At 44.4% G+C, this 72,089-nt stretch overlaps 1 protein-coding gene across 3 annotated transcripts; it reads right to left on the reverse strand.

Annotated features, from left to right (window-relative positions):
- Window positions 1–285: 285 nt before the first annotated feature.
- SALL4 (spalt like transcription factor 4) lies at window positions 286–31,413 on the reverse strand. 3 transcript variants are annotated; one of them, XM_048498443.1, is made up of 4 exons: window positions 31,083–31,413; window positions 8,665–11,187; window positions 5,337–5,638; window positions 286–2,796 (listed from the first exon to the last, which is right to left on the reverse strand). In XM_048498443.1, exons 1-4 carry the CDS (start codon window positions 31,153–31,155, stop codon window positions 2,362–2,364), a joined length of 3,333 nt encoding a protein of 1,110 aa, XP_048354400.1. In that variant the 5' UTR covers window positions 31,156–31,413; the 3' UTR covers window positions 286–2,361. The 3 variants fall into 3 exon arrangements, with proteins under 3 accessions (XP_048354400.1, XP_048354401.1, XP_048354402.1); XM_048498444.1 differs by lacking the exon at window positions 31,083–31,413 and adding an exon at window positions 30,855–30,934; XM_048498445.1 differs by lacking the exon at window positions 31,083–31,413 and adding an exon at window positions 30,237–30,318.
- Window positions 31,414–72,089: the final 40,676 nt, after the last annotated feature.

The following is a 72,089-nucleotide window of genomic DNA, read 5'->3' on the forward strand; positions in this document are numbered from 1 at the left end:
GGTAGACCCCGATTGGGTGGAAAGGTGGCGTAAAAATGTTTGAAATGAACAGGTAGGGTTGACCCAGCTTGGCTTCCCAGATCAAGCTAGCCTGGGCCATTGAGCTCAGACACAGTACGTGAAGGAAGGTAAACAGTTCAGTTCTTCTTGGTGCAGAATTTTAATAGCTCAAGCGCAGAATATGTAAACCATGTCTAAGGTACAGGATGTACACAGCTCTCACTGCAAATTTCTCTACAGAAATCTAAAAAAACAGAACAAAAAAGGAAGCTCGAATGCAGCGTGTGAAAAAAGTCATCCCAAATTTATTCTTGCATCAACAGAAATGCATCAGTAGATACTTTGTAAAAAACAAAAACAAAAACCTACACATAATCCCATTAAAAGTCCATACATTCACAATGCAGAAGAGAAACAATGTTCGGGATGCACCTTTGGTATATTCCATGTAACAAGATCCATTTTATAGTGTAAACAGTGTTGTTACTTACAAAGTCTAGCAGGAAAGGCACACCTTGGCAAAATAAAAACAAAAGAACAAACCCCCAAAACTGATCCTAAGCAAGTAGAGAGATCTCTCCCCCCCCCCAACCCGGCCTCCCCTCGGAAATACACAAAAAGCAATTCAGGCGCAATAACATTGCAACTGCAACATTTTTAATTAAATCCACCCTCTGGCCCTTCTGGGTGAGCAAAGGCAGACACTGCAGTCTAGAGTGGGTGGAAAAGCCACGTTTTTATTCAAGTTGTTCAGCTATGATTTCCAATGTAGCTTGACCTCAACACATGGAGAGCTCCTACAAACACAATGAGAATAGGGTTTTTTTTGGGGGGAGGGGGGGAGAGAAGACAAACAAAAAAGCCACAACACAAGTTTACAACATCAGCAGACCACTGCTACCGGTACATCACGTTTTGGTTCAAAATAGTGCATGGGAGCCTCCGCTTGGATCTCAAGTTCAATACAGTGGTTATTTTTTTTAATAGAAAAATAGATACTTAGCACTACAAAAAAAAGAACAAAAATAATGAGGTAGATAACTTAGAATCCAGAGGGCCATCCCAATAACCTTCATACAATACAATTACAGACTCCATCGGGGTTTATTTCATGTAAATGCAAACATACAAAATATCAAGAGGGAAAAAAAAATACTTCGGGACCCGGGGAAGTATACCTGTATAAGCCATGTTGAAAATCTGTACAGGACAGCACCGGGCTTATGCAGGAGAGCATTCTTGTAGACTCTGTCCTGGATGCTCAAGTGGAAATGTCTTCAACAAAAGAACACGCCACCCCCACCCCCCCCAAGCATGTGAAACCTACGCACATGCTTCATTTTAAATACAGATTTAGACAGACTTATCTCCGTTTTTTTTAAACAAAAAGTCTACAAAGATCAAAGTTGCATGAAAGAGGAAGAGTTTCCCCTTGCTAAGGGAACCCGACGCAAGTCACCTGAGATTCCTAGCAGAACATTCAAAACCTAACATCTGAAAGACCAGATTCCCTTTCAACAGTATATACACAACATTTCTAACCCATGCTTGTTTTGGTGTTCCGATGCAAGCTCTCTCCCAGCCCGCCTCCCGCAAATCTGCGTGGGGAAAACAAAAAAGACCTTGCACTGACAAGTCAAAATTTTGGCACTATTATTCAAGCCATGTGTGCATGTCCAAGTAGTATTTAAATAAGCAGCAGTCATTAATACAGGGTATTTGAGATGTAACACAAGAGCCAGTTTTAAAACTGTCCTTTCGTTTGCAAACAGCAGTCTTCTGCATAAATGGAACTGGCACATCTGACAAGCAAGATTACATTCAAAACCACCACAAGCAAAAAAAGAGGTACTATTCAAAAAGGGTGGCATTCCAGAGCATTTACCCGCATAATTAAGTTTCCATGTATCCTCTGTGAATTACAGCACCTCCGTAGTCCCTTGCCCCACGAAATGACCAATATATTGGATTCTACTCCACTCAAGAGTCACCCATGGTTTCTATGTGAGCAACCACAGCTACAGAGGAAAGCATCATCTATCACCTTTGGAATTTCATGTTGTAAAACTTCTAAGGCTTTACACATTGAAGCCAAACATGTGAAAACTACTCTGCAAGACCCGCATCTTTCCAATACAGAAAAGAATCCTACATTGTTCACCTTTTTTTTTTTAACGCAAAACAATGACATGATTGTACTCTGGGCAACTCTTACAAAGACAACCACAGAATCATTTGCACATCGTTAGGAAAATAAGGATACTTGGGGTGTAATCTCTTAAAAATATATAGATTTATATATACTTGTAAAGTTTCTTTTTTTTTTGTAAATCCATTTTGTCTCCTCTCTGTGTTCGGGTTTTAATTGACAGCAATTTTGTTCTCTTCCATAAAATGAGGAAATTGGTGTTTTGGCACGTTGCTCGCTGTGGTGCTGCTGGGTTTCTCCATCTCTGAGCCAATGGCCGACTGAGAGCCATCTATTTTGGAGACCGTGGCAGAATTCATGGCGATATTGATGGCTGGCCCACCCCCAATTGTGGTTGGAAGAGCAGGTATTCCACCACTCTGAATCACAGAGATCTCATTGGTCTTCATGGCCAAGCCATTACTGAGCACTGCTGCATACTGGTTCCACGCCACAGGATCAAGGTTGACTGACTGGGGCACAACATCCTTAGGAAAGATTTCTGATACCTTCTTTGGGTCGCTGCCAAGAAGAGCCATGGGATTATCAATGGAAAGTCTTCTTCCACGTCTGGCTGAGTTATTCCACATATGAGTTCCAACGTGGACCTTATGGACAGAAGGATTGGGGGGAAAATTATCTTTCTATGTGTATAGATCTTGCAAGACTTGGACAATAACCTCAAAGGATAAAGTATTTGAAAAGAGAACAAACTCCGGTTTGTTTCTGCACATGAAAGAGCCTGGAACTATTCTTGGACTGGGGGCTGGTTAAAGAAGTCTTCCCAACCAACTGGATTTAGCTTGACATTCAAATGAGGGTACACCAATAAATTAGCTTTTGGTTGTGGTGGGTTTTCCGGGCTGTTTTGCCGTGATCTGGTAGATCTTGTTCCTAACGTTTCGCCTGCATCTGTGGCTGGCATCTTCTGATCACAGAGAAAAGCCTGTTTCACACTGTGTCCAGACTTCTCTTATAACAGACTTCTCTCTGTGATACACCTCTGAAGATGCCAGCCACAGATGCAGGCAAAACGAACAAGATCTACCAGACCATGGCCACACTGCCTGTAAAAACCACAACCACCAGTTGAATCCAGCCGTGAAAGCCTTCAACAATAAATTAGCTTTTATTTCTTGCCCAAAAACCAATATTAAACCATGGTTTAGAATCCCAATTTGAAAAACCTGAATCTGGACAGTCTCGAGCAAGGGTCCCCAAAGTGATGTCCTCTGACACTATTTCTGGTACCTGCCAAGTGTTTTTAGAAAGTAGAGCGGGCTGGGTAGGGCTTTTCTCCAGCAAGGCTTCTGGTGGTCTGTGCAGTTTTTTAAATTATTGCTTTGGCACCAACTGCCACCACAGCACAAGAATCTGCACTGTGTTACTGAGGTCAAGACATGACAACCATATGCCTGCTTGTTCCCACCATGTCATGTCAAAATGCCAAATGAGGCCCAGGAGAAGAAGAAGAGTTTGGATTTATACCCCACCTTTCTCTCCTGTAAAGAGACTCAAGCTCCTTTCCCTTCCTCTCTCTACAACAGACACCTTGTGAGGTAGGTGGGACTGAGAGAATTCTGAAGAACTGTGACTAGCCCAAGGTCACCCAGCAGGAATGTAGGAGTGCGGAAACACATCTGGTTCACCAGATAAGCCTCTGCCACTCAAGTGGAGTTGGGGAATCAAACCCGGTTCTCCAGATTAGATACCACTTGCTCTTAACCACTACACCACACTGGCTTTCAAAGAAGAGAAGGCTGGGGGCCCCTAGTCTAGAGTCTAGCTCTGTGCCTGAGGAGAGGAGGCAGAGACCACAAGAATAAACAAGGCAGGTTCTAATCACGAACAATCTCTAGTTAACTTAGAATAGATGAATATAGCCCAGTCTCCATCTCAGTTTTACCTACTCTTACTATAAGCATAAAAGTGATAAATTTCTGAATGCTACCTCGGGGTCCTTGGGGAATACAGATGTGATAGGTTATGGACCCACACTAGACAAATTGATGGCAATTGATTATGGACCCACACTAGACAAAAGAATACTGCCCGTACTTCTTCACTGACACACACTGTCTTCTTTCAATATGGGTATCTCCCCCTGTTTGAAAACAGACTGTGGGATGGGGAGGGGCTGTCAAAGCATTTGCAGACTCTCTGCAGGTCTCATCAGCGTTATCCGAAATGTCTGGAAGCAGACAGAAATGACTCCATCTCAGTGAGGCGAACTGACTATATAAACTATCCTCCTGGCTTCTTTCGGGCCACTCCGTTCTTGGCAGTGAAGCTGCGAACATGAGCTGAGCCTGGCCCTCAGAACGGCATTTTTGGAACCTTCCCCTTTCCTCCCAGGGAGGCCCAGGCCAAAGGGGTTTATGTAAAAGAGATGACAAATGGATGCAGAGAGAGCTGGGACAGCCACTGCTAAACTGCGGGGGTTCAATAAAGCCCCTGGGTGAAGAAACATGAAGGGGGCTCATCTCTAACTCTTAAATAACCTCTGAGCTGGGAGTTGGAGGCTCGTCAATGATGTATGTCCAGAAATCAGTGATGAGGTAAACAACGTCCCCCTCGAGGGGGGCGGGGGAGTCTTGGATACCCAGAAGGCTAAGCTGAAGACTGAAGATGTAGGTGGGCAACTACTGCAGGTGGACAACTACTGCAAACCATTTCCTGTGGTGGCTACCTTTACCTGTAGGGGTTATTGCTCAAACCCACCAAAAAGGAAGAATAAGAGTTTGGATTTATATCCTGCCATTCTCTCCTGTAAGGAGTCTCAAAGTGGCTTACAAACTCCTTCCCTTCCTCTCCCCACAACAGAACCCTTGTGAGGTAGGTGGGGCTGAGAGAGTTCTGAGAGAGCTGTGACTAGCCCATGGTCACCCGGCAGGCTTCATGTGTAGGAGTAGGAAAACAAATCCAGTTCACTAGAGAAGAGTCTACCACTCATGTGGAGGAGTGGAGAAATCAAACCCAGTTCTCAAGATTAGAGTCCACCACTCTTAATCACCACATCAAACTTTGCTCCTTGACCATTAGGCCTCCACTGCTCCCAATTTAGAATCTGTGATGTCCAGAGGACACCTTCAAGATTCTTTACACTCTCTGCACCTTAAACACCCACGAACACCTTCCACTTGCTCACCTTCAGGTTCCCTTTGGTGGTGAAAGCTCTTCCACAGATGGAGCATGCAAATGGCTTTTCACCTGTATGAGTCCGTTCATGAATCTGAAGCGCACTCGCTGAAGAAAAATTCTTGCCGCAGGTAGTGCAGATATGTTGTTTAGCGGTACGGCGAGGGGTGGGCACCAGAGGAGGAGGGACGCTAGGAGACAAGGCAGGGGGGCCGATAAAATGGCCCGCGCCGATAGGACGATCGCTGGGAATTTCCATTTTGATGAGAGCTGGCGGTGCTCGGATAAAAGCTGCGTGGATGCTGTTTCGGCCTGAGAAATGACAATACGACAGGGCTATAGATCAACACATGGGCGGCATGAAGTGAACATTAAAAGCAAGCGTTTGGACAAGCTGGATGTCACTGGCAACATAAGCCCAGCTTTATAATTACACACCCGGCTGAATGGATGCAAACAAGGCAGAAGTTGCAAGATCACTGCCTGGAGACAGAGCTGAAAGCAAGATTGTGGATTATGGCGTAAACAAATCCCAGTGGCACATTAAGATGAAGCCGGGGTTTATATGATTTAAAAACACCTGTTCAGACAGGGACAATAGAATAAAAACATGTACCTGCCATGTATTGTCAAAGGCTTTCATGGCCGGATTCAACTGGTTGTGGTGGTACCACAGCCACACAGCCCAGAAAACCCACCACAACTAAATGTACCTACCATATTTATTATGCCCCACCTTTTTTCTCAATGGGGACCCCGAAGCAGTTTACATTGTTCGCTTTATTTCCTCACAACAACCCTCTGAGGTAGGTTAGGGTGACTCTGATTGACCCAAAGTCATCCAGCATGACAGAATGGGGGCTAGAGCCAGCATGGTGTAGTGGTTAAGGGCAGGTGACTCTAATCTGGAGAACCACGGTTGATTCCCTACTCCTCCACAGGAGGTGGATTTGTTTCCCCACTCCTATACATACTTGAAGCCTGCTGGGTGACCGGGGGCCAGTCACATTTCTCTCAAAATTCTCTCAGTCCCGCCTTCTTCCCTGAGTATCTGCTGTGGGGATAGGAAGGGAAAGGAGTTTGTAAGCCACTTTGCAAATCCTTCAAGAAGAGAAAGGTGGGGTATAAATCCAAACTCTTCTTCTAGTCCAATATCGTAACCTAACCACTACACCACACTAGTTCTCAGAAGTAAAACTTCAAATTACTTTGACCCTTTTGAAAATGATTGTTTCTCCTCTATTCTATGTGACTTAGTATAGCCTATGCCTAGTCTTTGTTATGTGCTGACCTTGATGGCCCTAGCTAGCCTGATCTTGTCAGAACTCGGAGCGAAGCAGGGTCAGCCTAAGTTAGTATTTTGGATGGGAGACCACCATGGAATTCCATCGTTGCTATGCAAAGGCAGGCAATGACATCAGCAGGCCTCTGAGGAACTCTTGTTTGAAAACAATACAGGGTCTTCAGAGGTCAGCTGCGACTTGATGGCAAAAATACATATGCAGTGGTGGCGAACCTTTGGCACTCCAGATGTTATGGACTACAATTCCCATCAGCCCCTGCCAGCATGGCCAATTGGTCATGCTGGCAGGGGCTGATGGGAAGTGTAGTCCATAACATCTGAAGTGCCAAAGGTTCGCCACCATGGATATAGAGAGAGCAGAAGATAGACAAACTAAAAGGTAGCTTTCAAGGACAGATGAGGTGATCTTACAGCTCTCTGGACGGATTCTACAGAGCAAGATATCCATTACTATTGCAGCGTGATTTCTTCCACAATGCTGCTTCTCCACAGCCACCTGCACCATTCATTTGTTTGGCTTGATGTGTACACCGTGAAACATACTTATGATATGTTTGGTAGAGATTGGGTTTTGCCACCCCAGTCTCTGTCAAAGCTATCTTGCAAATGGTGTGGGGCTGTCCCTAGCTCCCTGGTTTGCCCATCTGGCACAGCACATTCGCAGGAACAGATTCCCCCCTCTCACAACAACCTAAAATGCCTGTTTTATGACTTGTATTAAAAGGTAAAGGTAATCCCCTATGCAAGCAGAGCATCATTACTGACCCAACAGGTGATGTCACATCTTGACATTGACGAGGCAGATTATGTTTATGGGGTGGTTTCTCATTCCCTTCCCCTGGCATCTTGTATTACCTGGCTTTAATTTTTGAATGGGGGGGGGGGGGATTTGGACCAAAACAACAATTCCTGCATTTCTGCAGGAACCTCCATTTTTATTGATTTTATCTGAAACATGCAGCCACGTGTGTCAAATCTGTACCTCTCCAGAGGCTGCAAATAATATACTATTACCTTCCAGCGACTGAAGACCTCCCACAAATGTTTCTTGCCCTCTTATTAGACCAATTACCCAATAAAACTGCTTGGCAGTATTTCATTTATACCTTATCTTTCTCCCTAATGGGAACCCAAAGCAGATGACCTCATTTTATCCTCACCACAAATCTGTGCTTAGACTCCATGTTTGTGAGTGGTCCAAAGTCACCTGGCAAGCTTCAATGGAAGCAGAGACTCAAACCTGGCTCCAGGTTCAACAAATCCCACAGAAATTAGAGCGTACTGAGCTCATTGCCAAGATGTGGTGACAGTTTCTTGATTACCCAGCTTCCAAAATGGATTAGCCTACTAGTAGCAATTATGTGTAGGAGCCGCATTGTAGCGCCCACTGCCACTCACATGGTCAGGAGTTCGAGACCCCTGTGGGTCAGACATCCTGGCAGCTGGCTCATGGTCAACTCCACCATCCATCCATTCTTGGTCGGTAAATGACTACCTAGCTCACAGCTGGGGGTAAAGAATAGCCGGGGAAAGCAGTGGCAAACTATTCCACAAAAATGGCTTGCCTAAAAAATCACTGCTCGCAGTGGTACCCCAGGGTTGGCCACAACTGAAGGGGAAACTTCACCTTTTTAGCAATTATGTTGGGTAGCAAAAAATGGAACCCCCATTCCTAGAGGCAGTATACCTCTGAAAATCAGATTCATAGGGAAAAGCTGTTGCCTATATTCCCTGCTTGTCAACTTCCTGGAAGCATTTGGCATGCCAGTCTAAAACAGAATGCTGGGTAGTTTACAGAATCTAGTGGTTTATTCACAACCCATCAAGGATGTCTAAATTGAGTACTTGGACCATGTTCCTACTGGGCTGCAGGGCATTGCTGGAAAAGCCTGGGTATCGGGGTCTGACCAGCCTTCTATAGACAGCAAGCATCAACACAAGCTTTTAACCAGACAATTGCTCTACCAAGCTACATATTTCAATTAGAATCTATCACAACTATGGCTATTATCTTTTTTTTTAAAGAGGGACTCACCATATTCTCCATTTTGGAAGTGTAGGCCAGGCTCTTCTTTAATGACCTTTCGACCAATATTGCCATAAGTTAGATCCAAAGCACTATCCCTTTCTACGGGATGGATTTCAGGACCGTCGGGTTTACTTCCTGCAGCGCCATCCTCTGGGACGTTGAAACCGGGAGACTTGGATCTGGTGCTCTCTGCTTGACTGTTGGCCGGAGACAACGCCAGGAACGAAGCCGATTCGGAAGCAACAGGGCTTCGGCTGCCATTCTGATAGTCTGGATCGCCTGCTACTGAGGAGGAATCGTTTGTCATGCCATCGCTCTCGGCCGAGCCGTTCTCACTGGACTTCAGGCTGCTTTGACGCTGCAAGGTCAAAGCTGAGTTGACAATTTTCATTTGGTTTTCCAGCACTGAGATGCTTGAAAAGACCGAGCTGGAAGGGTCAGAATGAGCATCACAAGGAGTAGGTGGCTTGGAAGACTGGCTTGGACCATCCTGCAGATCCAGGTTTCCCGCTATCTCCATGCTGTCTACGTTCTCATCTGGATGGCACGGGTCTCCATTCTTCTCAGCTGCGGCACCCTCAACATCCATACTATCATGTGTGTTTTCTGGGAGTGGCGTGTTAGGAATTTGCCCTCCCATGTGCATTCGGATATGCTGCTGCAGCACCACCGCATTCGTAAACTTCTTCTGGCAGATGGGGCAGGAGTGCTGCATCTTCAATGGCGTGTTTGCTCGATGGACTCCATAATGCGTCTTGAGGTTACCTTTGGTGGAGAAGGCGCGGCCACAGATCTTGCACTTGAAGGGCCTCTCCCCAGTGTGGGTACGGTAATGCATCTTGAGGGAGCTCTGGCAGCTGAGGACCCGGTGGCAAATCAGGCATTTGTTGGGGTCAGCCGTGGATTTGTTGATGTTCTCCACCAACTGCTGGAGCTTGGTTGTTTCTGAACCTGGCTCGCCATTTCTGCCTGGCTGAAAGGTACTTGTGCTGCAGCCAGCTTGCGGGGAACTTTGGCTCGGCTCAATTCCCGACTCGTGACTGGCTGGCCCTGATGAAGACCCACCTTCACTTTCCGGAGAAGGTCTTGGCTGCATATGCATGTCACTCACAAGTACCCCAGTGAGAGAATCCTTAATATTTGGCAGCTGGGAAATGTTCTGAGGTAAGCCAATACCTATGGATGCAGGATGCATGGTCAAAATCGGCTTGGTATCCACAATCATATTCGACTCATCCAGTGGGACAGACATTCCATAGGGTATGCCGCTGCTAGTGGGCACGCTGTCTAGGTGTTCGGGAACTGGATAGGGGTTCATTTTGATGTGAGGATATTTGTCTCTATGCCGCTGGAAATGCACTTTCAGGTTCCCTTTGGTTGTAAAGCGGTTGCCGCAAATGTTACACTTGTAAGGCCTTTCGCCCGTGTGGGAGCGGAGATGGATCTGCAAGGCACTGTCGTTGCCGAAGACCTTGCCGCAAAATTTGCACTTGTGTTTGAAGAAGGACTCCTCCACATTTGGCTTGCTTTCAGGCGTATTCGTGTTCGGCAGCTTCCCTTTTGCTTTCTTCATGGGGTCAACCGCTGGGGAAATAGCAGGGAGCGGGTTTTGGAAGATGACCGAACTAGACGACTGAGGTAGCAAAGGGCTTGGGAAGCGTGACATGGAGCTAGGCAGACCCCGGTTTGCCTCAGGCTTCAAGGAAATGGAAGGCGCAAGCCCAGCGGCCAAGGAGACAGCAGCCGGAATGCCAACGCTCGAATGAGGTAGTTTGCCTTGTTTCAAGGATTCCAGTGATAGGCTTTGGTTCCCAGCTTTCTGTCCAATTAAAGCAACGGCAGCCGAGAGCTGTTGGGACATGTGAGCGCCCAAAGCTTTAAGAGGATCTGCAGCATTGGCTATGGAAGGGTGAAGGACTTGGGGAGCCATCATGGCTATCTGGATGCGGATTTGCTCTGTTAGCTGGATCTGCTGGAGCTGCTGTTGCTGTAGGCACACAAGTTGCTCAAGGATCATCGGGATAGCGTGGAGGCCAACTGCTGATGGAGAGAGGCTCTCAGAGGCACATTGGTTGACGGCCACTTTAGTGCCACGGATAGTCTGCAAAGTCACATTAGTGTTTGGTACTTTAGGTTTCGGTAAATAGCTTAAACCGTGAGCTGCAGGAGCAACAGAGGGCTCCGCTTTTAGAAACATCCCCCCCACTGGCTCGGCACCAGCTTTCTCTCTCCTGTCTTCCACAGAACCAGAGCAGCTTTTGGCATGACTGTCCTTGGCGGTTCGGTCCATCCGATTGTTCTGGAAGTTCTCCGAGGAGCTGTCGGGGAAGTCTACGAGGGACATTGCTCCCTCTCCATCTTTCATGATTAGGACAGGCGGCGTTTTAGTGCAATTTTTCTTATGCGCAAGGAATTCAGAGAGGTTGAAGAACTCTGCACAGCATTTCTCACAGATGTTGGTTTCCTCTGTTCGGCACCGTTTGGAACTCATTTCACCTTCTCGGTCACCTGGGACGTCTTGTGGACTTCCTGAGAAGCATTTAAAAAAAGACAGAGAAAATTTATGATTAAGATCAGGATAATGGTTGGTAGGCTGTGAATAAACTGAGATACCAGTACAGAAGATGGTAAAATCCTATTTTTTTAAACCCAGCTTTTATTTCTGCTACAGGCTCAATTTTATGCTTTAATTGGGAAAAAATCATCTATATAATGTACAAGGAAAATTTAACAATATTGTGGATATGTGAATTGCATCCTTATGCTTAATTCAGAGATCTGCAATGGACATGTTACCTGATGCAGGTGGACGGACGGACGGACAGGGAGTCATGAACAAGAAAACGCTCACATGATTCTGCTACAGCCAGGGGCCTGCAACCTGCGGCTCTCCAGATGTTCATGGACTACAATTCCCATCAGCCCCTGCCAGCATGGCCAATTGGCCATGGGTGGCAGGGGCTGATGGGAATTGTAGTCCATGAACATCTGGAGAGCCGCAGGTTGCAGACACGTCTACACTATGAGTTTGCCTTCACACCTCCAGAGACATCATGGAACACTTCCATTTAACTGGATTAAGTGGGGTCCCTGACTGCTGTTAAACTTGGAACTTGCCACCAAGCACTATACAGAAAATGAAAGAATGGCAATTAATCTCATTCTGACACCATACCACTGTACAGGAATTTTAACTTGGAAGGAAACCTTATTCTGGGAAATCTCTAGGCCCCATTTGGATGATGGCACCCAAGTCTTTCTGAAGTTATTCACAAATAGGGGTTTATACAAGCCCCCCCCCCCCCCCAAAAAAAAAAAACCTCTGCTATGATGTATCAGACAGTTGCAAGAACAGACAGGAACACAGTGCCATCAAATTTCAGAGCTATGGGAGAAAAAAATAATTTTCTTGATTTACAGTCCAGAAAACCCCACTAAGTTGAAGGAAAACTGCAATAAATATACACTAAACTTATTTCCCGACCTTAATATAAAACGCATCATACATTACTTAGCAAACAATACAATTGTACTGTTTGGCATATTTATGAAAAGTATAATGATTTCATTTTCTACAAACAAAACTGTCCGGTCAATACTAGACTGAGCTGAAAATGGCTGAACCTGATACCACCTTAACACATACATCTTTCCCCCACCATCTGAGAGGAAAAAAAGCAGCACAAGTTGAAAACAGAAAATGCAAATATAACAAACAAAAAAAAGTCTGTAGTTTGAATAAACACAGTCTCATGGAGTCACAGTAGAATACTAGTTGAGGACAAGATCAGTCACTGATGAATAGCTACACCAGTGATGGCGAACCTATGGCATGGGTGCCAGAGGTGGCACTCAGAGCCCTCTCTGTTGGCATGCGCACACAGAGTTCGTCATGTGGGGGATGGAAAATAACACACACACCCCACACACACACATCTAGACTGGCCTGGGCCACTGAGCACCCACGCAGCGCACTGCAGTGAGCAGGGGAGGGACTCCGGCTTGGCGGGCCTGGTGCCTGTGCTCTGGTGGCTGCTGCCTGAGGGGCGAGAGGCAGAGATGCTAGAGAGGCACAGAGCGGTGCACGCAGGACTTGCTGGAGGCTGCCAGCAGGGCTGGGACCCCTGCTTGAGCAGGTGGGGCGGAGGGAAGAGGAGCCAACCGCTTTTTTCTAAACTAAAACCCTCAGCATTCAGTGTTTTCAAATTCGCTAGGTTGGCACTTTGCGATAAATAAGTGAGGTTTGGATTGCAATTTGGGCACTCGGTCTCAAAAAGGTTCGCCATCACTGAGCTATACTAATGAAAAGTCTTTATCATTTGCTCATGCTGATTGTTTTAAATAAAAAAAATTCTTATGGCACATCTTGAGTGAGTAAAGAATTGCCTTAAAATACATTTCGCATATTACAAATACAAAATATTTAAAGACATCTAAAACACCAAAGGAACCCCCCCCCCCCAAAGTGTCTATTCTCTCCAAGTCTTTGCATTGCTGCGTTTAGATGGACAGCAGCACATTAATTGGTGTTTGTTTCAAGGAGTAGTACCACAGGATGGATACATGGGCATAAAATTTTACTAGAATCACGGAGTTGGGAGGAGCCATATAGGCCATCTGCCCCCTCCTGAGGCCCTGCCATATTTTGACATCCCTGGCAGTGCCCCATATTGATTCCATCTTGGGTGCTGCCAGCCCCTCCCAGCCTTAAGACCGGGTGCCACCAACATGGGGGTTTAGACTGTTGTTATCTGATTTGTTATGCTGCACATAGAATTTTAAATGTTTTTAGATGTGTTTTTAAGTATTTTATTGGACATGACATTGTACTATGAACCACCTTAGAGCCCTTCGGGGATGGGGCAGTCTATGAAATTCAGTAAAATAAATAAATAAATAAATAAATAAATCCATCATCATCATCATCATCATCATCTAGACCAACCCTCTGCTCAATGCAAAATCAGCCTAAAGCATTCCTTAAAAGTGTTCATCCAGCAGCTGCTTGAAGATTACCAGTGATGGGGAGTTCACCATCTCCCTAGGCAGATGATTCCACTGTTGAACTACTCTTAATATAATTTTCCCCAACATCCAGCCAGTACCTTTCCTCCCATAATTTCAACCCATTATTGCAAATCCTATCCTCTGCTGCCAACAGAAACAGCTCCCTGCACTTCTCCAAGTGACACCCCTTCAAATACTTAATAAGAGCAATACTGTCCACCATCAATATCCACTTCTCCAGAGTCTTTCAGCCTTTCCTCTCCAGACCCCTGAGCACCCTCGTTGCTTTCCTTTGCACCTGCTCCATCCTGTCCACGCCCTTTTTGAAGTGATGTCTCCAAAACTGCACACGATATTCCAGATGCAGCATGACCAATGCCGTATACAGTGGAATGATAGAATCTTGCGATTTGGATGTAATGCTATCTATTAATACTACTAATACTTGAAGTGGGGGAGGAGGAAGCTGTAGTTATTAGCTCGGGTTACTGTGGCTATCTTAGAGTGCTAATTGCAATACCATATTATGATGTCTTCAACTAAGCCCCTGGGCCAATCTCTGCTAAGTAACACAAGTACCTGATGATGTCCACTTTTTTTTTTACAGTATTTAGAGTCTGCTTTTCTCAAAAAGGATTCAAGGACATGGACAGTGACCAGTGATCATGGACAGTTATGGGGTGCTGAGAGAACCTGCTTCCCAGATGTATCTTGAAGTACAATATATTTTGAAGAGAAAGAGTAAAAAGCACTTTGGAATTCCAACTTCCAACTCAATGTATTAAACTGGCCTTCACTGCCTCAGACAGTGGTGGAGTCTCCTTTGGAGATTTGTAAACTGAGGCTGGATGAACAAAAGTTGGGAGTGCTTTGATTGTGTGTTCCTGCATGGCAAAGAGTTGGACTTGGTGGCCCTTGTGGTCTCTTCCAACTCTATGATTCTATGATTCACAGCTCTATTAAAGGTGAGTAACCAGCTCTACACATTGCTGCACCAGGGGAATGCAGTTCTCTCATTCATCCCTGCTCTCCCATTTCCAGTAGGATTGAACACTACATGCTCAGTTACATGTGACAACAGAACCTGTAGGTAGAACTTGCAGTAATTTTCATGTCATATAGGGGTAGTTGGAGGGTGGATTTGAGTCTGCCTCCTTCTTGCACCCATTTTCCTAATTTAAAATGGCCCCATAGCAGCTCCCCTGACCTACTTCATGTCAGGAAACTGTCAACTGTGTGGGAAGGCATAACCGTCAACCCACTCCTCATCGGAAATTGAACCAGCATCACCCCTCAACTGAACGTTACGGTTCTTATAGAACACAGCAGCGAGTCGTTTGTGCTCCCACTTATGAGTCCTCTGCATCATCCAAAATAGCTGCAACACCGTGCTAATTAAAGTTAGGGTTCACATAATGTCACAGTTGTAAAAATGTAGTAGTATTTCATGAAATGCTTATTTTAATAGTTATTCTGTACATCCCATCAAGCCAGAGGTGTGCTAAGCCTCTACAATGAACACAGCAAACATGAGCATTCTCTCACTCGTCATACCATAGAGAAGGTAATTTTCTTACTGATGTGCCAGACAGACTGCTAAGAGAAAAGTGATTTTATCTGGTTGTTTCTTCTTATAAGTGCTCCCCCATGTGGCAGCAACTCATATTGTCACCAATCAGGGAAAGCTTACAAGTGATTTAAAAATATCATCCTAGGAGAAGAATTCCTGAGGATGAAAATTATGACCAAAAAACCAAACCACTTATGTAACAAAATCTTGCAAACAGTTCAAACCATTGGGCCCAGTACAAAGTTGTAATATCTTCAGCACCACATTCTGTGCCAACCAAGTGCGGCAGTGATATAAGTAGTCCATAGCTGGTTAAAAAAAATGTACACATTTACTCCTCCCCCAATGCATAAGCCTCAGTCTTTATCACATTGAACTACCAAATAAAACCAACAGGGAACTTTTTTGTGAAGAAGTTTCAGAGGAGTGGACCTTATACATGTTGATTCATACCCTTATCAGCCCCCGCCAGCATGGCCAATTGACCATGCTGGCAGGGGCTGATGGGAATTGTAGTCCACAACATCTGGAGTGCCAAAGGTCTCGGCCACCCCTGGTTTAGGTTTCTGTCAGAACCGTGGGTTTTCCTGAACCATATTCCCACCAGTTTCTCACCAGCATGGCCACTGGGCTGCTGACAGAGGCTGATGGGAATTGTAGTTCCTGAACATCTGGAGAGCCGCAGGTTCCCTACCCCTGCTCTAAGTTATAACATTATCCCTTGCAAAGGTTCAACACGCTGAATAATGTGATGGTTTGCAAGTGGATTTTGCCATTTCATGCAGTAAAAAGTGCATTGAAAGTGGATTTCATGTGTAACGTCTGTATGCTTAGGTTCCCAGGATTCCAAAGTGTTTGAAAACCAAGCCAGTGCCAGTTGGCTGAGGGGTTTTTCTCTACCTGCACCAGGTGCAAATATGGTTGATCTCTGAGCATTTCTGTTGACAACATCCTACACAAATGCAAACACTCCTTGGAAGATATTTTCACTGCCTCAGCAAAACTCTCTTCAGATATGAACGCTCTTCTAGTGACCTCATTCAAGCTACTTGCACATCGCAGTCAGAGACCCAGCAGCAGCTGATTGCAACCAGTGACCAGATGGTTTGTATTAAAGTAAGAATCAAGAAAAGTTTGACAAACAATAACTCACCCTCAAGGTAGCCAAGTGGAAAGACACTTCCTTCTCTTCTGCACTACTACCATTCTGATACAGCTTCCAACTCTTGGGGAATTCCTAAAGATGCAGTGGAGGAGCCTAGCAAGGGTAGGGGTTAATGCCAAATTGTCCACCTTCCAAACCATTTTCTCCAGAGGATCTGGAGACTAGCAGTAATTCTGGGAAATCTCCAGGCTATTCCTGGAGGTTAGCAGCCCTAAACTCTGGTCAAACCTCGATTCCACCACTGATCTCTTTTAATTTCCTCATATACATATATGGTCAGATCAGTCCACTAGCTTTTAAGACTACAGGGCCCTGTTGAAATGTGCTAAGCTTTTGCCTGTTGAGGAACAAAGATTTATTTATGTAAGTTAATCTTTTTTTTAAAAAAATTGAAACGCTATTTTTCGTATTGATGGAGGGAAACTCCGCTTCCTCAACAACCACAATGTTGCAAAAGCATGAACAGCAGTTCTACACACTCTCAATTCATGGCAATCATTTATACCAATTTAACTTCTATGGAGGATGTAGAGGCAAGAATCATCCGCCCTCCCCAGGCTAAATACTAAAAATACCAAAAATAGCTTCCCACATATTGGTGGTTTTGAAAACGTGTTCTCAAACTGGAGCCTGGTAACCCTCCCTTGCAACAGCAAAGATTACTGACACAGTCTACATTTTAACTAAATGAAGTTTTGCCATCTCGAAAGGTAACTCAATTTTTTTTAAAAAACCTCGCCATATCAGATACAGTGAACATGTATCCATTAACAATGACAATTGTACAGAGCTCAGGAGAAGTACAAAGTACAAGACACAGAAACCACATTAATATCAATAAATAAACCACATAGAAGAAGTTGCTTTATATAGGCTGCTTTATCAATCACTTTCTTTGGCATTCTAGGCATAGTTCTTCTAGTCCAGTGATGGCGAACCTTTTCGAGACCGAGTGCCTAAATTGCAACCCAAAACCCACTTATTTATCGCAAAGTGCCAACACGGTAATTTAACCTAAATACTGAGGTTTTAGTTTAGAAAAAAAAACAGTGGCCTGGTATGCAAGGCTATCTGTGAGTAAGCTTGGTGGTAGTCGGTGGCTTTGCTTTGAAGCAACCGTGCAACTCTTCCAACGGGTGAATCATGACCCTAGGAGTATTTACTCAGAAGCAAGCCCCATTGCCAGCAACCAAGCTTACTCCCAGGTAAAGGATTGCGCTTTAGTTTAACAGCGCTTAACAGGGTTACCTACACTGCTTCCTCAAAACTAGGTCTTAGGTTTAATGCTAATAATCGAGCCCAGTGGCCCAGGCCAGCCTTAGATGTGTGGAGGGGGGCACCTGTTTGCGCTGCTGCCTGCCTGGTGAGAGGGACTCTGAGGGGACACCACTGGCACTCCGTGGCTATAGGGTTCAGTATCAGCTCTGAAGTCTGACACCACTGGAGTTACTGCATGGGACTGGGCTATTTCCATGCCCGCACCCCCCTGCACGCAGCATAAAAGAACAGCTAGATTGGAGTTCCAGTAGCACATTAGCAACCAATAAGATGTCATTAACAACCAATAAGATTTTCAGGATGTAAGCTCTGCGAGTCAAAGCTCCATTGTAACTCAAGGTATCTGAAACTTCATATTTTAAGAAAAGCCCCCAGACTAGAAAATGCCTGCAGCTCAAACCTCCCAGACATAAAGGGCCTTACAGTGCCCCTGTAAACAATTCTAGTGCCTTTCTCAGGGAGTCTAATACTCAAGGTAGTAACCCTAAGACTACACATGACACATGAGGATGCTTGGGGAGAGACTGGCCAGAGCATCACTGAATGCAGCATATTTATGTCACACACAATGAGAGAGAGAGAGAGCTCTTGCAAACATTTACTGATATGAAGCTATACCACTGTTACCCCCACCCTCATATTGCAAACAGAGACTACGAGATTGCAGTCCACCCAATATCACCCACAAGCTCACAGCAAAGTCAAGAATTTCACTGTTGGACGTCGACAATTATTGTATATGTAAATGGTGTATTTTAATGGGTTTAGCATTTTAAGATTAATGGAGCCTATTATATATTTTGTAATTTTGCTTTGGTGCTCTATTTGTTATATTGTTGAACTGTATGTTGTACACCACCCAGAGCCCTTCGGGGGAGGGCTGGTATATTTAATCAATCAATCATAATAATAATTGTGCTGGTTACTTTCTGGCTCACACCTCTCGCCTTTGGTTATCACAGTGGACTGGTACAGTGGACAATTTGATTGGTCAGGTTGCTGCATAGAAGTCCACTTATTTTTTCCAATTCAACAGCACAAAGCCAGAGTTATAATTTATACATCAAAAAGGGCACCAGCGCAGCCTTTGACATTCCCTCCACACTACAGCATCTCCCACATCAGAAAAGGCAAGCAGCTTGTCACTTCAGATATGGGAAATACTTGGAGGATGGTTTCAAAGGAAGCTCCAGCAGCATGGATGATGGCCTTAAGTGACTGACACAGGAATGTTTTCACTACTGGGGGTGGCAGAATCCAGAAAATGCACTCAATGCATCAATGGTCAGTTACCTAGATGCTTGCTGCACAAAAAGCAGACCTATAGAAGAGTCGGTTAAGCAGCCGCATCCAGCAGGAAGATCGTATGAGTTCTGCCACACATCTGGACTTCTCAAGAACAAAGACTTGCAAAGGTGAGACTACTTGGCTGACTCTCCGTAACATGTACTACAACAATTACGTCGCAAATCAGGCTCAATATTTCATTGAAGTTTTTAACATAACCCTACATACATTACAATAGCATGCCATATATTCGTTTCAACCAGAACTCAAACATCAATATATTATATTCAGGAAACCAGTTCCAAGTCATACAAATACCCCTTTTTCTCTAATTCTGTCCAAAAGTTCTCCTTGCAATATTTGTCAGTTGGAACATACAGTGCTCCTTTGAGAAAAAGCATATCAGGTATCAGGGTAACTAAAAAGGTATCAGGGTATTTCCTATTTACTATTAGCTAACATTGTGTAGTCAGGGTGAGCAATACCCCACCTTTTAAAAAAACTTATTCTAATAGAAAACTGTTTGTTCAGCCCAGAAAACCCACCACAACCTGTTCTTTTCAATGTTTTTCAGTGCTTCCCACAATGTCAAAATCTTATTTGGAAAAACAGAATAGGGGTACTCAGGGGGGAAAGACAGGGAAAAAAACCCTCCTCTTTTACTCAGTTATTAATCTCTAAAAAAGAAGGAATTCATACTTACAGAACCACAATGGCAGCTGATCATTGAAGAGTGACTTGTGTGTTCAAAGTGTGTGTAGTATGAATGCTTAAAACTTCCTATGTGAAGGTACACCCTTCTGTCCACAGAAGTCAAAGGGGCTGAAAAGGTACAACTCTGCTTAGAATGGCACTGTGAATTGTGGACACCCATTTTCCTTTCTACCACTTCTAACAAAGTAGTGCTCTACTTTATCAGTTTTAGCATGATTATTTATGATATTTTCTTTATCCAGTCTAGGAACTTTTGGTTGAGGGATGGCTGATAATTCTTTCATAAGATAAAATAGCCACATTCACCAAGACAAAATCCCACTGATGTGACTGCATCTTTCTACACATTCAAACCTCAAACCACAGCCTTGTGTTCCCAATCTTTATTTTTGTAGCTTTAAATATCCGGTAAATAACTAAACATACACACCTCTATGTGGGAAGGTTTTTTCCCCCCTCTCTGCTGATGGTTAACAAGTGGGCGGCTGGGGAATAAGTTATATTTAATATTTCCTTCATAGTTAACAACCATTTGTATGTCTTACCACAGGGCTGGACACACCTCAAAGTCACATCAACACAAGGAAACTGTCAGAAAGAACCTTCACTCAGGTACATCAACATGGTCATATTATTTATTTGCAGGCCATTGCCCATGGCTCATTTCTGACAGTGGCTGGCATAGATACTCCATGCACAGAGGATACACACAGAAGTATCATCGCATGGAAACTTCTGGCACAGGCTTCCAAACTAGGATCCATAGCATATAACCTAACCTATTAATTCAGCTTCAAATGTTCCATGGGCAATGGCAAATCACCTCTAAACGTCTCTTGATTCGAAAACCCTACAGGACTGCCATAAGTCAGCTGTGACTTGATGGCATTTTCCACTACTACCACACTCTTTGAGACAGGGACTCATCACCCTGTATTCTTTAAATGCTCCGCAACCCACCCATTCAATGAACACTGAGAGCACTATCACAGAATTCTCATTAAGACACAAGTTCAGCTTTCTGTCATGAGACACAGCCTGTGATCTACAAGATGAGAAACATCAAGCCAGGATAACAATATGTGACTTTTGGAGTAACCGAATCTCCCTCTCTACCAGTTCTGAGTGCGACTGCTCATCTTGGCAATGGTCACATTCCTATAGGATACCAGCTCTTTGGCAGTGTTCTTAAGGGAAGATAATAAGAAATGGGTATTATGATCACAGCTGCAAGCTATGACTGACCCGCATTCACTGGAACACACATTTAAGGCCTGTGGGGAAATGGCTACAAACTCTGGCTTGTGAAATTCCTGGAGATACAGGGGAAGATGCCTGGAGAGGAACTCAACAAAGGAACTCTGGGATTTCAATTCCTCCCACACTCTTATGACACTGATAATCAGTGAGAGGACTGTTACTCAGAGGGGGGCTATGGACTACCTTATCAGCCTCCTGCCAGCATACAATTGGCTACGCTGGCTGGGCTGGATGGGAATTGTAGTCCATAACATCTGAGTGCCAACGGGTTCACCACCAGCCATAGAATCTACCCTTCAAGCTGCCATTTGTTTAGGGCAGAGATCTATGGGTTTTCAGATGTTCAGGGTCCAAGAACCCATCAGCCTCTGTCAGCATGGCCAATTGGCCATGCTGGTAGGGGCTGATGGGAATTGTAGTTCCTGAACATCTGGAGAGCCGCAGGTTCCCTACCCCTGCTCTAGGGGAACTGATATCTATAGTCTAGAGATAGAACTCTGGAAAATCGCCTGGACCCAACATGAAGCTGGTAACCCTAATCTTGCTTGAACATGTAATTATATATGACCCAGAAATCTTTAAATCTTTCCCAATCACTGAGTGCAAGTCATGTTTGAGAGCCAGCGTGGTATAGTGGTTAAGAGCAGGAGGACTCTAATCTGGAGAACTGGGTTTGATTCCCCACTCCTCCACATGAGCAGGGGACTCTTATCTGGTGAACCAGATGTGTTTCCTCACTCCTACATTCCTGCTGAGTGGGCTAATCACAGTTCTGTCAGAACTCTCTCAGCCCAAAGGTGTCTGTTGTGGGGAGAGGAAGAGAAAAGGAGTTTGTAAGCCACCTTGAGTCTCTACAGGAGAGAAAGGCAGGGTATAAATACAAACTGTTCTTTATGCACACAGGTTGAATAAGTTGTCCAAGCCCAGAGTCTGCCCCCATTATTCACTCCCATCCCATGTGCATTCAATTTACCTGTCCTTTAGAACATCCGTTAAGGGCCACGATGTGCCTAGAGAGGGAAAAGCACTTGTCTTTCAGAAGACATCACAACCACTGCAACCAGCACAGGGAGAAATGATGGTCCAACTAGATTATTGTAATTAAGTCTACAATATAGCTCTCTGAAGTTTCCAATATTTTATTTCAAACATTTGAAAGACGATAGAATGCAGAATAAAATAGCATTAAAAACATACAGCTATTCTATCCATGGATACCAGCTTTACCAATCTGTGATAAAGCAACAGTCTGAATGAACAACCTCAGTCTTCCAGTTGCAAAGAAAAGCTTGGCTGGACTTGTCAAAGGCATGTGTTTACACACACCTGTGAAATGGAACCCAAAGACCTGATGAAGCTTGCCTCTTGCACATCAAGGAGGAAGGAGCTAGTCAAGGGTTCCCAAATGGGGAATTGGATCTTAGCAACAGATCACAAAGCCAGGAGAGGAGGAAGAACAGGGCAAACTAAAAGAAAGAGGCTCAATGGCAAATTCTGGGTTTGCTCCACAACTTGTAAAATGGCCGAAACGCCACTCACTGCTCACCAGACATGAAATAACAAGCTCAGCGTTACCCAGTTCCTGTGTATCACGTTGTGAAGAGAGGAAACAGTGTGGACTTGTTTTGTGAGGCAGGAAAAGTACAGCAAGTTCAGAAGTGGGCCCCGCTTCAGGAAGTCTTATAACTGAACTTGGAAACTGAGAGAAGGGTGTCCAAAAGCAAGTATCCTGCAGAAAGACACCTACAGAACAAACAGGTCCCACAGCTTACATTGGCCTCTAGAAAAATGATGGATGAAACATCAGTTCTGGCATTGCTCCTGGAACCAAGTTGCCTCTCTTTAGATGGCTGTCTTTAAAAGTTTCAGTTCCATCTATTGTTTTTTTAAAATGAAGACCCAGAGGACACCTATCCCTAGAGTTTAGTTAAAGTCCAAGGTTCAAGCCTAAAGTGCTTTTGGATTCTACGACCTAACCTTGATATGCAAGTAAAAAAGATGTTTCTAAGCAAGCCTAGAGCATCTTTCCCTTGTTTCAAAGACAAAGTTACATCACATGTTGGCTAGCGTTAATAAAAAGTTAACACAAAACAGCATGCAAGCTTTTAAGTTCTTTCAGAATTTATCAAGCTAGATAGAAATGGGGAAGGGAGACGTTGTTGGAGGCCCCAATTTTAAGTCCTTTTTTCTCTAGAGAATGCTGCATGTCTGAATAGGTTAGGTGACCCTGGGTGGATCTAGTATCAGATTGTACCTTCAGACTTCTGGGAAGATGAAGAAATGGCTGTCTCCAGTTGAAAATACAAATACTAATAATTGTCACTTGTTTAACATTTGTGGACCGTTCCCTCCTCCTGGTACTAGGAACACAAACTTCCAGGTAAGGTCCCACCAGACTGAAGACACAAGAGAAGCTCGCAAACTTTTCGAGAAGAATCCTGACCAGTCGGTGCGATCGTGTTTTGCTTGAACATCATTCAGCACAAAAATACTTGGCAGTGATTCCTTTCAGCAGCTACCATGTACACAGTTGTGGTGGGCAACATTTTAATATTTTCTCAGGTGTTTTTTTAAAGGCAGCTCCAAGCATCCCATACATCAGGTCAGTAATACCTCTACTGATAGAGTTAGAACCTTTGTCAACTAAACAGCTTAAAATAAATCCAGCCTGCAAAGGCTCTGAAACAGCAATTGCATGATGCCTCCACAGTCACAATTACCTATGGACCTATTTTACAGTCAATACACAGACTGAGGAAAGAGGACAGAGCAGCTCTACTCCCAAATGGAAAGGCTATAGCAAAGCATACAATTCTGCTTCATACTGAGGCTACTGGTCTATCAGGCTTAGCACTGCTTACTCAGACTGGCACTGGGTCTCCAAGTTCTCCAACTGAAATCTTTCACCTTCCCATACCACCTGATCCTTTTAACTGGCAATACTGGGGAATTAAACCTGGGACCTTCTGCAAGCCAAGAAAATATTCCATCACTGAGCAACAGCCCTGGCCCCATTTAAACCCATCAAAATACCAGCCGATGGTTTAATAATAAAAGTCTTGCCCCCTCCCCTCCAATGTCTCAACTCTCCCCCTTCCCTTCAAAAAAAGATCTAAACTGATTTAGAATGCACTGAAATTAGCAGGAAATTCTAGATGCTAAGTCAAATGGATGGAAACCACTGAAAGAATATGAGGTTATATTCCATTGTGAAACTTCAATATCAGCCTATGCCCGTGACTTTCTGAGAAAATTTCCTGGTGGTTTAATTTACTCAAGTGGCTCTAACAATGCCCAAGTGAGCAAGTTAGTTAGTTCCACAAATTGATGCTTCAGTATCATCACTGAGACCTGTATAAACAATCCTTCAAAAAGCTCTTTGCAGAGTCAGAAACAGGGGCTCCTTCCGCACATGCAGAATAATGAACTTTCAAACTGCTTTCAATGCTCCTTGAAGCTGTGCGGAATGGCAAAATCCACTTGCAAACAGTTGTGAAAGTGGTTTGAAAACGCATTATTCTGCATGTGCGGAAGGGGCCAGAGATTTCCAAATAGGCCAGCTCATTGCTGATTTTTTTTAAAGGTGTAATCTTCCCACAGTGAGCACTTTAAGCTGGTTCAGTTCAATCAGATATATTTTAAACCAGATTTTGCCTAAATTGGCGGGATGGTGCCTCCTGAAGCACATAAGCCCCCCCACCCCACCCACAGAACTCGACAGGACCTTTAGAAACATCAGGACGATTCAACAGCCACGAATGGCTTCTACTTTTAGGCCTCTATTTGCTAATAAAATGTGGTCATTTCGTTCAAAACCACAGCATTTATCCTCCATCAGAAACAAAAATCAATGCACAAAAGCAAACTGTGTTCTCAACACCACACAAAGAACTCCGAGGAACATCCTGTTTTGAATATTTGTCCATATTTCAATTAGTTTTTGGTTGTATTTCACTGTGCATTCTTTTAAACATGAAAAAACTAGTTTGTTTTTTGGTTAACACTTCCAGTTTCCAACACAACTACAGATAATGCCATCAGATATGCACAGAGTTGGATCAATACCAATTACTTATATATGTAGGCCAGGGAACACTTTTGAATAAAATCAGATGCATGAGAATTTGATTTTGCTTTCAACAATTAGTGAAGACACAATTCAGGCTGCCATAACTGTTCATGAATACCACACACTCCACATGTGAAAGGAGTTATACAATCACCCTTTAAGTGTAGTACTAAGTCAAAGGAAAGACAAAATATCAACTTCCGTTTAGCACTGTAGGTTTACTTGAAGTAAGCACCAAGGAATTGAACAGGACCTCCAGGAACCATATTTATGATTGTTTTCCTCAGAGCTTTATCGTCCACATTTTTCTAATGATGAACTTTTTGAAATCATTGTAGAAATAAGATGGCCAAATGTTAACCCCATTTTTTTTAAAGTCTCAATTTTTGTAGAGGCTCAACACCAAAAGGTTTAATCCGTGAGGGAAAAGGCGACATAGAAAACTAATGAAATAAATAAAACACACATCTGTTGCAACACTGTGAACAACAGCCAAACAAAGGAGGACAATCTCTGTATACTACTGAAAGCAGTCATTTAAGAAAGAAACATTAAGAGTAATTTTCTAGCTCAAAATGACAAATAAAATCCCTCATACTTTCGTGTGGTTCAACATGAACCCCCTTTACACAGCATTAAACAAAATGGTGTCACAAGCAGACTGTTATTTGTACACAAGGTAGCCAACCCTAGCCCAGGCTTTGGATGTTCATCCACTTCTCCCAGTGAATCACTAATGGCTCCAGAAAGCAGCTGTGTTAATTAGTTGCAGAAAAAGGAATAGGAATCTTGTGACATCTTTAAAAAGGCAAAGCTTTTATTCTAGCGTAAGTTAGACACTCATCTCGATGATCTATGAAAGTTGAGGGTTTTTAAAAAATATTAATCTTTAAGGCTGTTGCTTACCAATCATGACTGGGCAGACCATGCAAAAATACCAGAACCTCCATAAGGAGAATATTTATTTACAATTTAATACATGTTTGAATTTAAAGATTCAAAAAGTTCAGATCCAAGCACAAAAGCCACATTTTATTAAGACCTACGAAACAGATGTGAAACACAGTGCAAGCTTTTGAACTCTTCAGAACTCTTCAACAGGCTATACATTAAAAGGGAAAGGGAGAGAAGGGAAAAATATTTTCATCCCCCCCCCCACTTCATTCTGCGTTAAAGAAATAGAGCTCCATGAAGAGTTCTGTAAAATTCGAATACTTGCCCGCTATTTCATGTCATTTTGGTTGGTCTGAAGGAGTTTTATTTTTGACCAGTCTAGAAAGGACTGATTTAGACATAAACAGCCACTGAATTGTTACTCCCATTGCTAATCATATCCCCTGACTTCACAAGTAGGGGAGCAGACAAACCCATATATTACGAATGCCCACTTATAGCTGCACCCTAGAAGAAGGGGGAGAATGAAGAGGGGGAGGGGAGAAAAATCTCCGGCTTCTACCTTATCCCAGGACCCGTTTCTTCTTCCACACTCAATCACGTCCACCAGCAAGGCCCCTTGCCTATCAACAAGACAGCTCCAGACCACACTGAACACTAGTCCAGTGTTTAAGACCAGGGTAAGCAGCGCAAAACCCCGCTGCCAAGGTCAATTGCATGAGAGTCCTAATTGTAAGCTTGACATCAACTTACCACCCACCGCAGGCAGGAGGAGGCAGAGGTTAAAGCAGCAGCTCTGTCAAAACGTCACACGTGGCCGGGCTGAGCTGACAAGGCCTGGTCCCTACAGGCAATATAGTGTTTCACTGGCATGGGGTGGGGAGAGGGGAGAAAGAGAAGAGCAACACACCCCACCCTCCTCATGGGGCTTTGCTGAGATGGTTCATCCCCACTGCCAGTCAATCTGAACACAGGTGGATCAGGGCTGGAATCAGATGCAAGGTCAGAAAACCCACCAGAACCAGTTGTTCCAGGAACTTTGGAGTTCTCTTTGGCCCCGGATTTGCAATCTATACCCATTTCTTGGTAAGTAAGCTTCTAGAATCTAGCCCAATGGCACCTTAGAGATCTGATTCCCAGGGTAGAAGGTTCCAGGAGCGTATCCCTTGGAAACCTTCTTGGTCTTTAAGTGGATTTTGTCCTACTGCACACCAATATGACTGGCCACCTACAACCATTTCTAAAAACCTTCCCTGAAAACAAAAAAAAAATGATTTTATGTCAATTTCCCCATTTCGGCAAGCCAATTCTCTTTAAACCACCAACTGTGTTGGTGTGTGCATGTGTTAAATTTCCTAATGAAGAAGCAGTATTAGCCCACCCTAAGCATTAGGCCTAGCCTAACTGTAACATTACTTATTGCCAATGTCTTATGGGGTTTTTTGTTACTCTAATTCTCAAGTGGAAGCTGCAGCTACAGGGTTAAGAAAAAAAATTGCGGCTTTTAAAGTTTTAAACTGCCTTTTAGAGGGGGAGAGGGAAGAATGTAGGTTAATGGCTATTACACAAGTACAATAGCCAGTTAAATCCTTTGCAGGGGAAAATGCTAATTTTCAGTATGCAATTATTGTTCTCAAGTGACCACCTGCTATTTTTTTTGATCTGTTAATTAATCACTGAGTCAGCAGCAACATTTCCCAACTCCCCCCCACATAATTTTGGGAGATTTTTTTTTGGGGGGGGGGAGGCAATTCACAGGTGGCTTTGCAAATTTTAATTCTGCGTAAGTTTCCTTCCCTAAAGCCAAAAGATAAAATGCTTTCTTGGCATGCATAGTTAAGCCTATACAATAACAGATAGGTGTGTGTGGCCAGACTTGTGGCGTCTATAGAACTCAAAGGCTCAAAAAGCCGGTGTTTTTTTTTCTCAACTAACCCAATTAAGACAAAAAGATGGTTTTAGGGTTTTTTTAAGTTTTGCTTTAGACCAAGGCTTACAACCATTTTACAATTGCACCCAATAAACACATTACTCTTTCATGCGCCACAAGATTCCCTGTGAGGACACATGCAAACTCTCATGGGACTTTTCTAATTAAAATGCCATTAACGTGATTTCTGCATCTTCAGAGTTTCACTGCAATGGTGTGTAAACAGCAAGGAAACTGATTTGAGATTCACCTACCCTTACAATTCTGATCATAAAATGAAAGAGGAAAACGTCTGCTACTGGCTTTCATTTATTTTTGCGTCCAATCAGTTCTACCTCATGTCACCAAAAAGACTGAAAGGGTTCTACTAATATTTATTGCTCGTTATCCATTGGGGTATCATGTAAGAAAGCTTTGATATGGGAAACACAGATCTCAAAGCTTAGTTGGGTGGTCTTCTGCAAGATACTCCCCACCTTCCCTACTTCATAGGGCTGTTGTGAACATAACTAAACAAAGCAGGAGACAACACTAACTTGAATAAAGTTTGATAGTCCTTTATAAGCGAGAGTCTCCCTTGATACCCAAGTGATGCATCCAATGAAACTGTAATTGCTTTTTGGGGCTAAGAGGCTCCTTATTTTTGCTATAAACAACACCACTTTGTTTATAATCCTTCTCTTTATAATCCTTCTCCTTTAAGTAACAGTGGCACCAAACCAGAAATTTCTTATCCAGGCAGAAAAGAGATCTGCCTCGATTCAAGAGTTTAAACATTATGACTTTTTTTATTTTCCAGGGTTTACTCAAAGAGCCATCAGTTCGCATCCCGAGAGAGTAAGGGGTCTCCAGGTCCATTTAACCAAGCTTTGCAAACTAGGAAAAGCAAGACCTGAACCATGATAGGTTCAGATCACCAAAGTCGTCCGAAGGAAACGCTTTTTGCAACCTACAGCTCAAGGTCGGCAGTGCCCTCTGGGTGGCGCCAGAGAGCAACCGAACTGTCCCCTCCGCACGCACAAAAAGTTACTTTCCAAACAATTGACTAGGATTTAAGAGTGTGATATCGTTCTCGCGTGATAAGAAGCTCGGACAGAGTCAATGAAAAAAATATGGGATCGTCCCTCCTCCTGTTCTTTGCAGGTAATTAAAAGGGTTCCCCACGCCATTGAAGGAGAAGGGGGCAAGAAAAGTAGTTGAAGTCCTTTGCTGCAAGTTAGCGTGTGGAAACGTGAGAAATGGATGCAATAAGCCATATCTGCAAACGAGGCGGCTCCGAGGGGATCGCGGGCGCGCATAGGCGCATCGAAGTATTTCCCCTATATTCTGCCCTTCCCCTCCCGAGCACGACACTCTGCAGAAGTTATTAAGCCTCTTGTTTGCAGGCAGCCCCCGGAGGTGGCTTTCCAGATTTACATGTGGAAACATCACCCCCCACCGCCCCCGCCCCCCGTGCGCCATCCTAACCATATGCACAAAGGGAAAACAGTCATGCATTAAACATGGGATTTATGGCCCTCTGGCCAGCTCGCCGTTTTCTTAAATCACCATTAACCGGACTCAACAATTGCACTTTTGGGCTCAAAAGAAAGGGACGGGGCGAGAAAAAAAGGCTGGGAACCTCCTGCGGGCTGCAAATGGAATAACTCCCCCCCCTCCCCAATATACATTGTTACCGACCATTTCCATCAATTGTGGTGGAGAGGGAGGGGAGGGAGATCATTTGAGAAAACTAGATGCTTGAACTCACCCCACCTTTTTGTTAAAAATATATATATTTTATGGTTCTATCCTATTTTCCCTGCCACTCATCCTTGGCAGGAAAAAAGCACTTTTAAAAAAAGGATTTGTAAAAATTATTTGCGAAGGGTCCCGGATCCACTCAAGCAATACCGAACTCGCTTTCCTCGATTGCTCTCGAATTGATTATGAAATCTCAATATCCCGTTGTCCTCTTCTGGGGGAATCGATCGTCCAACCGCACGCGTGCAAAGTTAAGAACCGCGTCGATAAACATTCGACAAAGTTTTCCTTAACCCCCGCCCCGCCCCCCGTTTTTACTCCGCACCAGCCTAAGAAAGAAAGAAAGAAAGAAAGAAAGAAAGAAAGAAAGAAAGAACAGAATACAGTCCGGTTTTCCCGATCTGCTGTCTGAGCTCCCCGAACGAGGCATTTAAAGGTCTCCAGGTTCACATTCTAGCGAGTTCTGCAATCTCCCTCCCCGGATACGATCGCTAGTAAAATTATAGGAGACAGCCAGAAATTTCTCGTGCCTCTGGACGGAGAGGAAACAAAAGTCCAGGAACAGTAGCTAAAGGGAGAAGCGAACGCCAGCGGCGGGTTTGGCAATATTTTTAAGATCGCCTCTCCCCACCCCACCCCCCAAAACACCATATTAGCTCACCGGAGTTATTTTAGGAAGTCGGAAATCAAAGATGGCTGGAGGTCAAGCTACAAAAGGTCCCGGGCTGATTACGATCTCTCTGCCTCGCCATCAAAGATAGACTCAAGGGAGGTTTTTTTTCCCGGGGGGGGGCAAAAAGAGCGAGTAACACCCCCCCTCCACGCGCGCGCGAATGGAGAAAAGGGAGAAAAGACACACACACCCCACACACACCCATACCCCCATCCTTACATTACAAAAGGTGATCCTCGGTGTTTGTCTCGCCTGCCCCCCCCCCCCCCGGAGAGATTTCATCCGCCAGGGGAAAAAGTTTGGGGAGTTCCCTTTGGGATCGAGGAAAGGCAAAGGATGCTAAAGAGGATCCTGGAACCCGTTAAGGAGAAGGGTTTTTTTTCCAACGGGGGGGGGGCAAAAGGAGGGATTAGAAGAAGAGATAAGCAAGAAGGGGGGGGGGAAGTTTTGAAAAGTTTTGAAAATTGCTTAAAAATCAGAGCAGGGTTAAAAAAATCCAGGTGTTCCAAAACCGCATCCAGCTCGGATTGGCGACAGATGGAAAACTTGGAGGGGGGGGGAGGGGGAGGAAACCTTGAAAATCAAAAGGTTCATAATAGTACACACATTATATGCTCCGCTCCTGAAAGTCGTAAGGAAGCGCTCGCGTGAGCCAAAAGTGGTCCAGGTACCGGAGGGAATCCGTGTGGCTCCGGATTGCCTGGAAGGAGCCCCGGCGCGCTAAGAGGGTGGGTGGGAGAAAGGACCCACCCGCACAAAAACCAACCTCCGTCCCCCCCGGCTGATTGCTTTGCCCATCAATTAAAGTTGGGGCTGGACCCGGGCGAGCCTTACCATTTGCTACCTCGGGGGGCGGCTGCTCGTCCGAATGGATGTGCTGCGGCTTCGCCTGCTTGCGCCTCGACATGCTGCACCCGCATCGGGAGCGAAATAGTCGCAATTATTTGCGTCCTCTTCTTCACAACAAATTCCTCGAGTTGGGAAATTGCTCCCAGGGTCCGGAATGCGCATGTCAGAGTAATTATGATTATCAATAATGCATTGCGATTTATCATGGGTCCCGGACAGCTGATTGGCTTGGGGCCAAGGGCTCGCAGATTATTCAAATAAGGGCCATTGATCAGGGAGCGCCGAGGGGACGACGGGCGTTGTAGTCTCCGCTGGCTTCGCGTGCATGTGATCGAAGCCTGGGCAATTTGCAAACTCGCACACGAGGGAGGGGAGCTGCAGATCGGCCCCTGGCTGATTGGATTATATTTTCCTTAAAGCAAGCGGGGGAGGAGGAGGAGAGAGGCGAAAATGACCTGGATCCATCTTTGAAAGTAAACAAACAACCCAGCCTGGGCTATCAGGAGAGAACAATGCCTCTGCTATCTCACTTGATATATTCTTTAAAAATTGCCTCCTGCCTTTTGAAAAGTGCTTTTAAAAACAGGGTAAAATGGATGAAACTTAATTCTTCCATTCAGGAATGTGATCAAACAGAAGTACCCCACAAGTATCCTTAGAGCCCTATCCCACGCATCTCTCCCCCCACCCCCCCCCCAGAAGTAAGACCTGTTACTCCTATGTAAATTCTACAGGACTGCAGCTATATTCTGTGTTCCCGGAATGGGTGGAGGCTAGCTTTTGCATGGGGAGTGAGTTTTTTTTTTTAAATTAATGGTGTATTTAATGAGCTGCCCATCATTGTTTCTGCATAAACTTTAATGTTCCAATTTAGGGGAATGTTTATATTTCACTTTTTGAGTATCCAATAATATTCACAAACAGCCCTTTAAGATGGCTCCATAAAATGGTTTACCTTCACATTGGAAATGTGAGAGATTGAGAGAGCAGTGGCTAGCCTGAGATTTTTTATTATAGCTTTGGGACTGAGAATGGACTTTGTGGCTCACGCAGGTATCCATCATTTCTTTAACAAATGTATTAACTGTCACTTGTTCCATTCTTCTGGATTCCTGACACGCATATTCTTTAGGTTGCCATCATTTTCTCTAGTGTGGCTCCTGTGCCTTTATCAGCCATATTTAGGGTCTTGGCCACCAGCAGTGGGTGGGGGGAGGTAGGGTTTCCAGGTCCAGGTTGGAAAACTCCTGGAGATTTGGGGATGTAGTCTGGAGAGAATAGGGATCTCAGTGGGGTACAGTGGCATAGAGTCCACCCTCCAAAGCATTCATTTCCTCCAGAGGAACTGATCTATGTGGTTTAAATACAAGCTGTAATTCCAGGAGGCATCTTTAGCTGTATTATTGAGACAAATAGGTCCACCTTTTATTTTTCTAGCTAGCAGTACTGGAGAAAGCATCTTCTGTTGAATTTCCCCCCACAGTGCAGTTGTGTCACTAACATGACAAATTCTACTTTGGATATAATGTGGTGCAAAGTTTGATAAGCAAAATCACACATTGTCTCTATGTTTCAAAGAATAAAGCAGTTGGTATTGGGATGCGAGTTCAAATGCTGCTTCTGCCATGGACTAATGAACTGGATAAGTCTTGGACTATTATCTACTCTGTTAAACAGAAATTAATACTTTACTTTTCTCATCAACCCAAACAAGTTTATGACCTCATTTGCTTATGTCCTGTTTTATTCTCACAACAACCCTATGAGGTAGGTTGGGCTTAGAGAATGTCACTGGGCCAAAGTTGCCCAGCAAGTTTCTAGGGCAGAATGGGAATTTGAATCTGGGTCTTCTCGATCTATTATACTGTAACCACTACACCACTCGGGAGTGGTCAAAACACTAAAGCGCTCCCCTTTATTAAAAAAGGAAATGTTACATGTACATTTCACTAATAGAGAATCATACCAGCGAACCGCTTACCTTCCAAAATTCAAATGTCCTTTTTCGGTTTACATCTCCATTTTAAATATATTTCCCACCATAAGTTGTTCTCCCCAACTGATTCACGCTTCATTTTTAAACTTGGGTATACAAAGTGTTCAACATTTCAATGGAAAATTATATGTAGGGCACCATCAATTGGGTGACACAGTCACATTTAAAAGGGCTGAAGTTTTCTCATAATAAATATAGAAAACAAGAAAATATTGTCCTGCTCTGTGTTCACGGCAGGAAAAGTTGGTTGCATGCCTGATTCACAATTGGAATGCAAACGCTTGCATGCTTGGGCCTATGACTTACAACACTGGCGAGATGATGCATAAACCAATATATCTTCAGCATTCAAACCAATTTTTTTTAAAAAACGAGTTAATAATACTTTCCTTTTTTTAATCAATGCATTTTAAACACATTTTGCCATTTCAATTCTAATACTTAAAAAACAAAAAGTTAATTGGTTAGGAATGAGTGAACCCTCCTCCCCAAAGAAGGCTCAGATAAAAATTACTCTGCAAGAAATGATTGAGTTACAACATAGGGATGCAATTGTGGAAATTAGTTTAGCTAGGATTAGCAATGCTGCACAAGGAGCAGCAGGAAAGCACATTCAAGTTTGCAGCCTCGGTTGGTTTGATATCGTAAATCTCGTTGAAAACCATAAAATATCTGAGATGATGAGCGTGTCCGAACTCATACGCTATTCTTTAAGGAAAAACACACCCACCTTTTCCCTTTCACACGGATATAATCAAGATTGACAATTTTGCAAAAAAGCATTTCTGTGAGTGTTGGCATTAGATCTGTGCTAAGCAGAAATGTTCAACAGGGTATGTTTATAAAAGGACTAGAACTGGAGTACAATGCAATAACTCATGAGTTTTTATAAGGGAACAGGATGGTACTGCATTGCACTGTGTATCATATTATATCACTTTGGTCTTCCTGCATTGTCCCCGGTCTTTGTGACCCCACTTTCTTTATTCCATGCCTTATTTTTATTTTTTTGCATGGCTTTCTAATTATGCAATGTGTAGTATTGCACTATTTGTTGCATGTTTTATGGCCCAATCCAAAGGGGAGGGGCAGAACAGTTTCTGGAGGGTGGGGCAGCCTCACGCTGGCCCCTTCCGCACATGCAGAATAATGCACTTTCAACCCACTTTCAAGGCAGTTTGCAGCTGGATTTTAGCAAAACCCACTTGCAAACAATTGTGAAAGTGCATTGAAAGTGCATTATTTTGCATGTGCGGAAGGGGCCACTGATACGTTTCCCCCCCTCCACTGGTGAAAGGGGCACTCCTGCTGGCAGAGAAAGCAAACGTGCTGGTGTCCGGCCACTTCACAGCTTCGTGGCAGCGAAACCCAGAAGTGGGCTCTGCCACAAAGATACAATGGCATCTGAGCAGAGGCTGGTGCAGGAGGTGGTGGTGGTGGCTGGCTGGATTGTTCTCAGTGGTGGAACAAACTTCAGTTGGCTTCCATGTGGGCTTTGGAACCAGGAATGCTGCAGCCAGGGCCTTGACGTTCACCAGCCAAAAGGGTTTTGTAACTCTTTTGAGTCCTATAGAGGGCTTTCTGGGTGGCCAGGGTTTTCTTTGTGTTGGGTGCCTCCTCCCTACATCACCTGGAAGTCCTCAGGAGGCGGCTTGGTGGTGGTGACATCTTGGCCACCAGAGCCCTTTGGTTGGGGCCGCCCAGCTGTTTGGCTGAATTGCTTTTTTATATTTTGCAATCCTCCTTGAATCTCAGTGAGAAAGGTGGCCTATAGATGAAGTCACTAAATGAAGCAATAAATAAAGAGTCCTTGCAAACAGAACCTAGCAAAGTCATGCAGAATTAGGAGCAGAATCCTGCAAAATGTTTCATGGTTCTTCTTAGTGTAACCTCAGCTTGTGGGTTCTGTGAGGCAGAACCTGGAATGAGTTTGCAACAACAATTTTTAAAAACAAAATGGTTTACTTTCTTAACACATAACATCAACATTTAACATCACATTTCAAGGTCCTGTTCAGGTTGCAATTTCAAGTCCTTATATTTACAGTCTACTGATACTGCCAAGTCCATTTCTTCTTTGCAAGTGGGTTGGCTCCTGAAGACTCCAAGGGCTTGATGAACAGGCTTCAACATGATGAAGGTTTCCAGGAGAACGCTCACCCATTACAACCACAAAAAGAAACCTTGAAACAATAAACTCCAACATTTACAACATAGCAAAAATAAACAACTACCCTCCCAGTAGTTCCCAACAATATTGCAGTTTACCTTAACAAGGTGTTAAGGGCTTATAGAAATCAAGGTCCGAGTCTGGTAGCCTTGTCTCCTCCAACTACATGAGGTCTGCTGCCTCGTGCTGCTCTGAGTCTCCACCCCTTACTGGGTCAACCCATTCTGAGCATGGGGGTTACATTAGCACCTGGTAAAATTACTATATGAGGATGTGCAGAGAGCTCTGAATATATTTAAGGGCTTCTGTTGAAGTCTTCCTTGCTTAACCTTATGATTGAATTTTGACCAATGGTGAAGTCCCTCACAGAGTGGCAGGGCTGCCAATTCTGAGTTGGTAATTTCCTGGAGATTTTGGGGATGGAACCTGGGGAGATGGGGCTTGGGATGGGAGGGGCTTCAGTGGGGAATCATGTTATAGAGTCTGCCCTCCAAAACAGCCAGTGTCTTCAGGAGAACTGATCTCTGTGGTCTGGAGATCTCAACTGGAAGTTAGCAATAGGGATGCCAACTCCAGAGTAGTGAATTCCTGGACATTTGGGGTTGGAGCCTGTGGGTGGGGTGGGTGGCTCAATGGTGTTTTATGCAATAGAGTACACTTTCCAGAGCAGCCATTTTCTCCTGGGCTATAGATCTCTGTAAATCAGTTGTAATTCGTTACTTTCGTTTTTTGTTCGTTAATTTTCAAACCAGTAACTAAACTAAATCCATCAATTATAGAGTTTAAGGCAGTCCAGTTTTTAACCGGTTCTTCAATCATAACTGGTATGTCGTCAGCAAAGGCTTTTATTTTATATTGTATGTTATTTATTTTAATTCCTTTGATTGATTCGTCTGATTTGATATTTTGAATCAGCACTTCAATAGCTAGTATAAATAACAGGGGAGACAAGGGACATCCCTGTCTAGTCCCCTGTTCTATTTGGATTTGGCATGAGAGGGTATCATTTATTTTCAATTTTGCCACTTGAGAATTATATATTGCATGTATCCAGTCTAAAAAATGTCCTGGTCCTATTATATGTTTCAAAAGTATTTTTAAATAATTCCAATCAAGGTTGTCAAAAGCCTTTTCGAGATCGTAAAACAAAATTGCAGCCTTCTTATCGATTCGCTTATGAAGAAATTCAATCATATCGACTATGGTCCTAATGTTGTTTTTTATATGCCTATATGGTAAAAAACCATTTTGGTCTTTCCCTATGATCTAATTTAGAACTTCTCTTATTCTTCCCGCTAGAATGGCTGCATAGATTTTGTAATCGTTATTTAGAAGGGAAATTGGAAGAAATTTTTTAACATCTGATACATCACCAAAAATAGAAACCCACTTGAGTGTGCCTGTCAAAAATATCTGTGTGTATATTCACCTTGCTACTGCAGCCCTCAAACTATTTCCAAGAGCCTCCGTGACCTTCAGAGTTTTCCAGACAGTAAGTGATTTGAATGACAATGCCCAAAGCAATTGGTCCACAAAGATCTAACTGATTATTTCCAAAGTAGAAAATCAGTAAATAACTTGTTGGTCCATAGCAAATTTCAAAATCCATGTGATACCTTTTATGAAGATCTGCCAAAGTCACACATCTCATTGTAATTCTACTTGCATAATACCGGGGGTCTGCAGTCTTTGGCTCCGGATCCACATGCAGCTCTATTGCCATTCTACAGTGGCTCCCTAACTGAGTAAATGGCCAGCAAGGCAGAGTAGCACAGGATAGGCAGCCTGACCCAGAGGATAGCAACCAATTCCCTGTGGAGTCTGTGGGACTGGTCAGGAGAGCAGGAGGGACAGCCCAACAGGGCAGCCGTCATGGGATAATTTTAGACTTGATAGGCTAACTTAGGCCCCTTCCGCACAGGCAAAATAATGCGTTTTCAAACCACCTTCACAACTGTTTGCAAGTGGATTTTGCTATTCCACACAGCTTCAAAGAGCACTGAAAGCAGTTTGAAAGTGCATTATTTTGCATGTGCGGAATGAGCCTTAGACTTAGTAAGTCATGTTACTTTTATTAGAAGGCTCAAACATGATTGGGGGGCAGGGGCAAAAATGGTTCTTTTGATAGTAAAGGTTGCCAACCTCAGTCCCATTTTCTGCATTAACTTGCTATGGTTAATTCATAAACTTTGTTTCAGAGTTCTGTAACCTTAGTCCTATTACATTGCTAATTAAATGTCTTGTCTTATTGATTTCATCGACGGGCGTTATGTAATCCACACCTTGACCTAGGTGAGAAAGCTGGAGTATAATTAATGTCAATGAATAAGTTGTATAACTTTCTGAGGTTTCCAGATCTCTTATTCAGGATGGATTTTAAAAATCCAGCTTGATTAATAGTTCTTCAGAATGCAAACAGCGGTTCAATGAATTATATTATTTGGGTTAGTCTTAATTTTATTTCTTGTAACCAGTGAGTTAAATCTGAGGCATGATTATTGCTAATTGAAAACTTTGTTTTCTTTTTTATTGCTAGCCTTTCTCAATGAAACTCAAGGCAGGTTACAATACATGCAAAAATTCAGTCAGGCCGTATAAGCACTAAATGAGGCAAAAAGATCAGGTTTAAAGACAAGGAAGAAGAGTTTGCATTTATACCCCACCTTTCTCTTCTGTAAGGAATCACAATGTGGTTTACAAACACCTTCCCTTCCTCTCCTCACAATGGGTGACACTGAGAGAGTTCTGAAGAACTGTGAGTAGCCCAAGGTCACCCAGCAGGCTTCATGTATATGAGCAGGGAAACAAATCCAGTTCACCAGATAAGAGTCCGCTCATATGGAAGAGTGGAGAATCAAACCCAGTTCTCCAGATTAGAGTGCACCACTCTTAACCACTGCACCACGCTTCAGTACACTGCAAACCTCTTCTATTATAAAGGCAACCTCCAGAGCCATTCTATTATACTACAATTCTAATCCCTTTATTTTTAAAAATAAGCCCTCTTAACATTTCTGTTTAGTACATTCTGTGATATATTCTGCGATATGATAGAAGTATGGGGCCGAGCATGGTGTAGTGATTAAGACTTGTGGACTCTGATCTGGAGAACTGGTTTCAATTCTCCATTGTTCCACATGAAACCTGCTGGGTGACCTTCGGCCAATCACAGTTCTCTCAGAACTCTCTCAGCCCATGCGGAGACAGGAAACGGCAAACCATCCCTAAAGGTGTCTTGAGAGCCAGTGGGGTGTAGTAGATAGTTACTTAAATGATATTGCTTTAACAACCCACTGGCCACAGGAAGCATCACGCAAATATAATCCTCCAAAGAAGTGTACCCCTTTATATTTAATTACCACAAAAACATACATAGTAGATCGTGGTGGGCTTGATCTCTGGGTGACCCAAGTCTGAATCTCCATCTTGCTCGGTGACCGTGGGCCCATCATCAACTCTCAACCCACAGGGTTGTTGTTGTGAAGGAGTGACGGAGAGGAGAATGATGTTCTAAGCTGCTTTTGAGTCCCAACAGTGGGGAGAGAAGAGGGATCTAAATAAATAAATGCATTAGATAAATGTAAATGCCAATGTCTATGTGATGAGATGTTACAGCTGCCGTGGAAGTCAATGATGACTTGTAATCTGCTTCCAGGAGTCTCCAGGTGAAAAACACAAGTCAGGAGCCACTATTATCTATTTAAATATCATTATCAGCAAACATGATAAAGCGGAGCAAATTGTGAATACATTCCCACCCAAACTAACAGTACAATTTTAAATAAAACAAAAACTACCAGCTCTTGAATCTACTGACACAGGACATTATGTCCATTTTCTTTTTAAATGCATGAATTGGGTGACTATAAAACTGCCTTGTACCAAAGCAGACTATGGTTCCTTTGAAACAGCCCTTTCATTTTAGCAGCTGGTTGTGAACAGATTTTTTGCGTCTTTTCAGACACAACTGTTTTGGCTCTTGGCTACTAACAAAACTGCTTGTGTCCCACTGGCAACGTGGAGTTGAGCTGTTTTTTAAAAAATATAAAATTCTTTCTCCGGTTTTGAGCTCTTCTTTGCACTTTGCGGTGTGTTGTTTTCATTTTTTTTAACCTTCTAATTTTTGCACTGTAGCGCTAGACCAATGTATCAAGTTGATGCTAGGTTGCCAGTGTTCAGGTAAATGGAATCGCTATGTGGGTTATGCTGTCGCACCAAAAGATAAAAATGTGGTTCTGTGTTGTTTGGAGGAAGTGATAGCAGTGTGGTTCCGCTGTAAAAAAAAAAAAGTCCTGATGTTAAAATGGCCACCGTGGATAAAAGCACCTGTATCTCTGGAAATCCCTCGGTCTATCACAGTGGTTTAAACTGCATTCTACTCAGTGGCCCCTGAGGATTCTCCCCCACTAATTGGTTTTTTGAAATCTAGACACCCCCGATTTTTCCAAAATGGCCACCACAGGTATAAAAGCCTGTATCTCTGGACTCTTATGTGGCTATCACAGCGGTTTTAACTGCATCCAGTCTGGGGTCATCTAGGCTCCTTCTGCACATGCAGAATAATGCACTTTCAATGCACTTTACAACTGGATTTTACTGTGCAGAATAGCAAAATCCACTTGCAAACAATTGTGAAGATGGATATAAAGTGCATTATTCTGCTTGTGTGGAAGGACTCCTTAGGGTTTCTTCTCTGCTCATCATTTTTTCAAAACTCAAACCATACAATTTCATCATATTTTCCTGGTCCCCTAAGATGGCTCCCACTTTTTTTTCAGTGCAAAGAAGTTTCCAGGAAGTGGGTGCAGATTAATTTAGCATTGAGATTCTACCTTTCTGTGAGGCAAGGGATAGAATGTTTTAAAAACTGGGGGAAAGAACATACCACAAGAAAAGAGGAAACAAACAGCATTGTGTGAAATGGCCAGAGTGATTTGAGGATGGCTCATAAACAGATTAAGATGCTTTGTATGTAATGCCCATCCCTGTATTGCTTTATTCAGAATCAGGATGGGAATGTGAAAGAGATCCTCAGCACAGGGTCACAGGTCATCCAGCCTGCCCTAGTACATGGAATCATTCGATGTTGACATTTGGGGAAATAATGGTCTACATGATCTAATCCTTACAACTTGTTCTTGTGTTCTGGGACTAGTTCAGTGATGGCGAACCTTTTCGAGACCGAGTGCCCAAATTGCAACCCAAAACCCATTTATTTATTGCAAAGTGCTGGCAATTTAACCTGAATACTGAGGTTTAAGTTTAGAAAAAGCTGTTGGCTCCGAGGCGTGCATTACTCGGGAGTAAGCTTGGTGGTAGTCGGTGGCTTTGCTTTGAAGCAGCTGTGCAACTCTTCCAACGGGTGAATCACGACCCTAGGAGGGTTTACTCAGAAGCAAGCCCCATTGCCAGCAACTGAGCTTACTCCCAGGTAAAGGATTGCACTTTAGTTCTTTGCATGAAAATCAGTGGGGTTTAACAGCGCTTAACAGGATCATCTACACTGCTTCCCCAAAACTAGGTCTTAGGTTTAAGGCTAATAATCGAGCCCAGCAGCCCAAGCCAGCCTTGATGTGTGTGTGTGTGTGTGGGGGGGGGGGCTGGCACTATGTTTGTGCGTGCCCACTGAGAGGGCTCTGAGTGCCACCTCTGGCACCCGTGCCATAGGTTCGCCACCACTGGACTAGTTGAACAATTGCCAACAGTCCACTCCCAAATATACATATCCTTAGAGATAAAACAGAATCCCCACAAATGCTAATTTCGAACATAAGAGTGCAGTGAAGTGGTTAAGGTGTCAAACTCGAATTTGGGTAGGATTCTTAGCTCTAGGGTTGGAAATAGCTGAAGATTTTGGGGGTGGAGTCTGAGGAAAGTGAGGTTTGGGCAGTGGTGTATGGACACAAAATGGAGCCTGGGGCAAGAAATGAGCTTTCTACCCCCCCCCCATGGAGCCCAGGGCAAGAATTGTGTGCCCCCTGGCGGAAAACTAATTTATTGCCCCATGCTCCATTTTGTGCTGATACGCCACTGCTGCAGCGTCTCTCAATGCTGGTAACTCCTGACCACGTAGGGGGGGGGGTGTCATCCACAAACAATCCACTGATTCCCACTCCCTGCAAGGAGGCTTGGGGGAGGGGAAGATGGTAGAGCCCACTGCCCTCCCCTCTGAGGGGGGAAGCAGCTTCTTGTCCACACCTCTGCGGGTTTCACCCCCCCAGCCAGATTGGTCCGGCCAATAGCTCCCCAACCCTGGATCCTTTGGTGGTGCTGGTGCCACCAATTCAATGCTTGCCGATGTGACTCTCGATGCACCTCGCCCTGTCTCCGCCTGGAGAGCTTGCCTCTGACCAGCCCCCAGCACCCCCTGCTACTTGGAGGGGTGCGCAGGCTCCTCAGCCTAAGCCTACCTGCATGCTGAACAGCCTCTCATCCCCCTCAGGGTCCTCGTTAGTCCCCCCGGCAACAGGCGAGCAGCACCAGTGCCCCAACTGGTGGCCGCGCTGCCTCCCTGCCCCTCTTGGGTAGCCAACGAGCTGGAGGAGAGAAAGCCAAGCACAGCATCTCCCCTTCAAAGGCAGTGCCTGGTATCCGGCATGTCAGAGTGCACCTGCCAGGTAGAGCCCGCAGGACAGAGACTGAGGGCAGGGCTGGGAGGGAGTCCCCCTTGCCTGGATTGTTGCTGTGCCAGCTGGGCTCCCCTGGGCCCCATCTCTTCCCCTTCCACCCCCACATGACCAAATGGTCTCCACCCGGGGACATGTGACCCCTGGGTTTGAGGAGGCACTTCAGTGAATTATAATAGTGTCCACCTTCCAAAGCAGCCATTTTCTCCAGGTGAACTGATCTTTGTCACCTGGACATCAGTTGTAATCCCAGGAGATCTCCAAGTACCAGCTGGCAACCCTAGAATCGGGTTGAGATCTCCTCTCTGCCATGGAGGCTTGCCAGGGAACCTTGGGCCAGTCACCCTTTCTAAGTCCAGTCTTCCTTATAGCGTTGTCTGAACATGCACATGCAACAACCTGTTCTTTAATTGTTGTTGTGCGTGCATGCTCAGACATTTCTTTCATCTCTGTGTGTTTGTCACATGCTGTCAAGTTGCAGCCAATTTATTCTGACCCCAGCAAGAGGCTTTCAATACAAGTGAGAAGCAGACAGGCAGCCCCATCCAAAGGGCTGGGCACCAGGACACAACTCTTTGGCCACTCCATCCCATTGTTTCCAAGGGAACTTTCTGGTGGCATGGGGAGGCAAAACCACAAAAAAAGTGTCTCCACCACTGGAGAGCCCTCACTGGGCTTAATGGACATCCATCACTGAAAAGGTGGCATAAGTCCAAACCCTTGGGTGCCAGCGTCGCCATGCCTCTGGACTGCCCCCAGTACACCCTCACCAGTAGCATAGGAATGCCCCACGTTCTACTGCCATGGAGGGCCACAGCAGCCCCTCCACTAGGGCAAGTGCCCCACTGAGGGCAGATCCCCCAGCACAGCCCCATGCTGCCTCTAGCAGCAGATTTGCCCTCCCCTCCTTAGGGTGAGGAGGTTAGTTTGCCACCACCTTCCTCTATTTCTTATATAACAGCAGTTCTCAACCTGTGGGTTGCGACCCCTTTGGGGGTCAAACGACCCTTTCACAGGGGTCGCCTAAGACTCTCTGCATCAGTGTCCTCCATCTGTAAAATGGATAAATGTTAGGGTTGGGGTCACCACAACACGAGGGACTGTATTAAAGGGTCGCGGCATTAGGAAGGTTGAGAACCACTGTTATATAACAAAGCACTTTCCCCATTTACCAGCAACAAGAATGGATTTTAGGACACTCTCATGATGCCATCCCAAATCACCTCTGTTCTCCCCTCAAAGGAAGAAGTAGTTAAAGTTATGTGTGGACTGGCATGCGAAGGAGGGAATGGAATGGGACCTAATTTAATGATGTTTTCATAAGCAAAGAGATGAGAGACACAGAAGCTTTTAAATTAGAAGTACATGTTCCTTTCCGGTCCATGTTTACCTCCTGAGAATCTTCCAGGTAAGTTAATGTATTCATCCATGACATTTATGTTAATTATTTGTTATTCTTTGGGAGACAATTTTGGCTGAAAAGCAGGATTGATACATAATTAATAAAACGTTCAGTTAAGCTTATGTGTTTAAACTTCAGGTGAAGGCAATTTCTCCTCACCATGGAGATAAGTATGTTTTCATGTAAGTATCTGCAGGCAGAGGAGCAGCAGCTAGTGAAAAAGCTGCCACTCCTATAGTGAAGTGACCAAGGATATAGAGATGGAGAGGCTGAAATGAATGGATATAAAGGTGAGAGCCAGACTTTAGGATCTGGGAGGTCTAGGTTCGAATCCACCCTCTACCTTGAAAATCTGTTGGGTGATTTGGAGTCAGTCACATACTTTCAGTCTAATCTAGTTCACACGCTTGTTATGAGGATAAAATAGAGAAGAATGATGAAAAGATGAAAGCCTTCAACAATACATGATGTAAACCAGTGGTTCTCAACCTGGGGGTCGGGGACCCCTTTGGGGGTCGAACGACCCTTTCAGAGGGGTCGCCTAAGACTCTCTGCACCCGTGTTCGCCATCTGTAAAATGGATAAACGTTAGGATTGGGGGTCACCACAACATGAGGATCTGTATTAAAGGGTCGCGGCATTAGGAAGGTTGAGAAACACTTTTGGGTCTCCACTGAGGAGAAAGATGGATATAAATGAAGTCATCAGATATATGCCCCAGGAAGTACTATGATGAGAAAAAAAAGGATCCCTCCACCATGTGACCATGGGTGTTTGAATTAGAAAAACAAGATAAGAAGTACAGATTCATCCTTTCATTTGTAATATTCAAGAGTGGGGTCAACTTCCTTCCCCCATGACTCCCTTGTCCATTCTTAGCCCATCCTATTTTCTCCACAAGAGATTATACATAGGGTGTAGCCAGTATTTTCATACAGTGTCTCCTCTTCTAATCTGCAGGGCCTCTTATCCCACTGTGTATTTTTTTTGCCATCAACTCACACCTGAATTGTGGCCCCAGCACAACCGTTTTGGTGGTCAAGGGAGACCCCTTCCTCCCTTTTTTTCCAAAGCTTGATCAGATGGAATCCATAGTTTTCCCGAAAGGATTTCTGTTTCATAAGATTAAAGCCAGTGCCTCTAATAACTCTGGTCCAAGAATGCTGAAATTGGGTTAACGTTTAAAGAGCTGTTTTTGATACAACAGAGTTAGTTGCCTGGAATTTGCTGAATGGAAGATAATCCCCACCCCCGTGACAGATATCCCAGGATATGCCGTTGCGTGTTTCATTACTTTCTTCCCTCATACTTTTACACAGTTGCTTCTGTAATGTAACAGTCCCACACATTATTCTTGAATACATTTTTTGTTTTTCTGGAAGAAAGTAACAGAAAATATATTCAGGATTGGACTTGAGGTCTGAAAATACAAATCTGGGCAGGTTAGTATCAAAGACAAATTGGGAGGCCTATAGAATCTGTAATATTTTGAAAGACGCATTAACTGGCTGGCTCCACCGCCCAGAAGAATGACAAGTATGTGGGCTAGGCAGGTAAACAAACAACTGCTGGGATGTTTGTTAAATGCCCAAGCTTTTCATCTCATCCAAAGTAAACATGATCAGATCTATTTTTTCACAGTAAGGAGCAACAGCCTCTGTGACTGAAAGAGGAGGGATCACTAGAAGAAAAGAATTGGCCCCAACCCTAAAGTTTAGACATCCCCCCTCCCTTATTATTCATATATTACTTGATCTGCTAACTTGTGTGATGGAGTTTTATCACCCAACCAGCATTTACACAGGGGGAAAGAATGGGGAAAACTCCCTCCTCAACTTCCCTCCCTCCCTCCCTCGCATGTATTTATTTATTGAATACATTTTTATCTCCTTTACCCCACCCTGCATATCAAGAACATGAATACCAGGATTCTCTGGGGTAAGAACTCTCAAATGAGCAGGCAGTTTTATAATGAAAACATGGTTTTTATTAAAGAATAAAAATAGAACAAGGAACATATTTTAAGCAGTAAAACAAGAAATATATATTTAAGCAATGACTCTACACACAAAGCATACAAGAGGTGATTAAGAGGAAAGGTAGGAGTGGCGTAGTTGGTTAAGTGCTTGAACTGCCACTCACATGGTCAGGAGTTTGAGCCCCCTGTGGGTCAGATATCCTGGCAGCTGGCTTATGGTCAACTCAGCCAGCCAGCCATTCCTTGGTCGGTAAATGAATACCTAGCTCATAACTGGGGGGTAAAGAATAGCTGGGGAAAGCAATGGCAAACTACCCACAAAAACGGCTTGCCTATAAAATCACTGCTTGCAGTGGTACCCCAGGGTCGGATACGACTAAAGGGGAAACTTTACCTTTTGGAAGGGGGATAGGGATTTAGGGATGGGTGATAGTTATCAGTCCTGAAGGGACATCCAGGGAAAACAGCGCTGAAGAGAAAAATGACTAGCATTTCCAGGAGCAAAAGGAAGAGCCCACACACAAGTGGGTGTGCCCACAGCCCCAGAAGACACACATTAAAAGGGCCAGGCCAATATTTATAACCTAAAATGGGTTCTGAGTCCATATGAAGTAAGTGGCAGGAAAGCCAAAGACAAAGAAGTTCTAACAGAAAGAAAGGCTTGATGAGTCATCAGGACCCAAGAGAATGCTTGGTCTATTCTCCTGAATACTGATTGATTTCTGATAGGTGCAGATAGGGTAGGTAACGGTCTGCTCAGAGCACTGATTGAATCACCTTAGGCTTAAAGTGACACCATGGAGATTAACTAGCCCCTTGTCTGGCCAGGCACACCTTAGAACCAGGGGAAAAGTTCAGCAGCCACATGCCTTCCTGCCCAGCCTTGACACACAAGATGGCTCCCAAAACTCTCTGAGGGGCATCCATTTTGTGGGGAGCAGTGTTTTGCTCTTATGCCAATCTTTGGCCCCTGTGCTTTTGTGGTATAGGAGCTGATCTATATAGCCCAAAGATCACTTGTAATCCCAGAAGATCTCTAGGCCTTCCTTTGAGATTGGCAACCCTATTGGGTGACAACCTTCACAGGATAGTCATGAAGGAAAAAAAGTGACATAATTCTATGTAGACAGCCTTGAGCCCCCTCTGAGGAAAGGCAAGATTTAAATGTGTTCAAAAAGAATTTGTGAGAATCAGCCCCAATCTCTTATCATTCAGGATTTCTTAAGATCCAGCTGAACCTTTGAGATCGGGGAAGCTTTATGTTCTTGAGGCCATAAATTACATAAATCAACAAGCCAAGTTAATAGAGTGTCTTAAAGAAACCAACCCTTTGAAAAAATTCTTAGAATTGCTTCACCCAATAAAATATTATACAGAATGAGAAACATATTCTGGGAGACTTTATTTTCCTTCAGTCTTAGTAAAACTAGCATTTATTTAAGGATCAATTTTACTTGTATTGTTAAGGGCTAGTTTCAAGCCAGGTTTTTAAAAATCCAGTTTGGCTTGAATTAAGTGTGTGAATGTGTGGAGAGATAGAATTCTCAAGCAAATTTGCTTATCTTGTTTCCAAAAATTCAAAAAAGAGTTTTATGAATAGATTGTTCCTTATCCCTCACCAATGTTACTGATACAGGTACTGCTGGGTGTATATATTTTGGGGAAAAAATCAAAATATGTAATTTGGCAAATGTATTTAATCAGCAACTATTACAACTGTGTGTCCAGAAGCAAAAGTCTCAGTATAAGGGAAATTCCTCCATGATAATTTCAGGCTCATTCCGCACATGCAGAATAACGCACTTTCAAACTGCTTTCAGTGCTCTTTGAAACTGTGCGGAATAGCAAAATCCACTTGCAAACAGTTGTGAAAGTGGTTTGAAAACGCATTATTTTGCGTGTGCGGAAGGGGCCTCAGATATATCTGCTGAGTACTGGGTTTACTAGAGAACATAGAATGCCAGTTTAGAAGTGCTTTCATCGTAGAGTGCCACCACAAAAGGCTGGTAAATGAGGCTATAATTCAGAGGGACATTGTATACAAGATGTATCCTCAATTTGCCACCATTCAAATTAAAATAAAATGGAGTGCCATGGTGTAGCTATGAGAACTGCTGCTCTAGAACATTTGCTGATAGCATGAAACTCTTGCTTCACTTTGGCCCCTTCCGCACACACAAAATAATGCGTTTTCAAACCACTTTCACAACTGTTTGCAAGTGGATTTTTTGCCATTCCGCACAGCTTCAAAGAGCACTGAAAGCAGTTTGAAAGTTCATTATGCTGCATGTGCGGAATGAGCCTTTGTAATTCCAATGGTACATGACCAACTTAATAGTATTATTTGTTATGACGTCACAGTGCAGTACAGTGGTCATAATGCCAACTTCAAGGTTGGTGTGCCAATCTGTAGGCATTGTTTTGAAAGTTCAATATTTGTGTTGGTCAGAATCCCCAGAAAACTGGACAAGATTAGTAATCACCTTGAGTATACCACAGACAGAGAAGGGGGAAAATTGTAATTTCCTGTATTTACTAAGCTTTCTTCATTCCCTGTTTTTGTACAGCTTGGCAATGATATATTGATTTTTGTAGGGTTTCTTTTTACAATTACAAAAGAAAAACTGAATTACTGCAGAAGAGGGGGAAGATCTTTGTGCCTCTTTTTGAAGAGAGACAGCCTTTTTGTGTGGATGTGTGTTTGTGGGTAGAAAAATACAAATACATTAAAAATGAAGAAAATAAGATGATACGAGGATCGATACAAAGAATTCAGTGAAAAAGAATGCCTTGTATGGTTTTGTTTAAAAAAAGAAAAACTGGAATCATTTTTCATAGACTAAACTCACTTGGACTCTTTCTAGTTTGGGAATCTTTTCAGGTTCCAATTTGAGCCAACGTAGCTTGAGTATTTTAAATGGCTAAAAAGCCATATTCTAAAAACGTGTTAGAAGAGTGCAGAGATTGTCAGCCGCTCAGCAGGAATGTGCTTTGTAGTGACTGATCCCTTCTCAATTGTTGCAACAATACAGCCCTCAGAAAAGCAATCTGTTGAGAAGATGCTTGTATCATCCCCATTTAATTTTATTAATTAATTTAATATCCCACTTCTGTGTGATCAGAGACTCAAAGCTGCTTTTCACATATAGACCCATTCTGCACAGCAAATAAATAACGGGTTGTAATCGTGATAACGGAACCCATTTTCCTGTTTTCTCGTTCACAGGCAGTGATTGGAAGCCATGGAAACAATCCAGATTGCTGTCGCATCTTCTCACAGGCCCTTTCCACACAGCGAAAAGGGCGCCTCTCCACCAGCAGAAATTATGCCAGTGGAGGGGAGGGGACCATTTGCACAGGAGCGTGCGAGCGGCCCCCACAGAGGCTGGCTCAGAAGAGGCGGCTCCGCACGGAGCCGCCTCTTCTGCATCCCCCCTCACTCACCTCGTCCTCCAGCGTCGGTCTGGAGGGCTGCAGGGACCTGCCCATGCTGCCCTCCGACCTCAAGGGGTCGGAAGGCAGATGGGCGGGTCTCAGCAGCCCTCCAGACCGACGCTGGAGGACGAAGTGAGTGGGGGGGATGGGAAAGCAGCGTCTTTGGCATGGTGCTGTTCACACCATGCCAATGGGAAGGCGGCACTTCCAAAAACCTCCCTCGAGAAGGGAGATGGAAAGCGGCGCCTTCGCACTGCTTGGGGCCGCACAGGACAGCGCGGTGAACAGCTCTCCAGGACCGGTGTTTTCCGCCCCTGGGCCACTGTTTTTGGCCCTGTGCAGAAAGGGCCACAGAGACACTTTTCGGGTTTTTTTCAATTACCTGCCACACATCCGTAGCTATGCAGGCATGCAGGAATGAACCCCCAGAGCCGTACCAATGCCCCATGATATGACTGACTGCACCTGCATAACTATGCAGATGCAAGCTGCAAAGTTTTAAAAAAAGGGAAAGGGGGTCTCCCTGCAATGGCAGAGCAGTGGCAGGCAGCTTCTCCCTGACTGTGGAAGATGGGGTGGAAGGGAAGGAAATAGTGCCTCCTGCCTGGCCATTCGCTCCAAAGTGGCTCCAACCTGGGATTTTGCAAAAGGATTGCTTGTTTAGCAATTAAAAAAAACTGGTTTGGGGGAAATAAATCAGGGCAGACTCGTTTTTTTGGGGGGGGGTAGGACCTGTGTAAAGTCTCCACGCCAACTGGTTATATAGCAGTGGTGGCGAACCTATGGCACAGGTGCCAGAGGTGGCACTCGGAGCCCTCTCTGTGGGCACGCGCACACAGAGTTCATCAGGGGAGGGGGCGGAAAATCACACACCCCCCCCACACACACATCTAGGCTGACCTGGGCACGATCCTTTACCTGGGAGTAAGCTCAGTTGCTGGCAATGGAGTTTGTTTCTGAGTAAACCCACCTAGGGTTGTGATTCACCCATTTGAAGCATTGCACAGTTGCTTCACCAAGCTTACTCTTGAATAATGCGCACCTCGGAGCCAACCTTTTTTTTCTAAACTAAAACCTCAGCATTCAGGTCAAATGGCCGTGTTGGCACTTTGCGATAAATAAGTGGGTTTTGGGGTTGCAATTTGGGCAGGCGGTCTCGAAAAGGTTCGCCATCGCTGTTATATAGCATCCTACACCCATGTTTCTTGACCCGTGCGGAAAGGGCCATAGTTCCCCATCCTCTACTTAATTCCCATGACAGCAACTCTGATTGAGAGACTGTGATGGGCCCAAGTGGCAGGCTTCCATGGCTGAGCAAAGGATCACCCCAGGTTCTAATCCTTCAGTCTACGCAGTACACTAAACCAGCCCTCAAATGAACAAAGAGAGGTGCAAGAGCTTCCATGTTAATTCCAGTGGGTTTTGTGGAACCCCAATCCCAGTGGTGTTTGTTCTTGTGTTGCTCAACATCATTGAAATAAATCTAAAGCTAGTTCAGATTTTGAACTGTCAGCATAGACAGGATATCCCCACCATTTTATCATGAAGCCTGAGTGTTGCTTTTTCTCTGCCTACCAAGGTTTTTGTATTCTGCATCAAGGTTTCTTGAAGAGTGGGCGGGGTCATAATGTAGGTGAATAAATAGGTACAATCTTCATTGGAGGCCCCTCTGTATGTAATACTTCCTTCAGCAAAGAAGCTGAACATTAAAAGCAAGGCCTTTTCCATTGTGCCACCCTGCCTGTAAAATATCCTTCCGCGGCCTTCTGCCAAGAACCAAAATAAGACTTTCATTTGCCCAAGCTTCAGCCGCTTGAGGACTCCATTTCAAGAAGCCGATTGCAGTCCTTTCTGTCTGCGGTGGGTCTACTCATCAGAAGGGACACCCAACTACCTTTTCACACAGCAGGCTTCGATCCTTGCTCATATGGTTGCCAACTTTCAGGTGGGACCTGGAGATCTCCTATTATCTCCAGATAACAAAAATCAGTTCCTCTGGATAAAATGTATGCTTTGGAGGGTGGACTTTATGGTACTATAATTCTGGTCCTTTCCCCACTTACCTTGACCACCCTTTGCTGCGCGCTACTCTCGGTGCGCGTCATTTCTGGCGCGCTCCCGGGCTTCCCCACGACCCCGTGCTCTGCGCGGGGTCATCAAAAGGCACTGTTTTGAGGAGCGCCAGGAATGACGCGCGCTGAGGGGGCGCGAGAGCGGCAGTGTCGGGGCGGCTGCATTGTCGCCGCCCCGATAGTGGGGAGTCCCACGGGACCCCGCGCTACTTGGGGAGAGTAGCACGGAGCCGATGGTAAGTGGGGAAATGACCTCTGATGAGTTCCCTCCTCTTCCCAACCCCCCCTCTCCCTAGGCTCCACCCTCAAAATGTCCAGGTGTTTCCCAGCCCAGATCTGGCAACCATAAGAACAGCTTTTCTTGTATGTCTGTTCAGACATTGTAGGGGACATATCGCACAATTGAGGAATCTGTTACTAGGACACCATGTCACTGCAACCAGACCCAGAACCTGAGCAATAACCACACGGAATTTTATGTAAACCAATATGGCACAGTGGTTAGAGTGCCCAGTCTGCTTTGTCATGGAAACTTGTTGGGTAATCTTGAGCCAAATAGTCTCTTTCACTTTGACCTACCTTACAGGGTTATAGTCAAGGATAAATGGAGAAGGGGGGAAATGATGCTGTAAGGTGTTTCGGATCCCTGTTGGGGATAAGCAGTGGTGGGATTCAAATAATTTAACAACCGGTTCCGATGGTGGGATTCAAATAATTTAACCACTGGTTCTTTACAAGCACCATTTTAACAACCGGTTCTACCGAAGTGGTGCAAACCTGCTGAATCCCACCACTGGGGATAAGTAAATAATAATGCATGGCATAATCTGGGCTTTTGTGTAAAATGACCCACCAGGATTCTCTGTAAAGTGGCCCAATTTCACATGGGATGTCATCCGGGAAGAGAAAATTCCAAGGGAAATGGTAACTTCTAGAGGATCTTGTATGAGCCCCACCCAGGAATCAAAAAGGCTTGTTGTCAGAGACCTGCATGAATTAATTGTGTGTTATCACATCATCACGAAACACCTAAACCTGAGAAGATAAAACCACCACAGTGGCCCCTTCGCCTACTCACTGTACGCAGATTTTTGCATCTCGGTTTTGCAAGACTGGCTCCGCAGCAGAGTGTTTTGTCTGGGCTGATGATGAAGTAATGCCGAAAGTTCAGTTCGATGACTTGGAATTTTTGTGAACATTAACTCTTAATGCCAGTTGAGCCATCGACAATAATTAGTTCGGTGACTAACCCGCGTACATTGCTCATTCATTTATTATTTCTGGGCTCTTATCCCTGTGCAAACAGAGTACAAAACTTTACTTAGGTAGCACGACCTTATATGGTAACTCTTGTTCATATTTCCAGTCTGCCTGGATTTGCCACAGCATTTGTTTTTTTAAAATGCAACAATATTTATTAAATTTTCAGTGGGAAAAAACAACAACTAGATATGGATTTTGAGATAAATGTAGATCATGCAAGCACTGATGAATAAGTCTGACAATAACTTGAACTGCAGATCTCCCTCGAATCCCTCCAGTTATTAGCAATTGGTTAACAATTAATTGTTGTGATCCTGAGCTCTTGCAGGAGATTTAGCATGAATAAGAAAGAGGGCAAGTGTCAGATACAGGCAGAAAATGCAAAAACAGATTAAAAGAGTGGGGAAGGAGAGTGAAAAATGGTTCGAATCTACCCAACATGCCCACTGTCACTTGGTGGATAATGAACCAGCAATCTTTTACAGAAACAACAACCACACTTATAGGATCCCCACCACCACCACCTTCTTGGGAATGTGCTTGGGAATGTTAGTTTCTTGATATTACATGTGACTGCAAATTGGGTCGAAGGAGTCCTGAACCAATTTGTGTCAAACATATCATCTAGTTTGACCCTAAGTGTTCGACTTCCCGGCTTCCACTCCCGTTTCTGAGTTCAAATATTTGGAACGCGCCTAAGTTTACTTGTACTCACACTTTTGTTTGTATTCTGCCTTTCTCCCGAATGGGGACCCAAAGTAGCTTGCATCATTCTCCTGCGCTCCGCTTTAACCTCATGACAACCCTGTCATGAGGTTGGTTAGGCGGAGAGTACGTGATTGGCCCAAGGTCATCCAGCAAGTTTTCAGGGCAATAATTCATTTATTTTACATTTATTTATTTAAACTTTTTTTAAATGCCACTCTTCCATCTCATCCTGGTCACCACAGTGGTGGACATTAAAAAAAGAAAGAAATGTTTTGAACAATTAAAAGCAACGCTGTGACATAATTCAATGAAAAAAGCATACCGAACAATACCAGCGGAGGGCCAAAAACCATGAATTTAGATATGCCAAACAAAACAAAAAAGTCTTCACCCACTGGTAGAAGACTGTGATAGAGGGAGACAGACACATCTCTCTGAGGAGGGAGTGCCAAAGTTTTGCTACCATGACTGACACAACCCTTTTCCTGGTCACCAACCGTGTAGCCTCAGATGGGACAACCAAACCAAAGATGACCAAAGTCAACAGGTAGGGTTCATACGGGAAAAAGTGGTCTTTAAGGTATGTTGGCCCTGAGCTATATAGGCTTTAAAGGTCAACAACAGTACCTGAGCTATATAGGCTTTAAAGGTCAACAACCTTGGATTAAGCCTAGAAGCAAATTGGAAGCCATTATAGATTGAACAAGACTGGAATGATATGACATTTTGGAACCTGGCCCCAGTCTGGTGGAACGCTCTGTCTGATGAAACTCAGGCCCTGCGGGCTTTGATGAAATTCCATGGGGCCTGTAAGACAGAGCTCTTCCACCAGGTCTATGGTTGAAGCAGCAGCGTTTTACCATCTAATGCCCCCCCTCTTCCCCCCTTCCTCTCCTAGTCTTCTTTTTAATCAAAAAGAATTCACTGTATTTAAAATGAGAACTTTTAGCCACCATCTGGAATTTTATTGTTGAGGTAGATTGCTGGTTTTAATGTTAATATTGCTATATTTGTTGTATGCCAAAAGCTGCCCTGAGCCCCCAAGAGGAAGGGTAGCATACAACTGAAACAAAACAAAACAAATAAGCGGTCCCTACAACTCTCTCCAGCGTACACTCAAATATTCAGAAGTGAGGCTCCCAGATTGTAGTCCATCACACTATTATGCCACATACTCTATTGAATAGCAGAAGAAGACGATCAGTCCTCTTTCACTCAATACAAATTGCAATCCAATATTAGCCTTTTAAATAAAAAGCAAGTCCCCTTGATGTGTTGTCGAAGGCTTTCACAGCTGGATTCAACAGGTTGTGGTGGGCTTTCCGGGCTGTGTGGCCATGGTCTGGTAGATCTTGTTCCTAACGTTTCCCCTGCATCTGTGGCTGGCATCTTCAGAGGTGTATCACAGAGGGAAGTCTGTTACACACTGGGTGAAACTTGCTATGCAAGGGTGTGATTGAGTGCATTGTATTGCGGGTGGGGTTATCAGTCTATTTACATTTGTAGTCACATTTGCATTCCCTGCAGCAGCAGCAGTATTAGAGAATGCAAATCCTGTGTCTGGGTAGAGTCCGTTGTTCACGAACTTAGCATGCCCTTGGCCTTTGATCCAGCCACAGATGCAGGCAAAACATTAGCAACAAGATCTGCCAGACTGTGGCCACACAGCCCGGAAAACCCACCACAACCAACAAGTCCCCTTGAGTTCAACCAGCCTATTCCTGTGTAAGTGCACAAAGGATCACAGCTCTGCAGCCTAATCCATGAATGTCTATGACAAAATAAGTCTCACTTGTTCCAGTAGCACTTACTTACAAGAGCGCACAGGACAGCAAATTTGGTCACAACTAAAATTTGACCAACTTACAGTATTGGAGCCATCATTTACAGTTAGAATTTGCAAGAGCAATTTTAAAACATGTGAGGAAAAGTACATAAATCTGAGGGCAGGAAGTGAAGTAACGGCTGACTGTATAGTTAAAAATGCATTTTATTCTAACACCTAAAGAGGATGGTATTTCAACATGATGTATTGATCCCAAGAAAATGACAGGTTCTTTTGTGAGCAGAAAGATGTCTCAGCAAAACTGAGCTTAACTAAGTGGGCAGATCTGAGTTAGGCCTTTCGCCATCAAAATGCTTTGCCAAATTGCCTTTGATTTATTGAACTTATGGGTTTGAAAAGCATGTAAAGTTATTTTCACACAATTTTTTTTTGGGGGGGGGGGTAACCTACATAAATAATACCAGTGAAGAGTTTCTTTGTTCTTCCTGACTGCTCTGAGGTAATTTAATCTGATTTAGAAGATTTTGAGCTCCTTCTGACATGCCTAAAGGCAAGAGGTTTAGGACAGAAGAGGCAAAATGGATGGACTACGACCTTCCTAATTGCTCAGGGTAGATCAGTCCGTCACTGCATTTGGACCTGAAACTCAGCTGGAGTAGTGAAACCTTGGAAGGCTAATCAGCTGTTAAAACCAACCAACAAACTAATTAAAAACTCCATAAGTGAAAAAGGGTTTCAGTTAGTGTTGCCAACTCTGGATAGAGAAATACCTGGATATTTTTGAGGTGGAGCCTGGGCATAGCAGTGTGTAGGGAAGGGAGGGACATTAGCAGGTTATAATTCCATAGGGTTCATCATCCAAAGCAGCTGTTTTCTCAAGGGGAACTGATCCCTGTTTTCTGGAGATCAACTGTAATAGCAGGCGATCTCTAGGCCTTACCTGGAGGTTGGCAACTCAAGTTTCAGCAGACTTCGAAAGGATGGCAGGGAGGGCACCCAACAGCGCAGGCATTCTACAACTCTGGAGCTTCTACAGAAAAGGCCTGCTTGTCATGAGTCCTTCCTCTTCATGAAAACTGGAAAGTGGCTTAGGCTTTAGGACCCACACACTTGCACGATATGCTCCAGTAAGGCAACTTGGTTCATTCGCACAAAGTTTCCACAAGTGTTGTCCTGCAAATGGATTAGATCGACAGCTGCCAGTAGCCAAACTGCCTCCTGTTGTGTCTCTCGCCTAGTGGAAAGGCCTACCTGATGACCTCAGGAAGCCTCCCACACTTTGACCGCTCTGCAGAAGGTGTAAAATGGCATTGAACTTCAGGAAGGCAGGTTTATCAAGGTTTTAATGTATGGGGAAAACATTGCTGTTTTTACTATATTGTTTATTGTACGTATTATCTTGTTTGAATTGCACTGTTTGCTCATTTTTGTCATCTTGCTTTTGTGCACTTTAGTGTGTATTCTGCTGTTATTGCAGTGTAATCCTGTTTCACACCCTTCTAAATTCATCAAAGCCCAGCAGTTTAGAAAGGTGTAGCTCTGTTTAGAATTGCACCCAGGGGTCTGCAACCTATGGCTCTCCAGATGTTAATGGACTACAATTCCCATCAGTCCCTGCCAGCATGGCCAATTGGGGCTGATGGGATTTGTAGTCCATGAACATCTGGAGAGCTGCAAGTTGCAGACCCTGAGACCATGCATGCACTACACTACTTTTATTGCATGAAAAAAACCCTTATGATTTGCCTCGGTTCTCAGAAAGAAAGAAAGAAAGAAAGAAAGAAAGAAAGAAAGAAAGAAAGAAAGAAAGAAAGAAAGAAAGAAAGAAAGAAAGAAAGAAAGAAAGTAAGTAAGTCTTGTTTGGTAGATCATACAGGTCAAAGAAGTTCATATAAGAAAGCAGAACTAGAAGGAAGGAAGGAAGGAAGGAAGGAAGGAAGGAAGGAAGGAAGGAAGGAAGGAAGGAAGGAAGGAAGGAAGGAAGGAAGGAAGGAAGGAAGGAAGGAAGGAAGGAAGGAAGGATGGATTAATCAGGGCTTCATTTGTAAATCATAAACATTAAAGACATTCATAGGGATGCCCTGCCAAAGAAATCCAGGTTATTTAAACATGTAACAAAAAGCTCAGAAAGTTGTGAAGAAAGTGAACCATGGCCAAAGGGTGGTGGTGGGAAAGATAATAAAGGCGAAAAGGGGTGGGGGATCTAGAAAATGGCCCACTGTCCATGCCCTTGCTCACGTCAAAGGAGGAGAAAACTTCTTTCTGCCCCAAGTGCCTGTCACAACATTTTGTTTTTGGTCAAAGTGCCAGTAGCTTCAGGAAATGGTGTAATTTTTTTTACCACCATTATGTTATGGGTCCATACCTTGAGAATTGTTTCAGAACTGAAACACCAGTTGTGGAGACCAAGCTGTTTTAGACAATGCCTGACCACGGAGAGAAAACACACCAAGGATGTATTGAAAAACTACATATTATAAAAACCTGAAGTCATGTAGGTGGGCTGGATTTCCTCACTCTCTCCTTCCCTCTCTCGCTCCTTTTTAAAGATGCACACAGAGTGCTCGGCTCCATTACAGGGCAGCGACTGCTCTGTATGTGAACTTTCCACAGGAAAAGTAAAATATTTTGCTTATATGGAATTTTCATAAACATTTCTTGGGATGTATAAGGGGGTGCATGATGAAGGATATGCATTAGGAGTAAGCTAAACAGGATGGTATAAACAGAAGGATAGCTTGTAATAGGAGAATAAATTATCTGGCCCTGGAGCTTCTAGAAATTACTACTTAGCTTGCAGAGATACAGCCTGGCATGCATTTCGACAGCCAGTGTGTTCACTTCTCAAGATTACATTTTTTATAGTAAAGCTGCAAGAGTATTTCCAAAAGGCCCATGAAGTTGCCATATAGAATCAGACACCTGGCCAACGAAACCAAAAGCATGGATCATAGCCAGCACTGACCCCGAGATGCTTCACCTCAATGCAAGCCTACTGCCCAGGCAACAAGAGTAGGTGAAACAGATGCTATGGCAGTTGCTGCTGATATTCTCCAAGTGTCCTGGGCGCACCACCTGGACCACGCATTCGTTCATACACCCCCCCAGGCAGGTAGCTCTGTTGGTTTGGAGATGCATCCCTCACCAATGGTGGGAGGCCATAGAAAGTGAAATACAACCGATGCTGGACCTGGGGTTGATTGAACCATCACAGAGTGCCTGGAGAAGTCCCATAGTGTTAGTGCTGAAATACAATGGGAGCATCGAGTTTGGCATCAATTACAGGGAGGTGAACAAGCTGGCAGCCTTCAATAGAACTTCGAGGCGAGGTGCTAATAGACCAATTAGGCGAGGCCCAGTATTTGTCTGCGTTGAACCTGACTAATGGCTACTGGGAAATCCAGACAGCCATGGAAGATCGGGTCCCCCTCTGGCTTATATCAGTTCAGGATGGTGCTGTTTGGGCTCCATGGGGTGGCAACTACCTTTCAGTGGCTGGTCTATGGACTTCTGGCCCAATGCTATGGATTTGATGACATTTTTTTTAAATAGCCGGTACTGGGTGTCCCATCTGCATGACCTGGAGGTGATGCTACGGGCCTTCACTGGGGTTGGCTTTTGGGCCGTTGGGTTCAGGGAACTCAAATACCTGGGATACATTATTGGAAGAGGAATGCTGAAACCCATCCCAGAGAAGGTAGCACAAGAACAAGTCCCGGAGCCAAAGGTGTGTGTGTGTGTGTGTGTGTGTGTGTGTGTGTGTGTGTGCGTGTGTGTGCATGACGCACCATCCATGCGCCTGTGTGGGGGCATGGTGGGGGCATTCCGAGGCAGGGGTGTAGCAGGGGCGCAGGGCACACGTGTGCCCAGGGCATAGTTTCCCCTCGCTCTGGCCCTGCCTTGACCTATGAGCAAATGTCTGACTGTGCAGATGCAGTCTCTGATTTTACTTCAGTGAAAGATGCAAAGTAAAGACTTGTGCCAAAGACTTAACATGAAAGAGTACATTCTCAGGAGAGACTTGAAGGATATAAGACTGGTAGCATCAGTCAGGTGTTCTGGAAAGCAATTTCAGGTGCATAAGGAACAAAAAGCAGAGTCATCCCAGGCAGCAAGAGTGGCTGAAAACTGCGGAAGTGGAGTAACAAAGGGTATATTATGATAGTGGGGGGCAAAGAGGGCAGAGCCATGGAAGGGCTTTGAATTTGAGGAGTTCATGTTGGCTCTAAATGCCTCCAGGAAGTCAATATAGGAATGTACAGAAGAGTGTCTTATGACTGGGATCAGGAAAGAGATGAACCATTTTGATGGTTGAATGTTGAGGTGAGGAGTTGATATGACTATGGCACTATGCAATCCTGCAAAGAAGGAGACTCCAGCAACTGAGTCATCTCAGTTCTCAGCATGCATGCAGGAGAGATGGATGGGGACAGCAACAAAATGGCCTCTCTGTAGGGGCTCATAACTCATCAGAAGGGCCTATACTGGGGTGCTGTGTTGTTTCCAGGCTGTATTACTGTGTTCTAGCAGCATTGTCTCCTGATGTTTCGCCTGCATCTGTGGCTGGCATCCTCTGAAGATGCCAGCCACAGATGCAGGCGAAACATCAGAAGAGAATGCTACTAGAACACAGCCATACAGCCCAGAAACCACACAGCACCCCAGTGATTCCGGCCGTGAAAGCCTTCGACAAATCAGGGCCTATATTGTTACCTAAGTAGGCAGTCTCCACTTTCATTGGGCGAATTAGCTGGACACAGAGAACAAGAGAAGGTAACTGGGATCAACAACCTATGTATACCAAGATAGTCCTGGATGAAAACTCTCAAATTAGCAGGCATTTGTATACTTAAAATATGGTTTTATTGAAGAATAAAAATGGTAAAATAACTATATTTTAAGCAATGAACATGCCCACCCAACGTATGCAAGTGCTGACTAAGAGAAAGGGAGGAAGTTGCACAGAGATTCAGGGATGGGTGGTAGTTATCAGTCTTGAAGGGACATCCAAGGAAAGCAGCACTGAAGAGGACAATGACCAGCATTTCTAGGAACAAAAGGAAGATCACATATGTGTGTGTGTGTGTGGTGGTGGTGGTGGGGGGGGGTTCATGCACAGATCCAAAACACACACACACTATGAATGGCCAAAGGACCAATATTTATACCCCAAAATGGGTCCTGAGGTGATATGAAATAAGTTTGCAGGAAAGTCAGAGACAAAGAATATATTACTTTTCCAGGGTTCCTGCAATAGGATAGGAGAGGCTTGATGAGTCATCAGGACCCAATGTCTGGACTATTCTCTTGAATACTGATTGATTTCTGAAATGGGTGCAGATAGAGCAAGTAAAACGATGGGGATTAGCTAGCCCCACTGTCCAGCCAGGCACACCTCAGGGCCAGAGGAAAAGTTCAGAAGAAGAAGAGGAGTAGGAGTAGGAGTTTGGATTTATACCCACCCCCCTTTCTCTCCTGTAAGGACACTCAAGGTGGCTTACAAGCTCCTTTCCCTTCCTCTCCCCATGACAGACACCTTGTGAGGCAGGTGGGGCTGAGAGAGTTCCGAAGAACTGGGACTAGCCCAAGGTCACCCAGCAGGAATGTAGGAGTGCAGAAACACATCTGGTTCACCAAATAAGCCTCTGCCACTCAGGTGGAGGAGTGGGGAATCAAACCTGATTCTCCAGATTAGAATCCAACTGCTCTTAACCACCACACCACATTGGCTCTCCCAAAAAAGCCTATTGCCTTCTGGCCCAGGTTTGACACACAAATTAGATCCCAAAAACTCTATAGGGAGCAGTGTCTTGCTCTTATGCCAGTCTTTAGCCCCTGTGCCATCATGGCATCCTTAGCAGGAGGAGGGGTCTGACTGCTTACAGTATGATCTACCTGAGAGTGCTGATTTATGGGTTGAAGAGCACAACTGGAAATGGAGAAGCGACATGATCTCAGAATGGGCTGGATGTTTGGAAGAAAGAAGAGAGAAAAGATGAAACACACCATCCTGCTTGTTCTACAGGGTGGGTGGGTGGATTCTCAACACAGCTGCAGCGAATGCTAGAAGATTTGGGGAGTAGTGCCTGGGGAGGCTGGATTTGGAGAATGATTTGATGTCACTTCTGGGTTGCCTCCCTTACAGCCAGTGGTGGGATCCAAAAATTTTAGTAACAGGTTCCCATGGTGGTGGGATTTAAACTGTGGCGTAGCGCCACTGGGGCTGGGCAGAGCACAACAGGGGCGTGGCCGGGCATTCCTGGGCGGGGCTGTGGCAAGGACACAGCTGCTGTGCCGGTCCTTGGGTGGGAAACGAATGCACGCAAGCGCAGGCTGCCACACACGCCGGTGCACCTCCTGCTAGACTGCTTCAAGTTCTGCGCGCTACTGCTGAAAGGAGGGGCATAATTAAGGCAAAAATCACGTGGCAAAATCACCAATTAGTAACCCCCTCTCAGCACACACAAATAATTAGTAACCTACTCTTGGGAACCTGTGAGAACCTGCTGGATCCCACCTCTGCTTACAGCCCAATCTGAGTATTGGGGAATCCTCTTGAGAGACTGAGTCAATGTGTTTGCCCCCTCCGCTGACACAAGAGGCACCCACGCTGTTGGAGGAGGCAGAGGCACTGGCTGTTGACCACTCCTTGTGGCAGTGAAAGCTGAAAGTCTGAACCACTGTGAAAATGCACTGACATCCCAACTGAACACCAGCATAGGGGTTCGGACTGGGCCACTCCTGGGGGTGGAGCTGATGTTAGTAGGCTCCAGTCCTGGAACTCTGAATTGGGCTGTCAGTCTTTACCATAGAGACTAGGGGAAATTTCTAAAGCATCACTACATGAAGATCTTTAATTCTGCTTCTCTATTCCTCAGGGTTGAGGATGGGCAATTCACCTCCCCAGGCACATGGAAGGCCTAGTGTAAGGTGATGGGACTGGTTATGGCGAGTCCAGAGAAGCTAAAAGCTTTGGAGGAAAGCAAGTCTTGAACATATTGACTTTAAGATGGCTGCGAGATTCCAAACAGAAAGACTAGCAATTGCAGATGTGGGATTGATGGGGGAGGGATGGGTGGTTCGATGGTGCACCTGAAAGCTGTGAGATCTGATGAAAACTCTTATGCCCTTTGCACATGGAAATTGGACTGCTTGGACAGAGCACAGAGAAAGAATAAGCAACGGTTTACATTGCAGTCTAATTTCCATGTGCAAAGGGCATAAGAGTAGGACCTAAGTCTTGGGTTTTGGCGCCTTATTTCAAAACTGAAGTAACACCCCACCCCCTTGTGTTAACAGACTTAAGTTATCCCTTTCCAAAGAAGTTATCCCTAGTGACTTCAGAAGAAGAATCAACAGAGGAACAATATGAATACTTTAAAAGGGGAGGGGTATTTCCTTTAACTGACCCAGCGCTGTGTTTTCTGTCTGTGGCTAGGTGTTAAATTAATTATTGCTGTGGGAATGTTGACCAAAGGAGGGAGAAACAACAGCTGTGGAAACCATTCTCAATCTAATAACACTGCAGTGGCATCTCCAATTAAAGTCTGGGAGGCCTTCCCACCTAAGGAGCAGAGTCAATTTCCATTTAAAGTGTAAATAGGAGTATCTCTTTTGCCTGTTTTAATGGTATCCACTTCCCCCCTCCCCCAATACTTAAAAAAAATATTTGGTTTTGGTTTCCTTGGGTGATGAAGTTCTTTATACCCCTCTTCCAGATTTCACAAGACTGCATGTGTTTTGATTTAAAAAAAAATGAATTCCCAGCTTTCAAGTCATGGAGCTGATATCCAGAGCCTGATAAAGGATATGGCTATTTTGTTCGATAAGAGCTCCAGAAATTAATGACTGAGAAACAATTTGTTGGTTCTGCTGAGGAATTGAGAACACTGAGCATGAGAGACAGAAATTCCTGGGGCTGCTTTACAAGTCGTTTTACTCTAAAATAAGGGGTCAGATAGAGGTCTCCTCAGAGCAGCTTTCTGCTTTTATGCAGCAATTATGTTTACATGGATGTTTCTCCCAGTAAACACATGCGGTTGGAAGGGAAGACACCCCCTCCCTGAATCTCCCTGTACCAGAGAGCCCTGATAAGACATGGCTGCTCTGCTCCTGTCTGATGTATTGCCTTCACATATGCTCCCTTCAGGAAATATTGATGTGAAACTAGTACATCTACAGTAAACACAATTACTATATAAAATAGGAAGTGGCTTTCAGGTTGTACATTTACCAACTTGCCTGGAAACAAAAGATAAAGTCATTTATTTTCTTTTCAGGAAGTATATCAGAAAGAAATCTATTTGACACAATTTTTCAGAATATGCAATGCAAACAAGTTGCCATGTAAGGCTGTTTTTACAAGCGAGTCCTATTTTCTCCCTTTTTAAAAGCATTTCCTGCATTCATAAGACAATGAGAGAAAGATTTTGTGCGCATTCAGTTTAAAGAGAGCGAGGTTTCTTTTTTTGAGCTTAAATAAGTCATATTTACAAGTGACATATTCCAGTTTTAAAACTATTTCAATCCATGTGTAAGGCAAACAATTGGTTTGGATCCTGAAAAACTTTAGGAAGGAACATGAGCCACCCACCGTCTTCTCCAGGTGACTGATAAAGGAGTTGCTGGGGGCAATGACTGAAAAGTCTCCCTGCCAAGTAAAGCTACTTTGGAGTAAATCTATAAGTGAGGAGGGCATAACTACTTAAAATGGAGCCCTTCGCAGACAGCTGAATTGGATGCACTCCGTCCTAAGTGTGGAAAGCAAGGTGACGTTCCGCACACTAGGAGAATCTTGCAGATTTATTTATTTGTACATTTACACTCTGCTTAGGTCCTTAGTGGGGACCCAAAGTTTGATAAGTTCATTCTCCCCCTTTCCAATTTATCCCACCAACAATGGTTGTTTCACCACTTACCTCAACCACCCTTTGCTGTGACACTGCGTGGGGTCATCAAAAGGCGCCGTTTTGAGGAGCGCCAGGAATGACGCGTGCTGAGGGGCCCAAGAGGGGCAGCGTCGGGGCGGCTGCGTTGTCGCCACCCCTGTAGTGGGGAGTGCCGCGGGACCCCGTGCTACTTGGGGAGAGCAGTGCGCAGCAGACAGGAATTGGGGAAACGACCAACAACAGTATGACCAAGGTTATGCTGAGAGGTTATGCCTATGACAGAGTGAGGATTCAAACGTGCGTCTTTCAGATCCTAGTCTGACATGCTAACCACTACACAGAGGTAGAACTGATGCTGAAAACCAGCAGCTAGTCCAAGGCCACCCAAAGAGAATTGGGTTTTGATTCCACACTCCTCCACATGAGCAGCAGACTCTAACCTGGTGAACCAGGTTTAATTTACCGCTCCTTCCCATTAAGCCTGCTGAGTGACCTTCAGCCAGTCACGGTTCTCTTGGAACTCTCTCGCCCCCACCTACCGTACAAGATATCTGTTGTGGGGAGAGGAAGGGAAGGAGTTTGTAAACCAATTTGAGACTCCTTACAGTTGAGAAAAGTGGGGTATAAATTCAAACTCTTCTTCCTCAGATGAATGGCTGGGATAAGAAATGAACCAGTGACATTGCCAAGATCAGGTGTTTTAGCCACTATTACATACCAACTGAATAAATGCCCCACTAGCTTGATACGTTAGCAAATACAACATTGTAATAATAGGATCTATGTGCTTCCTAACAAGAAAATACCTTTCTCCAATCAGCAGCATTTAGTGTTGGTAGAAAAAGAGCTACAAGGTCAGAACTGCTGAGGGGTGAATACGATGTGTGAGAAAACAGCGTTTAAAAGTCACCGTGATGAAGGGATCACAAGGGGATGCGAAAGAGGTGAAATTTATTTGGTATAACCTATAGAGGGATTTTATTGCTGAACCAACCATGTTATAAATCAGTCCCTCTGTAAATGCAGTAAAACAATTGTTTAGTCTACATGATTCATACCCCAAACCTCAGGATTCTGTGTTTTGATCTTATTGCTGCAATAAACTGTCTAGACAGCAATTAACAATCTGCTTTTCCCCCTTCAGATGTTTGGAGTGTCTTTGCAGCAAGCATAGAAATGACAGACTCTTCTCCCATCCACATGCCAGCCCCCCATTCATGCCCACTGATTCTCAGGTTGACTGAAAAGTGACTTCTTTGTGTAGAATTCTGCAGACGGGAAAGGCAGAATTGTTTGCACTCTAGATTATCCTGCATTATACTACAACAGGCCATTTGGCCTGCCTCACTTGGCATTGTCTTAGACAGCCATTCACCAAGGTCTCAGGCCAAGGAAGGTCTTTGCCAGCACCTGTAACCCTTTACCTGGAGATGCACCTGGGACTTCCTGCTTTCGAGGTACAAGCTCTACTACTGAGCCATAGACTTATCCCTTCCAAACACTTGGTGGATCCACCCATTACTCAAAGGGCTTGCATGGTAAGTATGCATCTCTGCTCTCTGGGGAGCAGCAGTGGCATAGGAGGTTAAGAGCTCGTGTATCTAATCAGGAGGAACCGGGTTTGATTCCCAGCTCTGCCCCCTGAGCTGTGCAGGCTTATCTGGGGAATTCAGATTAGCCTGTACACTCCCACACACATCAGCTGGGTGATCTTGGGCTAGTCACAGCTTCTCGGAGCTCTCTCAGCCCCAACAACCTCACAGGGTGTCTGCTGTGAGGGGGGAAGGGCAAGGAGATTGTAAGCCCCTCCTCCTCCTCCTCCTCCTCCTCCTCCTCCTCCTCCTCCTCTTCTTCTTCTTCTTCTTCTTCTTCTTCTTCTTCTTCTTCTTCTTCTTCTTCTTCTTCTTCTTCTTCTTCTTCTTCTTCTTCTTCTTCTTCTTCCATAATTCCCACTGCTTATCTTGCCTTATAGCAGTGGTAGCCAGTTTTTTTAAAAAAGGGTGCTCTGTGTCTAAAAAGTCTGTCCAAATGCTCACTGATGAGAATAGGTTCACTGGACACCATATGTATATGACTTTGTAGGCACATCCACCTTTATGTGTTTTTGGCACTCATTCATGCAATGACATGCACTTCACTGCACATTGCTAAGGCAGCACAATAGGCATCAGCGCTAACGCATATTTAATCTCTCTGTACCAACAAATAGGATGAGCGTTGGCATGCCGACATAGGTAGCCATACACACAAGCAGCTTGTAGTTTGGGTAGTTTCATATTTCTGTAGCATGCCAGGAGTTTTTACACCCTTCTCTTACCCAAAGTGTGAAGTTGCCCGTTTTCATATTTCCCATTTCACTCCAGTGGCTGAAGGAGATTTTTTCCCCTCTTTCCCACCCACTCAGAAAAATGAAAACACCATTGGGGCGTGGACCTTGAAGGCAATACCAGAATACATGTGTGGAGTTTGGGCTGTTGAAATGAAGATCTCTGGGGACCAAGGTGCGAAGTGCAGCAGGCAGCAGGCAAGAAGCGTAAAAACCAAAGGGCAGGCACTTAGTATTGATGCCAGCTTCAGGGGCTGGCATTGTCTTCTCTTGTTGGGAAACAGGTTTCAGGACAGACAAAAAGAAATACTTCTTTACGCAGCCGTAATTAAACACTGGGATTCATGGCCACTGAAGGTAGGAATATAAACAGCTTTAAAAGAGAATTAGATTCATGGAGGAGAGGTCCACCAATGGTTACTAACCGCGGGGACTGAATACCAGTGATGGGAGTCAGTGGCAGGGGAGGGCTTCACCCTTCAGCCCCTGTTTGTCTGGTCCTCCAGCACAACTGTGTATGCTGGACTAGATGGACCACTGGTCTAGCAGGCTGTTATGGTGCTTTGGTGGACTAGCAAACTTTTCTAGCCAGAAGACTCTGCATAGATGTTCCAAATGTACCATTAAGAACATTCACTAGGTTCAGACACAACATGAAACACTAGTTTCGTTTAAGTATGGTTACTTCATATATGAATTCAAGGTGCAGGAAAAGAAATTCAACCTTGACATTAGGAAGAACTTTCTGACAGTTAGGACTGTTTGACAGTGGAATACACTGCCTTGGACGGTGGGGGAGTCTCCTCCTTTGGAGGTTTTTAAACAGAGGCTGAATGGCTATCTGTCAAGGGTGCTTTGATTGTGTATTTCTGCATGGCAAAGGGGTTGGATTTGATGGTCATAAGAACATAAGAACTAGCCGTAAGAACATAAGAACTCTGCTACTCGCAGTGGCCCACCAGGTGCCTTTGGGAGCTCACATGCAGGATGTGAAAGCAATGGCCTTCTGCTGCTGCTGCTCCCGAGCACCTGGTCTGCTAAGGCATTTGCAATCTCAGATCAAGGAGGATCAAGATTGGTAGCCATACATCGACTTCTCCTCCATAACTCTGTCCAAGCCCTTTTTAAAGCTATCCAGGTTAGTGGCCATCACCACTTCCTGTGGCAGCATATTCCAAACACCAATCACACGTTGCGTGAAGAAGTGGTTCCCTTTATTAGTCCTAATTCTTCCCCCCAGCATTTTCAATGGTCCTTATGGTCTCTTCCAACTCTTTGATGCTATATATCATATCTATCATTGTAACAGTGATTACATAATGAAACTAAGATGTGGGGTGACTTTCAGCCATTTCTTCAAATCCTAATCTATTTTGGCAAATCTAATTTTACTGCTTCTGTTCTTTCTTCCACCTTTCCCTCAGAGACCCAGCTGGTATCCTGGATGACACCGAGGTGCTTGAGAACAAGCCGGAATTAAGAAGAACATCAGTTCATACACCACAGAAAACCATAGTTATGACTCACTGTGGTTAGTAAACTAATTTCAAACCATGGTTTCATATCCTGGCTTGCTATACCCTAACTGAAGCTAATGGAGTGGCTCATGTTCAGATGATCATATTAATCACAGATTAATTAAACCATGGTTTGTAGTGATGACGTAAATTTCGTTGTGCGTGCACAATGACAATAAAATGCTTATGCTTATGCTTATGACTGAACCAGTCATTGTGTATTTGTATAGTACCCATAGGAATGTGTAGGTAAGAATATATTCAGATAGCTCTGCTCTCACAGTTATTCTATACATCCTTTCCAACTCTGGCAAACCCATAAAGATCTGTGTCCCATTCAAACACAGTAGTAGACTCAGGTCTCAAAAGGGGTCATTGTTGTTTTTGTCTGAAAAATTCAGGAAGAAAGCAAAACTCTTTCAAGCATTGTTTGTGGATGTTTCCAAAGTGCAAAATTTCACTTGATGGTAAGGCCAAAAGGTTGAAAATGTACTGTGGCTGTTCTTGTGTATCATCCTATATCTGTTTACAAAATGGATTTGTGTAATTTTTACATGTTTTTCCCCCTTTCTCCTGGAAAACAAATTTCTCTTCTCTCAAGGAGGGGAAAAAAAACCCCAGTCAGGCGGTAGAGATATTACGACAGGGATTGCCATGCCATCTTCAGGACTCCTCTGTTTGCAGATTGTGAATATGGAGCAGGGTGGCCCAAGGACAGCATTCCAACCAAATGTCAATTTTACATATCATACATAAAATCTGCAACACTCTGAAGTGTGGTATTTCTGTTTACCACTGGCCCTGAGCTTGCAACCTTGCACCTTTGGGGAAAATGCACTATCCACATTACTCCCCATAACATTATTTATGTAGGGGAGCAGCAGTGGTGTAGGAGGTTAAGAGCTCGTGTATCTAATCTGGAGGAACCGGGTTTGATTCCCAGCTCTGCTGAGCTGCGGAGGCTTATCTGGGGAATTCAGATTAGTCTGTACACTCCCACACACGTCAGCTGGGTGACCTTAGGCTAGTCACAGCTCTTCTGAGCTCTCTCAGCCCCACCTACCTCACAGGGTGTTTGTTGTGAGGGGGGAAGGGGAAGGAGATTGTAAGCCCCTTTGAGTTCTCCTGCAGGAGAGAAAGGGGGGATATAAATCCAAACTCTTCTTCTTCTACATGTATAGTGCTAGCTGATTAAAAATGAATAGCAACTGTTCTAGAATTTAACAACTGCAAATCAAAATTCCAAATGCAAGGTGGGGTGGGGGAGGTCTTGCCAAATTGAGCAGCTTTCAGACTCTAACCGTTATTAATCAAAAGGAAAATAAATTCTGGCCCTGTAAATGTGTTTTGTTCATTTCTTTCAATTGCAGCCTTCAGACGAGGATTCTAATTACCTCAGCTCAGGTGAGCCCTGATGAATAGGCTGTAATCCAATAACACAACATAATCTCATTAGATTGGAACAAGAGCTTAAATTTCACTTCTTGTTTTGCAACAGCTGTAAAGTATAATATGGATGGGAATGAAACTAAGCATCAGTACTAAAAAGGCATATTACATGATGCAGAAAAAACATAATAGGATAATTCATGAGATTTTCCTTAATTCATGCAAAGTTCAAGGAGGAAGCAATCTCTGAATTAGCCATTCTACATTGTGAGATCTCAGGTTTGCACAGTTCTGCTCACAATCATGACTATCACCAAGAATCATATTGCAGACATGTTGTGAGCTCAGGTTATAAAATGCAGAGTGCTTTATCATCATTTATTACTATTATTATTTTAAAATTGTATTAGTAGCCACCTTTTTCACTGAGACTCAAATTATACAGTGGAAATCGATAAAAAATCATCTAATATGTATTGTTGAAGACTTTCATGGCTGGAATCAACTGGAATCAACTGGCTGTTGTGGGTTTTCCAGGCTGTGTGGCTGCGGTTTGGTAGTTTTTGCTCTTAACATTTTGCCCACATCTATGGCTGGCATCTTCAGAAGCATGTCATAGTGAGATGTGTTTCTCATTGTGCCACAGAGAGAAACGCATCTCATTTTGTCATTGCTCTGAAGATGCCAGCTGTAGATGTGGGCAAAACATTAGGAGCAAAAACTACCAAACCACAGCCAGACATCTAATAAGCACAGTGTATGTCAATACAACTAACATAAGGAAGCATCTAGTGACCAATGTACTAGAACTAGAAATCTACATGAGCATAGACCATTAGGCATGATACAGATTGTTGGAGCAAGGCAGGAAATTGGCTGCTTGGCAATTCAAGAAAGTGGGAACAATTTGGAGAAGTCCCCAAAGACCTATTGGAGATGGCTTTTGATAGGCAGGATCCAACTTTGGCATAGTGTGCCCAAGTATTGATATGACGTGTTCTGTTTTAGCACATGGAAAGGTAGCACTCTTTGACATGGGAACCCTCAAAAACAAAATAAATACCCATGCATATCCTTGTGTGTTTGTGTGCAATCTGCCGTCAAGTTGCTTACAACTTTGGCAATCTCAGTGGGGTTTTCAAGGCAAGAGATATTCAGAGTTGGTTTGCCATTGCCTACCACAGACGTAGGTAAGGGGGGGTTCTCGGGTTCAACCCCCTCATTGCATGTCCAAAGCTCCGCCCCCCAGTTGTGGTTTTTTAAAATGTTTTTTGATTTTTGGGCTGCAGGGGGCACAGTGTTTAGGCTAGCAGCACCAAACTTTCAAGGATTTGTTGGGAGATGCTCCTGATGATACCACCCAGGTTTGGTGAGGTTTGGTTCAGGGGGTCCAAAGTTATGGGCTCCCCAAAGGGGTGCCCCATCCCCCATTGTTTCCAATGGGAGCTAATAGGAGATGGGGCTACACATTTGAGGGTCCATAACTTTGGACCTCATGAACAAAACTTATCCATACCTTGGTGGTATCATCAGGACAGTCTCCTACTGATACTAGCCAGGTTTTGTGAAGTTTGGTCAAGGGGGTCCAAAGCTATGGACTCCCAAAGCGGGTTCCCCCAACCCCCATTGTTTCCAATGGGAGCTAATAGGAGATGGGGGCTACACATTTGATGGTCTATAACTTTGGACCCCTTGTACAAAACTTCACCAAACTTGGGTAGTAGAATCAGAAGGCCCTCCTAAAGATACCCTGAAATTTTGGTGCTTCTAGCTTAACAATTGCACCCCTGACAGCAGGCATCCCCCAAATTTCCCCAGATTCTCCTTTTAAATCCAACCCCTTCAGGATGGATTTAAAGGGAGAATGTGAGGTCCCCTGTTTAAACATTGAAAGTGATGTTGTTTAAGGCTGGGGGATAATCCACCCCAAAACAGCATCACTTAAATTGGGGACCCCAGATTCTCCCTTTAAGGTGGATTTAAAAGGAGGATCTGGGCTCCCACGTTTAAACACCATGGAAAATGATGCTGTTTGGGGGTGGATTCCAGCATCACAGTGGCCGCCTATTGGCCCCCACTGGGCCCCATTTTCCCTAGCTATGCCTCTGCCTGGAGGGGAGGGTAGAAGGTACTACTGGCTGGGAGCCCAGCCGGTGGGGGGGCGGGCGGGGAGTCTGCTGCCCCTGGCCTTGGAGAGCTGCTTTTATAAACACTGAGGCTGGGGGCAGGGGTTGGGAAGGCGTGGCCACGCCCACCAGGGGTGGGTGGGGCATGGCCCCGCCCCCAACCCCCCATAAAAAATCTATACCTACGTCCCTGCCTCTACATAGCAGCCCTGGATATTTCTTGGTGGTCTCCCATCAGAACCAACCCTGCTTAGCTTCCAAGGTCTGACAAAGACAGCTAGCTTGAGCCTATCCTTTCTTAATACAGAGACTTACACACCCAAATGTAGTTCAAATTCTGGAACAAGTGGCTAAAGAGGGAGATCTGTGTGCCCATCCGCAGCGTAAGACAGAACAACTAAGGAAGGGGAGGTGCCTTCCTATTTGTGCCAAGGTAGCAGAAGATATGAGTTTTGAATGGCCTTATTTTATTGATTTCCCAGAAATATGACATAGTCTTTGACACAGACATCTAGGTGCATCATATGCATTTTATTGCACGAGGTAATGTAATTTGTTTATTTTTCTCATAAGCCACTTTAGAGGGTTTACTGAAAATGAGGGCAGAACTTTTCCAATAAGTAAATAAAAGCAACATATGAGCGAGGTAAGAAAGAAAGGAAAAGCCACTTTATTAAGCATAATAGCTACAAGCACAGGATGTTTAAATGATCTTCTGAGCTTAGTTACCGTATAGTGACAACATCCTCTCTCTTAATCTATGAATGGTGGACTGTTTTTTGTATAACCCTATTATTCTTGGTCGATGTGGCTCCTGAGGTATGCCTGAATCCTCATCTATCCTGCTTCAGAACATTTACTATGAAATACCCAGGGGAGTGTGTGCTGAAGCTGCATTGGAAACGGCTGAAAAGTTACCACTAGTGTTGTGCAAACTGGCATGGATGCCACAGCCAAAGGATTTACTCCAGGAGCTGGCAGCTGCAGCAACCAAACTCAGGCTCATTCCGCACATGCAGAATAATGCATTTTCAAACTGCTTTCAGTGCTCTTTGAAGCTGTGCGGAATGGCAAAATCCACTTGCAAACAGTTGTGAAAGTGGTTTGAAAACACATTATTTTGCCTGTGCGGAAGGGGCCTCAGAAACCGGGCTCAGCAGTAGCTGGGTGCCACTGCAAATGCCAGCATAGAGGGGGATGTTCCGGGATGCTCCGGGATGCAAGAACACCCCCTCTCAGTGGCGAGGACATATGCCAGCAAAAAAGGTGGTGCAAGTCATCTTTCAGTATGGGCTTTCCTGGGGGAGAAA

Source organism: Sphaerodactylus townsendi, linkage group LG05 (assembly GCF_021028975.2).
Source record: "Sphaerodactylus townsendi isolate TG3544 linkage group LG05, MPM_Stown_v2.3, whole genome shotgun sequence".
Lineage (NCBI taxonomy): Eukaryota > Metazoa > Chordata > Lepidosauria > Squamata > Sphaerodactylidae > Sphaerodactylus > Sphaerodactylus townsendi.

Coding starts and splice junctions, on each gene's coding strand:
- SALL4 (XM_048498443.1), bottom strand. CDS start 31,155: ATGTCGAGGCGCAAGCAGGCGAAGCCGCAGCACATCCATTCGGACGAG. Junction 11,188..31,082: donor GCCCCCCGAGGTAGCAAATG/GTAAGGCTCGCC, acceptor AATGCTTCTCAG/GAAGTCCACAAGACGTCCCA. Junction 5,639..8,664: donor CTTCCAAAATGGAGAATATG/GTGAGTCCCTCT, acceptor GTCATTTCTCAG/GCCGAAACAGCATCCACGCA.